The sequence below is a fragment of the Meriones unguiculatus genome, chromosome 8 (assembly GCF_030254825.1).
Source record: "Meriones unguiculatus strain TT.TT164.6M chromosome 8, Bangor_MerUng_6.1, whole genome shotgun sequence".
Taxonomy (NCBI): domain Eukaryota; kingdom Metazoa; phylum Chordata; class Mammalia; order Rodentia; family Muridae; genus Meriones; species Meriones unguiculatus.
In genome coordinates, this window is record NC_083356.1 from 21426434 (window position 1) to 21496061 (window position 69628).

The 69628-nt window shown below is 51.3% G+C and overlaps 2 protein-coding genes and 3 non-coding genes across 6 annotated transcripts; 4 read left to right on the forward strand and 1 right to left on the reverse strand.

Moving 5' to 3' along the window:
* Positions 1-3987: 3987 nt before the first annotated feature.
* On the reverse strand, positions 3988-29810 carry Syngr1 (synaptogyrin 1). Of its 2 annotated transcripts, none has more exons than XM_021652419.2 (4): positions 29645-29808; positions 12701-12938; positions 11668-11813; positions 3988-7562 (listed from the first exon to the last, which is right to left on the reverse strand). In XM_021652419.2, the coding sequence occupies exons 1-4, from the start codon at positions 29741-29743 to the stop codon at positions 7341-7343; spliced, it is 705 nt and encodes a 234-aa protein (XP_021508094.1). In that variant the 5' UTR covers positions 29744-29808; the 3' UTR covers positions 3988-7340. The 2 variants fall into 2 exon arrangements, with proteins under 2 accessions (XP_021508094.1, XP_021508095.1); XM_021652420.2 differs by lacking the exon at positions 3988-7562 and adding an exon at positions 9979-10276 and having other exon boundaries at positions 29645-29810.
* A 13847-nt stretch (positions 29811-43657) lies between these two features.
* Rpl3 (ribosomal protein L3) lies at positions 43658-49350 on the forward strand. Its single transcript, XM_021652424.2, has 10 exons — positions 43658-43767; positions 44515-44707; positions 45474-45642; positions 46252-46387; positions 46932-47118; positions 47425-47585; positions 48343-48444; positions 48721-48816; positions 49020-49139; positions 49252-49350. Exons 1-10 carry the CDS (start codon positions 43765-43767, stop codon positions 49294-49296), a joined length of 1212 nt encoding a protein of 403 aa, XP_021508099.1. The 5' UTR covers positions 43658-43764; the 3' UTR covers positions 49297-49350.
* LOC132656097 (small nucleolar RNA SNORD43) lies at positions 44168-44231 on the forward strand. The gene has a single exon (XR_009594038.1). It is a non-coding gene; the product is annotated as a small nucleolar RNA SNORD43 (small nucleolar RNA).
* Positions 46197-46251, forward strand: LOC132656161 (small nucleolar RNA U82P). Its single transcript, XR_009594087.1, has one exon. It is a non-coding gene; the product is annotated as a small nucleolar RNA U82P (small nucleolar RNA).
* LOC132656155 (small nucleolar RNA U83B) lies at positions 48557-48650 on the forward strand. Its single transcript, XR_009594082.1, has one exon. It is a non-coding gene; the product is annotated as a small nucleolar RNA U83B (small nucleolar RNA).
* Positions 49351-69628: the final 20278 nt, after the last annotated feature.

Here is a 69628-nt window from a genome sequence, read left to right on the forward strand (position 1 = left end):
GTCTTGAGCACATTAGCTTGTAGATGTGAACTACTCTTGGTAAGAGCAGCTACGAACTCATGTGCCTCTGGTTAGAGGTAAACATGGGGAAAGGGGAATGGGCCAGTGCGAAGTGACCCGGCAATCAAAATGGCTGTCTCTGGTCCTAACCCTGTGTTTTCTGCGCTCTAATTGGATGGAGACCTACTGTGATTATTTACATCTGGCCTCAGGCAGCTAAAAAACAATCATAGACAACTACAGCCTAGAATAAAAACAGCAGGTCCGTTTGACATTTCTACAATGACTGGACAAATGGCTTCCTAAAATCTGCAGCCAGCCTTGCGTGTTTTCCTGGTTTAACTCTTTTCCTGGCTGTCCTGAAACTCCACTCTGTAGACCAGGCTGGCTTTGAACTGTCTCTGCCTCTGGCGTGCTGGGATTAAAGGCATGTGATACCACTACCCAGCTTCTGGGTTAATGCCTATATTAACTCCGGCCCTGTACTGGTAAGCTGGCTCCAGGTAAAAGCAGTTGCTGCCAAGCCTGACAACCTAAATTCAATCCCTGAGACCCCCTTGGTAGAAGAGGAGAATTCCAGCCTTTAACAAGAGAGCCCTTACTGAATTGGCCCTTCTCTGTGGAGAGGTACTGCGTGTAATGCTTTCAGTTCCTGTGGCTCTGGTCTTAAGTTTCCACCTATTAAGTCATCAATGTGTGCGAACACTTATTTTTATTGGACAGGGTCTCTCTACGTAGCTCTCACTGTCCTGGAACTTGGTACAGTGTTTCAGGTTGGCCTGCAATTCACAGTGATCCACCTGCCTCTCCCTCCCAAGCTCTGGGATTAAAGGTAATGTCCTCACACCCAGCCACACAAAACCAACGATGCAACACAGCAGCGGCCAGTGTATGTGACTCAGTAGGCAGGGTTTGCCTGGCAAGCACCGAGCCCTGGGTATCACCTCCAGCCCAGCTTAAGCCATGCACCTGTAATCCTAGCACTTGGAAAGTAGTGGCAGGAGAGTCAGAAACTCAGTCATCCTTGGGATCATAGAGTATATAGCAAGGCCAGCCTGGGATACACAAGAGCCTGTTTTAGGACAGGGAAGTAGGAAACCAGAGAGGCTGTTCAGGAACTTTGTAAGGGTGGAGAAGAGGCCTAAGAGGCCATGTCCTAGAGGGCACCACCCATTCCTGGTCCAAGAAAAGTAGGTGACTAGTGAAAAGCCCGAGGACTTTGAATCCTCTTGGAGGAAATGGCTTCCCATTTGGTCTGGAAGCCCTCATAAAAGGCTTAGGAAGTTATCATAGCTGGGGAGCAAAGCAGACAGATAACGAGCAAGGGAGAAATCTCCACCAACCCAGCAACATGTAGAACTGGAGAATATTCACCCTAAGAGCAGGCTTTAAGGGCTAGAGAGGGGTTCAGCAGTGTGTGCCTTGGCCCAGCACTGCCAACAAACACACAAACAAACAAAAAAAAGTAACTGAGCAGACCAAGGATATCCAACTTATGAAACACAACAGAATGACCTTAACAAAAAGAAGCCAAGCCCCCCAGTAGGTTTCAAAGAAGGACCCAGTGTGGGGAAGCCAGGTTCTGCTCACGTGACCCTGTGAAATGGTCCAGCTCCTCTGTAAAATGGGACTCTCATGGATGCTGAAAAATATGGAGTTGATTTTGCTCTACAAGGTGTTCAGCATTGCTCTAGCTCAGAGCCATGTGCAGCTAACTGGTAAGGAGGCTACAAGGAGAAAACAGAGGTCCATAATAGAATAAAGGAGAGACCGGGGGGGGGGGCTGGAGTTAACATTCTGAGCAGGGGCAAACCTGTGGGCATGCTGCCTACATCATCACATGGGGTCCTAATCTCAGAATAAGTCTGGTACTCGATTCAGTGCTCTGCCTTAGCCACCCTGAAACTCTAAATAATTTTATGCATACATGTTTATGTGTGTGAATATGTGTGTGCATATGTGTGCATGTGTGTTCATCTGATTTTGTATGTGGAGGCCTGAGGTCTAGCATTATGTGCCAGTCCTCAGGAGCTGTCACCTTCTTTTTTTTTTTTTTTTTTTTTTGAGACAGGTTTTGTTTTTTTTTCCTGAAACATTCAGTTAGACAGGCTGCCAGCAAGCCCCAGCGTCCCCCGTCACCATCTGTCTACAGCCCTGAGAATACAAGCCATCAGTGCTCACCACCACACCCAGCCTTTTTGTGGATGCTTGGGATCAAACTCAAGTCCTCACGCTTGCACACCAAGGACTTCACCAACTGAGCCATCTCCCCCAGCCTCTGATTGTACCATTCGCTTATATTTTATAAGTAAATTCAGTATACAAAGCAGCAAGCCCACGAGCAGAGGAGACATGCCAGATGGCATTGAGCAGGCTCAGGCCAGCAGCACGGTGGGTGGCGGGCAGCACAGGTGCCCAGGAGTTGGCCTGCCCACCTGGCATGCACTCATGGCTGGGCAGTCTGTGACGCTGCGGAGCTGCAAGGGAACGGGAAGCCAGGTTCTGTGCCCAAGTGGACAGGAACAAAAAAACAACAAACAAACAAACAAAAAAACAGCAGTGGCAGGAGCCCACCATGGCAAGGGCTTTGCACAAATGCAGCTCTGGATTGCATTGGGCAGCACAGCCAACACTAAGATGGGAATCTTTGACAGCAAATTGTAAAATAAAAGATACACCTGAAAGTTACACTGAAGCACTGGGTTTGAGTCACACAACCAAAAAGAAGGAAAGTTGTTTTTTGTTTTTGTTTTTTTTTTTTTTTAAAACATGTATGGGTGTTCTGCCTGCATGTTTATCTAGGAATCACTTGTGTGCTTGGTGCCCGAGGAGAACAGAAGAGGATGGATCTCCTGGGCCTGGTGATATAGACAACTGTAAACTACCATATGAGTCCTAGGAATTGAACTCGGGTCCCTGGAAGAACTGCTATAATCCTAGCGCTGAGCAGGAGGCAGGATCAAAAGGTGGATGACCAAGTTGGCAGCCAGCTTGTTATCTAAGTAGGAGGGTCTCTGAGTTTGGATTAGCAGCAGCCATGTAAAAAATTGAGCTTGGTGCTGGGAGGGTGCAGAGAAAAAACAATCCTTAGAGCTCTTCTGGTATTGGTCAGCTCGTCTTTCTGGAATTGGTGAACCTCAGATTCACTGAGAGACCCTGCCTCGAGAAAATAAAGTGAAGCCGGGCATGGTGGCACATGCCTGTAATCCCAGCACTCAGGGAGGCCAACACAGGCAAATCTCTGTGAGTTCAAGGCCAGCCTGGTCTACAAAGTGAGTCCAGGACAGCCAAGGCTACAGAGAAATCCTGTCTCGAATGAATGAATGAATGAATGAATGAATGAATGAATAATAAATAAGGTGGGCTGGAGAAATGGCTCGGTGACTGCTCTTCCAAAGGAACTGTGTTCAAATCTCAGCACCCACGTAGCAGTTCACAACTGTCTATAACTCCAGTTCCAGCGGATTTGACACCCTCACACAGACATACATGGAGACAGAACACCAATGTAAATGAAATAAAAAAAAAAAAAGAAGAAGAAGAAGAAAGAAAAGAGAAGAAGGTGGAGGGTTGGTGAGATGGCTCAGTGGGCAGAGGCGCTTGTCTCACAGATGCGGCTCGCTGAATTCAATCCTCTAAACCCAACAGAAGGTGAGAGAAGAGAAGAGACAAGGTACAATTGTCCTCTGAGTCACACATGCATATCACGGCCTGCCTCTCTCTCTCCCTCTCCCTCCCTCTCTCCCTCCCTCCCTCTCTCTCTCTCTCTCTCTCTCTCTCTCTCTCTCTCACACACACACACACACACACTGTCCAAGTTTACCTGATGCTACACAGCAAATTTGAGGCAAGCCTTGGACACATGAAACTCTGTCCTGAAAAAACCCAAGTTAACCAAACAATAATAAACAAAGAAAGCTTGGCCCAGGTCAGGGGAGCCGGAAGCCACACTTGGGGCAGTGAAAGAAACACAGCGACACAGTCCACTGGCGTGTTGGAGTCTTCACTTTATTACTATGTCACCAGAAGTCACCACCTTCACTTGGTTCACCACAGATGGATGGATGTCATAAAGGAGGATGCCACGGGGCCACTGGATCCACTCTGGAGAGGCTTAACCAGGTGGGGGAGGGTCTAGAGCAGGGCCCAAGTTGGGGGCCGCCCGTCACTGCACGCACTCACGCACACGCACACACACACACGCACACGCGCTCTCACACATACACACTCACAGATATATTGTGGAGCCTTATATTATACATCTTATATATAGAAAATATATATATTTATACTATACACAGGCAGTAACGCTGCGGGAGGGGCCGGGGCACCCAGACAAGAGCTGTGGGCACCAGGGGGGCGGGAGTATCAGGTCAGGGGTAGCACTGGGAGATGGCCAGTCCAGTCCCTCCTCCATAAACTCTGGGGACTCCTGCTCACACTCTTTAGAGATGAAAGGGCTTATGGGTCAAAGGTTATTAGAGGCGCCCCAGGGGTGACAAGGGGGAGCTCTTGGTTACATGAGAAAAGCCTGGAACCCCAAGTCTTTGAAGATCAAGAATTGTTAGGGGCAGATGGAGCAGAGACTGGTGCCAGTCCCCTGAGAACGAGCCCCTTGGTTGCTACATCCCAGGTGGATCAGGTGCCACCCAGGCGAGATGGCCTGCGACTGCACAGGACAGGTCACCTCAGAAGGCAGAAGACAGGGCTCCCACTCTCACTCTGTGCTTGACCTTCGATGAGATATGATTCTCCCAAAGACCCCTGCAGCTCTAAACTCGTGTGGAACCCAAGTTTCCTAGACCTTCTTTTGTGCTTGATGGGAAAAGGGAACCCCCATTCCATAGGACCCAGATGTGGGGGACCCTCTCCAAGGAGAGTGTGGGAGGGAAGCAGAGGCAACGGGAAGGGGAAGCTAACCCGGAGTGCTCTGGCCATGGGGGTACGGCCCCTCCTAAACCCTCTCCATCAGAAGCCTGGGTCGCACACAAATCCTCCTCAGGCCTCTCGCCAGGCTGTCTGATATCACGACCTTGATGGCGGCACGCACCTGGAGCGAGGGGAGAGGCTGAGGTCCCAGCAGCTCAGCTCCTCCTGGTCCTATACACTTCCCCAGCCTGAGGATGAGGAAGAGGATAGATGCCCAAGGCTGGGCAGAGTTTAACCAGCACCCTGCCCTCTGCCTAACATCACCAGCTGCCTGTTGCCATCCAGGGAGAAACAGATGGGCGGTCCTCGGGTCTCTAGTGCCCACCAGAAGGGAAGGCTCTGAGTCTGGAGTAGCAAAACCCAGGACTTTTCACAGCCTCTTGGTGACGCACAAACACGCCTGTAGCCACGGTCTCCCCTCCGGTCTGGTATGGGTTAAGTCACACATTGCCCAAGCTGTTCCCACTTGGGTCACCTGGGGGGGGCGCGGGGCTGTACACGGAGCCTCTTCCCAGGTGTGGAAAATGGAAGTTAGCAACAGCCAGCTGTCACTCAGCCACCTTGGACCCTCTCCCAACACTGAGGGTCCCAAGCAAACCTGGTGTCCCCAGTTTTGGATCCAATTTCCAATGCTAACTCTTCATGCTCCCGGTTCTGAGGACTGGGAAAGTTCTATTTCCCTTTCTAGTTTGCCTCAGCTTCCCCTTCTGCTCAGGGGGTGGCAGTGCTCCTTCTAGGCCTCTGACGCTCCTGCCCCTCCAACTGTCTTTCCCCAGGCCGGCACTCAAGCCATGTTTCCCACCGTATTGGGCCCTGTGCCTATGTGCGTTCCAGTCTCCTTGAGGACGGACACCCTGGGCGACGCCACACCAGCGTGGGTACCGGAAGAGCAAACCTGCCTGGGAACATCCTGTGGAGCATGGGATGAGGTGGTGGGGACACGCACTGTTGACGCTGACCCACAGCGCACTGCCCTGCTTCCCAAGGAAGCAGCTGGTGTACCTTAGGATGGCACAGACAGCCTCCCTCCGGGTTCCCTCTGTCACAGGAAGGGAAGCACCTAGTGTGGAAATGCCTCCCGGCTGTCCGCTTAGGCCCCACCCACTTTCCTTTCTGCCTTTGAGACAACCTGCTATTCTCTTTCCTGCAGTCCGAGGTCTCTCTGAGACCCCTCTGTAGTGTCTCACTGTGCGTCATCTGGTGGGTAGTGTGACCCGTGGCTGCGGTGCTCAAACGGACCCTGTAATTCAAAGCTCCTGGCCTGGCCCCCCACTGCTCAGCCCTGAACCCTTGCTCACCCAGACAAGCAGAGAGAGGACAGTGTCCCAGGTGGTGGCAAGGGCGCAGCCACTCGCTGGGTGCTTGGAGCCAATAAAAGTAGGCAGCAAGGCCAGCCCTACCGCTTGCTCGCTGGGACCTTGGGCCAGTCTCCACCCCTCCCGGCCTCCTGTCTACCCAGCCCTGAGCGGAGGCTCAGTGAGCCCTCCAAGAGGCAGGGGTGGCCACCACTCCTTTGGGAAACCGCAAAGAGGGGGGGTTCTGGCAACCCCGAAAGAGTTCCTTGTGGGACATGTTGAGTATGGAACAAAACAAGGGGGACAAGGGCAGCTTGGGGGGGCCCTCTAGGAGAAGACCAAAACTGAGGAGAGGACCCGCATGGAGGAAAGCAACTGAGGCAGAAGCGGACCTTGGCTTGAGCCAAATCATGGTGTCTCACGGGACTCAGGTCTTAAAGCGCTGCCCCCACCCACCAGCCCGCCCCAGTTAGAGTAACACTGAGTGGCACAGCCTGGGTGTAGGGACAGGAAATGAGGAGAAGGCTGGCAGAAGCTGTGGCTCATCTTGATGTGGCCTCAACATCGGCCCCTTGGCCGACCTTGGACAAGGTACCCTGACCTCTCAGTTTCCTCACCCGTAAGATAGGGATAGCTCCGGCAGTCCAAGGAGGACGGTTGTCTATCAAGGATTCTGGGGATGACGGCCCGCCTCCTCTGACTGACCACACTCAACACGTGGCTGAGCTCCCTTGCAGTCAAACTTCCTGTCCACCTGTCCCACCTTTCCCCTATCTCTCTCTCTCTCTCCCTCCCCAGTTGAGCAAGGCCTGGTATACAGTAGGTGCTCAGTGAATGCTCAAAGACACAATGAATGACCATAACCCCTGGGCCCCACCCTCTAGATCCCTGCTGGGTACACACTTGCACACACATGTGGACACACCCAGCCTGGCTCCCTGACACCCCCCCCCCAACTGCACTGGGCCTCAGTGAAGTCACCCGGGAGGCTGAGCAGGTACTAGCAGGGTCACCTGGGAGGGAGCAGGGTGTGAGGGAGGGGAGCTAGGATAGAAGGGCAGCAGCAGGGTTAGGCGGTCACTGTCACCACCACCCGGCGGGGGGGAGGGGAGGTGCTCAGTAGCCCTGCGACTGGTAGCCCTGGGGCTCAGCATCGAAGGCGTTGGCTGGATGCTGGTAGGTGCCACCCATGCCAGCAGGATCCTGCCCAGCGCTGGGCTCAACGTAGGGCGCGTAAGGCATGCTGGAGTCCTGGCTGGGATCCATGTAGTCCTGGGAGAAGAGGGCCGAGTCGGCGCCAATCTGGTACCGCTGGAACGCCAGCACAGCCTGGCCCGCCTGGGATGGGGGCAGGTGGGGGCGAGGACAGGTCAGGGGTGGTGGTTAGGGGAGAGACAGACAAGAGTATTGGGTTAGTAGAGGTTAGCTGACAGACTGCAGAAGGTTACAGATGTTCCAAGCCCCAAGCCTGACTGAGGGGAAGGAATGTTCACAGAGCCGGCCGGTCAGCCTTAGAGAGCCTCAGAAGTCCCCGGCCCCACGACCGCTCTGCTTTGGAGGGTTAAGATGGCCCAAAGACCCACAACCTGCTCCCAACTGCGTCCACAGGGTTGTTATATGAACTGGGGGAAAAGGCTGCCTATAGAGAACTCTTCCCAATACCTAAGAGCCATCTTTCTGTTTCTGTGTGTAGCGGTGCACAGTCTCGAGCCCACGACACACAGCCATGTTCTTCCCACTCTCTGATCTAATGCCTGAAAAGCAGAAGTGATAGCTGGAGCTTTAGTTGCTAAAACACACTGGGGTGGAGGATGGGTAAGAGACGGGGACTGAAGACGCCTAGATCAATGAAGACACCCAGAGCCACTATGCAGGCCCCACGCCACCTCTCCAGCCTTGGGGACTTGTTTTACCTCATTACTATTTGGAATTGAAATCACTTGTCGCCGAAGTGAATTCCAGCTGCGATGCTCGGTCAGACAAGTTTGGGGACAGAACTAAGCAGCAGAGCATGTTTCAGAACCGCAGGACCTCTCAGAACCGTGACTGCTGGAGCCATGCTGGGTCCAGTTTCTCTCAGCACACAGTCAGGGAAAAGTCTGGCTGCCGCATGCAGAGAGAGGACGATGCTGCTGACCATGGAGAGCTAAAGGGCGCACCAAATCTGTAATTCGCAGAGAAAGCCTTCCCTAGACCTTTCTAGCCCCCACTCTTACGTCACGGCTGGGAAGAGGAAGGCAGAGTGGAGGGGGATCCATGGCAAAGAGTGCTGAAACTCAGCCCTAGACATCGGGGTCCTGGCCTGGGAGGGCCTGAGGAAGGGTCAGGGCTCTCTGGGGCTGTGGTTAGTGGGCAGGAAACAAACAGTATGATTCCTCGAGAGACTTAAAGACCAAGCTCTCCCTACTCCCCCGCCCCCCTGACTTCATGATGCCTGCACAGAGGCAGGAGGCTGGAGCAATGACTTCCACAGACTTCCCAAGGAGAGGCCTCCTGCTAGAGCAACAGTCCTCAACCTGTGGGTCATGACCCCTTTGGGGTCTGCCTATCAGAGATCCTGCTTATCAGATATTTACATTACGATTTATAACAGTTGTAAAATGACAGTTATGAAGTAGCAACGAAATAACTTTATGGGCCTGGGCATGGTGGCACACTCCTTTGATCCCAGCACTTGGGAGGTAGAGGCAGGCCTGGTCTACAAAGTGAGTCCAGGACAGCCAACACTACCCAGAGAAATCCTGTCTCAAACAAACAAAAAACTTTTGTGGTTGGGGTCACCACAGCATGAGGAACTGTATTAAAGGGTCACAGCATTAGGAACATTGAGAACCACTGCACTAGAGGCTCTTGAGACTGTGCCTGAAACTAGTTTAGTTCCTGTCCCTATGTCAATGCCCCCCATGGCCAGCCAGTACAAGAGGCCACGTATAGGAAAAGAGAAGGACATGGCCCAGCAGAGCCATAGAGAGGAGGCTGAGGGATCGTGCCCAGCTCTCTGGGACCTGCACTCCATATGGCACCTCATCGGGCAGCAGGCTGTCTGCACTTGCATGCCTCCAATGCCTGCAGCCTCACTCTGCACCCAGCTACAGGAAGGCAGCGGCATGCCCTGCAGAGACTATGAGCATAGGCTCTGGAGGCCCGAAGGAGGCACTGAGTATCTGGAGGCCAAAGTCTTTTGGCAGAACAAGTATTTACTCCAAGGGCAAGAACAAGTATTTACTCCCCGAGGAGGGCTTATGGAGATGCATCTGACCCCAAGGCATGCATGCATGCATGAATGAGTGAATGAATGAATGAAGTTAATGAGTGAATGAACAAATGAACAACAGAACTGATATCTATTGAGCATCCTTGTGCCAAGTCCTGTACTGGCCCTTGTTCGTTCAACCTACTCAGCTGCCTGAAGAAGTTGATCCATTATCAGTCAGGCTGGGAAAACTGAACGAGACTCAGAGAAGAGCAAGAATTTGCTCTTGGTCACACAGCACAGGAGAACTGAGCCAGGCCAGAGATCCTCTAGCACTCCAGGCCAGCCCTCTGAAGGCAGCCAGCCCAGGAAGACGACAATCTGTCCTTTCACACTACAATAATGGACAGGTTATCAATGTCCATAGCTCAGCCCCTTCCATAAGGCACTTCAGACCTTCTGACGGCCCACCCCACTTTGTGGAAGCTTGGCTATCAATCCCTCCCCAGCTAATAGGCTCCTGGGGCCAGGGACCTGTCTAATCCACACAGGCACAGAACAGCTGCTCAATAAACATTTACTGAAGGAACACATGCAAAGAAGAAACAAAGGAAGCAATACAGCATGGAGGGGCAGTGGTGAGCCACAGCTCACTCCTCCAGCTAGCCTCATCCCGTCCCTCCTGCCCTAGTGGTCAGGCGTCTCCAGTCCTGGGCCACTCCTGCAAATGGGCCTGCTGGGGTGTGGGGTCCCTGTCCTTCGGAGGCTACGGTTGTGCCGAGGCAGGGAACAGAGTGTTGTACTCCTCCTGGAAGGTAAGCTCCTTGAATCTGCGCACGGCCAGGGCTGCAGTCAGGCTCTGCCGGAGAGAGCAGGGGTGAGGCCACTGAGGAGGCGGAAGGGCAGAGCTGCCTCAGGAAGGCCGGCTGTGGGCAGCAGCACCAGTCTGCCAGGTGTTGGTTCTCAGGCCAATCACTGTGTTCCTGTCGGCCCCAGCCATCTCAGCCAGAGGCAGGGATGGGGGACATCCTACTTTTGGGGTACCTTCTTCCCAAACGAGATCCCCTGGGGTCATCTTGATCTTCCTGCCCAGTCCTGAAGAATATCAAGAACTATACGGTGACCATGGCTCACCTCTGGGCCCTGAACCTCAAAACCCTATCTCTCAATACGGGGGTATGCAGAGTGACCCAGATGGCTGTTGGGGTCCTCAAAATAAAAGGGAAGTTGAGCCGGGCACAGTGGTGCACTCCTGTAATCCCAGTACTCTGGGATCTCTGTGAGTTTGAGGCCAGCCTGGTCTACAAAGTGAGTCTATGCCAGCCAAGGCTACACAGAGAAATCCTGTCTCAAAAGAAAAAAAAATGAGGGGAGGGGAGAGGAGGGGGGAGGAGAGGGGAGGGGAGGGGAGGTCACTGAAAGAAGAGTGGGGGCAGGGAAAGCCCACCGTGTGCAGCTCAAGGGTTGAAGTACACGGACCTCTAGCCAGAGCAGTGGGAGAAGAGAAGAGGGAGCCGCTGAGACCCCAACCTCTCCACAGGAGGGAGATTAGGAAAGGAGGAAACAGACATGAATAGACCCATGCAGAGGGGCTAGCCTGGCTATGGCATTCGGAGTCCTTGAGACCTTGGGCTAGCCCTGAAAAGAACAGGCTCCAGCATGTTGGACCCCTAGGTACACTCTCCTCCATATCCAAGGTTTTTTTGTTTTATTCTGTTTGTTTGAGACAGGGTTTCTCTGTGTAGCCCTGGCTGCCCTAGAACTCACTCTGTAGACCAGGCTGGCCTTGAACTCAGAGATCCACCAGCCTCCAGAGTGCTGGGATTAAACTCGTGGCCACCACTGCCCAGCCTAAAAGTAAAATTCCTTAAAAAGACACAAAATAAATAAATAAGCCCACTGCTAAGGGACTGAGCCCCAGTTTCCCTGTTTGGAAAGCAGAGCCAATAGGAAGCTTTCCGCTGGAGTCGGGAGACCTCCCTGAAAACAGAGCAGCAACGGCTTTGGCGGATGCCCGTGGAGGCTGAGGCAGGAGGCTCCTGAGCTCAAGGCCAGCCTGCGCTACACTGTGATGTCCACGCCCCACTCTCAGGAAAGCTGCTCCACAGCCAGGCAAGGGCTTGCCTTGCTCAGGGAGGCTGCAGGTGGTGCTGGAGCAAGGTTCCCTCCAGGAAGCAGGGTTCGCTCAGCCTGTCTACTCAACAGGCCTTCGCTTGGGCTTGGCTGGGACTCTATGGGCACTGTACTCACCCAAGTGAAGATGGAGAAGAAAGAGAAGGCGATGGCAGCCCGGGCCGCGTCCGTCCCTTCGTTCAGAGGGTTGTCCTTGGGCTTGGAGACTTGCCACTGGTTGGCCAGGAAGCAGAAACCCACGAACCAGAAGAAGGCCCAGAAGGCTGGGGTGCCCAGGGCCGGATGTCAGTGATGTACATAGAGAAAGGGGGAGAAAACAGGGCACCAAGGAATAGGGGGACAGTGCAAAAGTGTGATTCCATGCTCCCTGACCCACAAATAACGGGCAAGGGGATAGAGCAGAGAGAAGGAGCCAGATTTGGAAGGACAGAGTTGAGGTCAGGGAGACCACAAAGAGGGCAGGTCAAAGACAAGTGGACTCAAAGGGCCTGGAGTACAGGGCGGAAGGTAAAAACGTGGCTAGGTCTGGAAGGCCAGCTGCTAATGCATGGAACAGGATGCAGGGACCCTGCTGAGACTTCTAGAGAACTGGGGGAGGGGGCTGGGAGAGGACAATAGTGGCTGCCCAGGCTGGACCTTCACTTCCCCCCTATGGGCAGCTTCTAGAGGCCCCCCTAAATGGAGCTTCCTCTGAAGCTGATGTGTGGGCTGGGTGAAGGTGACAAGGCCTTCTGTGTATGGATGGAGGAAGCATGCACCAGCCTGCCCAAGACGAGCTGCTGGGGACTCCATGAAAGGAGGGAGCATTCATCTAGCCCTAGTTCATTCGTTCCAGAAGGCCAAGGGGGCCTCAGGCCTGGAAGCAGGGGCCACGGTCCTAATCATACTAAAAGCGCCCGCCAGGCTGATTCGGGGACTCCCAAGGGTGGGACACTGGCAAAGGGTGGCATTCCTGCCCGGGATCAAGGGAAGAGGGGATTCCAGGCTCCCCAGGGAGGGGGGCAGAAGGACACCAAGACCAGAGCTGACTTAAGCCGCTCCCCTTGTCAACCACGGCCCCTAGCCTGTCGCTTCACTACCTGCGCTTCAGGGAAGGGTGGGGAGGAGAGTTCTCAGCACGCGGTTAAGGGGTACCCGGAGGCAGGCTCACCCGAGACGCCGATGTCGGACAGCACGGCCTTCTTGCGGTCCTTCACGCTGCTGATCTGCGGGAAATACACATCCAGGGCCAGGTACAGCAGGCAGGTGAGGAAGGCCAGCACGCCCACGGTCACGCCGTAGCCGCAGGCATTGGGGTTGCGGTTGTAGATGCAGAACTCCTCCTCCTCCTCCGGGTTGTTGAGGTAGCCCTCATTCACGATGGAGCCGAAGACCACAATGGAGAAAACCTGCAGGCGAAGGGGAACAGGCATGAGCACAGGGAAGCTCCCCTCCCCTGTCAGCAGTAGCCTGGCTCACTGTGAACACGAGGCAGGTAGGTATCACGCAGAAGGCCCAGACTGGGAGGGCCACTTACTTGAGGCCACACAGCGCAGGCAGCATCAACCACTTCCTAATACCGTCCCACCACCTGACACCAAGGGTCCCAGGGCTGACTGGGACCCCAGACTAGGGAACTCGGGTCCTCCTCACTCATAAACCTTCCGCTCCCCTGTCCAGGTCAACTACCATTCCTGTCACCTGCCCGACTCGGTACTGTGTGCCTCTCTGAAATGCCTGGGGCTATTCTGGGCTAGCCCAAGAGTTCTGGTCCTACCCCAGGTGACAGTCCTGCCCGGTGTATCCCAGGAGCCACTTCACTTACAGCCATAGCCAAGCCTGTTCACTTTGGCTGGACGGACAGCTGGCTCAACCCATAGGGACCCTACGTCTTGCTGGCACACCCTACAGTCACTGACCTGGTGACCTGCTTCTAATAGACAAAATGTGGTTCGAAAGTGCCTGGACTCAAAAAATAAATAAATAAATAAAAAAGCTGGGCGTGGCAGCCAGCACTCAGGGAGGCAGAGGCAGGCAGATCTCTGGGAGTTCAAGAACAGCCTGGTTTACCAAGCAAGTCCAAGACAGCCAAAGCTACACAGGGAAACCCTGTCTTGAAAAACAAACAAACAAAAAAAGCGTATGTACTCATGAGGGCCCACCGGCTCTGAGGAGCTACAGGTGGCCATGACTGCTGGAGGAAGGGCAGCCGTCTTCCTCACAGTGTGGGACTGATGGACTGCATCTGGCCAAGTACATAAGCCCCTACCTCGCTCATGCAAGCAACCTACGCAAAGACAGTGCTGGAGAGATGGCAAGCAGTTAAGAGTCTGCTCTTCTTCCAGAGGGCCTGGGTTCAGTTTCCAGCATCCATTTCCAGTGGCTCACAACTATCTGTAAGTCCAGCTTTTTTGGGGGGCGCGGGTCTGATGCCCCCTTCTGGCCTCTGTGGGTACTGCACTCACATAGCATACATAAACATACGCTCTACCTACAAATGCACGCACACATAAATAAATAGAATGAGCAAAGATTCGAAGGTAAGAACTTGTTGGGAAGAGAGGGCTCAGGAGAAGGGAGATGAAGGAACACCTGGGGAAGATGTGACCAAAGTCCATCTGTTAAGTGTGACGTGATGAAAGGATCATTTAAGGGCTAAGGGACTGTTTACTACTCTCTGGTCTCCTGTCCCATCTGCTCTCCTGGAAGCCGACTGCTGTGTCTGAAGCTGCATCACAGATACCCACAAGGGGTGGAGAAGAGTCTCTGGCTGGCAGCCTGAAGGGAGCTGAAGGCCTCCATTAGCAGCCCACTAGGGAACTTGAAAGTGATGTACCCACAGTAGAGCCATCACACGAGACCACAGCCCTGGTTGACACTGTGCCTTGTGTCAGAGACTAGAAGTTTCCTGACCCCCACAAACCGAGGTAACACACGGCCGCTGTTTTAAGGCCGTCAGTTTGGGGGCAATTTATTCTGTGGCAGCGGCTAGCTAATATGTCCGTTCCACTAGCGTTTTGTAGGTGGGGCTGTTAAAGGTGCTGCTATGAATGAATGTGCCTGAAGTTGCACAACTGATAAGTGACAGGAATGGGGCCCAAACACAGGAGACCTGCCTCTCACCTTCACGCTTCCTCCTTGGGCTGCTCTTCTCCCAGGAAAACCATGTGTGGATGGGGAAAGGTCAGATCTCAGAAAGACACTAAAGAAGGCTTAGCACCCAAGTGTGGCCTCAGGCGAGCTGAAGGTGGAAGCTGGAGGAACTGCTGCTGTCCATTCCCACCCAACATTGCTTTGCATCTCTGTGTGTACATACATGTATGTATGTAAAAGCTAGAAATCAATATCCAGAGTCTTCACCTTACCCCCCCCCTCCCCTGAGACAGGGTTTCTCTGAGAGCCCTGGCTGTCCTGGACTGTCTTTGTAGACCAGGCTGGCCTTGAACTCGTGCGCCACCACCACACCCAGCTTTCACCTTACTCATAGAGACAAGATCTCTCACTAAACTCGGAGCCCACTGATCCAGCTAGATGGACTGGATATAGCGAGCCTCTGAGACCCTCCGTCTCTGCCCGCCCATCACTACTAGAACAGGCTCTCGACACTGTGCCCGGCTTTCAGATGAATACTAAGGAGGGATGGAAGGCAGGTCCTCGGGCCTGCATAGCAAGGACTTACCAACTGAGCCGTCTCCTCAGCTCCTACTTTCCATTTATTTAAAAATATTTTTTAGCAGGGCACAGTGGCGCACACTTGTAATCCTAGCACTCGGGGAGGCAGAGGTAGGCAGATCGCTGTGAGTTCCAGGCCAGCCTGGTCTACAAAGTGAGTCCAGACAGCCAAGGTTAACACAGTGAAAACCTGTCTCAAAAAAAAAAAAAAAAAAGTTTTTTTTTTTTTTTAAATTTTATGTGTAGGGATGTTTGTCTGTGCAGCACAGAGGCCAGAAGAGGGCATCAGATTCCCCCTGGGATTGAAGTCACCACACAGATGGCTGTGAGCCACCACATGGGTGCTGAGATTTGAACTGTTGGCTTCCAGAAGAGCATCCAGCGCTCTTGACTGATGAGTTATCTCCTCAGCCCCTTTTTTCATTTTTCTATAAAGAACTATCACCTCAGTATTAACCAGGCATGGTCCCTGCCACAGCTGACACCCAGGAGGAGGAGGAAGGAAGGGGTGAGGTGGATTAGGAGGGAACTCTGAGGACCATTCACAGTTTTCTTGTCTTCTTGAATATCTACACCATCATATGACAGTGGTTCCATTCAGCTGCTGCCTCGTGACATCGCCTGGGGCCCCTGTGTCCTGGGATGTTTGAATGCTTTCATGTGCATCTCCATGAAGAAGCTGCACTTTTCACAAGACACTGAAGGGTGCGGAGCACTGCAAGATACAGAAGACAGGGAAAGCTGCACTCAGAGGATTTGTGCACATTTTTCCCGAGAAGAGAAAGAAGGGGCTTTGAGACGGCTGCCTCAGGACACTAAAGGGAGATTATGGTCTTCTAGAAAAATTATCTTCTGGTGAGAGAGCTCAGTGGATAAAAGTGCTTGCAGCTCAAGCTCGGTGACCTGAGTTCGATTCCCAGGCCCCACATAAAGATGGAAGGAGAGAAACAACTCCGAAAAACTAACTTCCCCCTGGGGGCTGCGGCACACTCCTAAATACACACATATACACAGGGGATGTAGGTCATTGGTAGGTTAGGTGCTAGCTAGCCTGGCACTTAAAAAAAATAAAACAATACTAAGCTCCCTGCGTGGGGAGGTTTGCACACCAAGAGCCAGGCATGCCTCAGGAGTAAGAAAGAGGGCCTTTCAGGTTGCTTTCCTTCCCTGGAGGCTATGGGCAAGAAGAAACAATGACAGAGGCCTCTCTTGAGCAACACTGCCCGAGAGCTGCATGCTCAGATGCTTGCTTCCTGTGGCCAGAAAATACACCACTGCAGCAGGAGCTGACAAGAGCAGGCCCCACTTCTCAAAAGCAAGGAAAATGGGCTCCCCAAAGGCTGGAAGGAGGAGCTGGAGTGAGTTGGGGAGGGGGGCGGAGAAGCAGGCAGGCGGAAATCTGGGCCTTAGGGAAACTGAAGAGGAACCATTAAGGCTGAGTGTCTAAAGGGAGCTGGGCAGAGAGTCCTTGGAGAGACCAGGAAAAAAATGCTGGAGACATGTGTCCCCAGGAGGGTGAGGAGCAAGATCAAAACACCCTCAGAAGGACAGGAACAGGGCGGCTTGTGGCCCCGCAGCAGCAGCAGGCTCCGGCTTCGGTCAGGCACTCAGCACAGACTGTAGGCTTCTTCGTGCCTGGAACCTTGCAGAAATGGGTATTGAGTACACTAGGCCCTTCCTGTGGGGAATGACCCTGTGGGGGGACAAATCTGTTCAGAGAATCCTGCTTGCCTTGGGTCTAGCTAGCAACTTTAGCTGTGCAATTTCACCTCTCTGAACTCAAACTCAAGGGGAACAACAACAGCCCAGGGCTCCGGATGTACTTTGAGAGATGAAGGCCATACATGGCAAGCCCGTGGAGGCAGGGGAGAAATGACCCAAGTGAGTGTCACAGGTATTGGACTGATGTACAAAAGGGGAATGGTGCCCAGGGTGACAGGAGGTCCAGGTTGTGGAGAAGGTCAAGAGGATGCAAAGGGAAGGGAAGGGTCCTGAAGACAGGCCCTTGGAGATGGTCTGGGAAGGAGCCAGCTGTGCTGGGACCTGGGACACACATAATCCAGGCAGAGAAAAGGAAGCAGAGAGAATGGATGTGGACCAAGGAGATGATGCAGGAGTGGGAGGGAGGGTAAGAGTTGCAGCAGTCATTAGTGACGGGTGGGACACAGGCCCGATGGACTGTGTTTTTGGGTGCAATGAGCACAGGATTCTGACTGAGCTGGGTGATAAGGCCAGGCTCTGAATCACAGCACCATTCTCACTGGTCCTGCTCCCTCCAACATAGCCCCAGGTCCCTTTTGGGGTTCCTCTCTACCATATGGATACCTCCTGAGTTTCTAGGTACAGAGGCCAACTGGGCACCAGCCCCATTCATTTCTGGGGGCTCTGCTCCCCCTCAGCAATGTGCTTCCTCCTTTCCTTTCCCTGCCCTAGGCTTCTTCCTAGGTCTTCTTCCTTGGAGACTTCCTAGCACAGGTCACACCCCAAACGTGACACTGGTCTCTGTGACAGGGGCAGGGAGAGGTCACAGACTTCATGGGTACACAGATTTCAGGGTACACTGCAGTGGGGTGGGGCCTGGGAGGCCTCTTCCTGGAGCTGAGTGTTTAAGTCATTCAACAGCAATTCCTGAGCAACCCGTATGTGCACCTACACCAAATGACGAGGCAGGCAAGGTCCCTGCTCACGCTCAAGGAGACAGGTACGGACGTGAAATGTACCACGAAGAAGCATTAAGCAGCACAGAAGGAGACAGACTGTGGTGGGCAGGTGGACCTCTGACAAAGTGACCATTAAGCCAGGCTGCAGCAAAGTCCCTGAATCAATCAAGTATCTCGAAAATGATGGCCCCGGGAAGAGCCATAAGTACAAAGACCCTAGGGTACAAATAAGTTCATTGTGTTAAGAGGGAGGCCAGGGAAGCTGAGGGTGACTCACAGCCAGAGGAAGACATCTGAGAATTAAGGTCACCAAGGTAGGCAAAGGCTGGGCGCTTGACCTATGGGGTCAGGGTGGGTCCAGGAGCCAAGGCAGACTCAGAAGCAGCTGAGCAACCTGATCTAACCTGAGTTTGCAAAGAAGTAGCTGGACAGCTCCGAGAGGGACTGCAGGGAGCTCCTGTGGTGTCTGGGCTGGAAAGAGCCAGGAGCAAACTGCGGGAGCGAGGACTGCAGTGGAATGCAGCCTGCAGGATCTGCCCAGATCCCACACAGCGAAAGAACACCGAACTGGACAGTGACTGCGGGGTATGCGCCTGAAAACACCATACACCCTGCAGGCCCACGAGCCTACAGATGGACAAACTTGTCTCCAAGGACCTACAACCAGTGTCTACAGGTCTCCAGAGCTCCCTACAGGGCTCCTCACATGTAGCAATGCTCTAGTTTCTCCTCAGTTTCTCTGGAAGCCCCAGAGCAGGGGACAGAGTCTCAAGTGTCTGCTGCTCTGCCTCTCGCAGACATGGGGAGAGGAAGGGTCTACAGTGCGCGCTGAGGTGTACGCTGACTGACACACTCATTCCACTGCGGACTGACTAGGTCTCCCAGGCTGAGGTGGAGCCAGCACTGCCATGCCAGGCTCCCTCAATCCAAAGCAGATGCCCTGTGCCAGGCAGCCTCCCTGGGTAGCTCATTAAGGCCAGATCTGCAGAGACTGCAGAGAACCCACAGAGAAGCGTAAGCAGACACCGGAGAACCGGAAACTAAACCAGAAGGAAACTGTATATGGATCCAGTGGCAGCCAGGACACTGGGGAAAATACATTGCGGTTTTAACTATGCTGTGGGGCAGGGAGAAAGGTCCTCACAGGCAGAACCAGGGACCAGAAACAGCAGAGGACCCAGATAGCAGGACAAGACAAGGGGGCCGCCTGACAGCAGTAGGCTCAGAAGGAACCCCCTTCTCCCAAATAGCTGGTAAAAATGGTGAGGAGGAGCTCAGCTGGGAAAGGCATGCTTGTTGCCAAAGCCCGAGTTTAATCCCTGGATCCTAGTGGAAGGACAGAATTGAAAGCTGTCCTCTGATCGCCACGCGTTGATGTGGCAGGCACCCCTGAATAAATACAATAAGGAAAGTAGAAAGAAAAAAACCCAGGTAAACAGCAGGCCTCTGCCATGTTTCCACCCGTCCTGTGGGTGACTCCATCTTGTGAATCCATCCAGCCTGTCTTTAGAAACAGATCCCAGATGGTGCTTGATGTAGACCCGTGGCCAACTCTGCAGCAAGCCAGAAGGACGATCAGATCAGAGGAGAATTTAAGGATGCTGGCCTGCTAAATACGGAGGTACAGAGAACCAGTCACCCCAGAAGTCCTGAGCCTCTGTGACCCCTGTGTCCTGGTCAGCCATTGGGGGGTTAAGGATGGAGGTAGGCAGGGTGCTGCAAAATTCTGCACATGCTGTTCCTTTCCTTCCTTTTTCCATCTAACAGGAGCGAGACAATGCCTTCTCACTTTTAGAGACACTCTTAGGATGTGGTGACCCCGACGACCTTCCGGATACTTCCTTCTTGGTGGCTCTCCCTCCCTCTTCCCATAGGTTGGGATGTTTAATGTTTGTCCCCCACGAGACCCTGAGCCACCTGCGGCCCCAGAGGGCCAGACAGAAATTACCTTACAGACTGGCCACCAGTAGTCACCGAGACACGCATCCCAACAAAGTAGCGGTTACCCAGTAGGGAGGCTGAGGTTCAGCAGGAGGCAGGGGCATGGCCTCTGCCCCTTCAGAGCACTCCAGGGCAGATCCAGAGCCAGCACCCTGTTTGCAGCTGCTTCCAAAAGGGGAAGATTCCAGACCCCAGTTCCAGGGCACCACGACAGCCCTGTGCAACCTACCCATCCCCTAAGGGACCAAATGGCCAGCAGAGAGGACAGAGCCAGGAGGCCTGTGCCTGCGCCAACCGCGGGCTCTAAGATCATCTCCCTTCCCCGACCCCATCCTCCAGCCAGCACACGACAGCCTCAGCAACTCCAGAAGCTCTAGGCATTAACGGTGGGGTGTTTTGTTTTTTTTTCCTTTCCTCTTTTTTAAATAAAACTTTCCTTATGTTTAGATCTATTTTTGTTTGCGTGTGTGCCTGTGTGAGTGAGTGCCATGTGTGTGTAGGCGCCCAAGGAGGCCTGAAGAGAACTTTGGATCCCAGGGAACAGGAGTTCCAGGCAGTTGTAGTGAGCCACCTATAATGACTGCTGGGAAATGAACTTGGTTGGATCCTCCAGAAGAGCAGCAAGTACTCTTATCCAATTGACATATTTACACACACACACACACACACACACACAAGCTTTATTTTTTCTTTTTGAGACAAGGCCTTAGCTAGTCTGGTACCTGCTTATGTAGCTCAGGCTGGCACTGAACTCACAACAGTCCCCCTGACTCAACCTCCTGAATATCAGACTACAGGCATGTGCCACCACACTGGTCCGGAAAGGTCTTTAGATAAATGTCACGTTTACCCAGATAAACTATAGTCAGCACCCTGTAAGGCCACACCCATGCCCTGCAAGCTCCCAACCCCACACTTTCCTCTGGCCCTGCACAGACAATGATTCCTAAGCCAGGTGGCTGGGAGGAGCCTGGTCCCCACCCTTGGCTCAGGCAGCTAGGCAGCCTGCTCCCCACCTCACTGCCTTCTCTAATCAAGCTCCAGACAGCAGCTAGCCAGGTATCACTCACCTCAAATACCCTGTTCATCTCCCAGCACATCTCTGAGTCAAGCAAGTGTCTTATCCTTAGCTTCTTCCCCCAAGACCCCCATCAACCACTCAACCACACACAGGGTCCTAGGCCTCACCCCCAACCAATCTGGCCATTTGGCCTGTTACTTCAGCTTCCCCACAGAACTCTGTAACGCTTCGCGTTACCACCCCGGGTCCAGGCCACCTCCACAGCTCTTCAGCCAATGACACACCAGGCTTTCTTTAACCCTAAGTCAAGGCATGTCAGTCAGTCCCCTACTAAACAGACACTCATTTACCCAGGAGGTGAAGTCACCCTTCCCACTGGGGCCCTTACCCTCTTCCTCTGGCTCCTTACCAAGCTTACCCTCTGAGGCAATGAAATCTTAAGGCCTATGCCCTTGGCTGTTCCTTGGCCTGGGATACCTAACTTTCCCCAGATTGTCCCAAGAAGGCCGGCTCCTCTGAGTCTGAGCCGCCCCAGGCAGCCCTCCAGACAGGACTCTCGGATCCAGGGCAGCTTCCAATCAGTGTCCTTGATAACGTGCTTATATAAGTTCTTCCCTATAGCTCAATTGTTGGGCTCAGTCTCCCAGCACCCAGCAGGAAGGTCGGGAGAGGCCAGGAGGGGAACAGGAGCCAGTCAGACAGGCACAGGCAGTACAGAGTTCAAGGAGAGAACTTCTCAGTAACCCTGGCTGGAGGTACCGTGCACGCCACTGAGAGTAAAGCGCTTATTCTCCCAACCTACGGTGAGCTGAACCTGGCTTCCAGCCAGCCTCTGAGCGGATGCAGCCCCCTCCCTAACCCCGGTCCTGCCTCCTGTGCCCGGGACAGGCAACCATGCTGAGATGAGTCAGGCTGCCAAGGGCTCTACTACAGACAGGTCCAAGGCCCACAAGATCATGTGAGGGAAGCGGAGAAGCCAGCGCAGGGACGCGTGACAGCTCCCAGCAGCAGCTCATCTGCCTGGAGAGCCTGGGCCTCTTCTCCCTGTAGCCTTGGATGTGGCCTTTGGGGATTAGTTGGTAATCTTCACATAGGCTGTTCTCATGTGGTCCTGGCATTTGGGGAGGGGGAGGGTGCTGGCTGGCTGGGCACAGGAGCCAGATTTCATTGGGTGCTGAGATGTTAGCAAACTTCCTCCTCCTGAAGCCATGAAAACACAAAACATGGAGACCCCAAGCCTCACCAGGAAGGGGAAGACTGAGACCCAGAGGGCTGCCTTGATTGGCCAACACCCTCAATCAGCACCACCTCTGCCCCCTTTGGAAGGAAGGAGGAAGTGAGGTGCAGTTACTACCTGGAGAAGTGTCCTCTGTCGCATCAGAGCTTATCATAGCTGGACATAAGCACCCAGCCCACCCAGAGAGGCGAATCCATTTCAGAGATGGAACAACAGAGGCTCTGGAGTCCCTCAGCCAATGAGGACAGAGTCCACCACTCAGCTGCTGGCTCTCACCTTGTCAGATGATGCACCCCAGCCTAACACCACCGTTTCTCCTAGCCCTGGCTCCCCTCTGGAAATGCTCAAAATGGAAGAGGTTGCAGCTTTGCCAAGTCTCAGCCATCGGCCCAGTGTACAAGGGCAGTGGGGAGTATGGGAGTAAGCTGGGGGACCCAGGGAAGGCTTCACAGGGGAGATGACAGTTGCAGTAAAACAAAGAGGCAGACGAGGACAAGTCCCACCTCACACACCCAAAGTGTAGAGTCCTCCCAAGAAGCACCGGCACTGGGGGTCTGACAGATTCCCTGTCCCCAAGGCTTACATGGCGCCACTCAGATCTGCTATGCCTCTCAGCCTATGCCATCAGCTCCTTCTTCCTGGTTGCTTCTCATCCTGCTAACTCTCGTGTCACCTCCCTTTCTTCAAGCCAGGGTACACATCTCCTCCTGGTTCTCCACCATATATTAACTGGATTCTGGGCCATCTTTCCCTCATTTGTGTGGAATCCTCCATTGCCTGGAGCAGGTATCCAAAACACCCTCAGAGTACAGGTTAAATGCGAGGACAGGGAGTCCACATCCTATGCATCTGGACTCAGTGGAAGGGCATCCAGAGGCCCCCGATGCCAGCCAGGTACCGGTAGAGATCCATTCATAACAATCAGCCACGGGACTTGGCAATGTGAAGGTCATGGATGAGCCTGACTGGAGGCAGAGACAAGAAGGGACGGAGTCTGCTGAGTACTATACTAGACTGAGCACACTTAGCCCTACAAGGGACTGGGGAAATGGGAGGGAGTGGCTTCCAAAGCTGAAAAAGGGAAAGGGCCAAGAGCAGAGAGGGGAACCTGGGGGGTGGGGGTGGGGGGTAGGGGGAATGACAAGAGGAGTGAGAGAAGATGCTCCAGACACAGATGCAGACACAGGAACTTGAGCATGTGACAGGGACAATATCCAGGAGCCTGAGCCACCAAACAGGGAGCTGGCCCAGGAAGGGCAGTGTAGGGGACTGGATGGATTTAACCTAGCTGTGGAGGTGGCTGACCAGGGACACACAACTACTGAGGAGCCAAAGCATCTGGGGATGAGGGTCATGGGGAGGGCCTGTGGCTCAGAGGTCCAGGTCTGAGATCATGGGACTCAGGGGAGAGGACACACAAGGGGGCCAAGGACAACTGGACAGGAGCTGAGGAGGCACATGGCTTAGGGTTGGCTAGTGGCTGTGTCAGATAAGAATGAGACGACGGAGGAAGGGGGCTGAGGTGTGAAAACAATCAGACAGACAAGAACAGAAGCAGGCACAGCGACCAGCACTGAAGCGCCACAGACCAGGGAAGGTGTGTGAGGCCAGGGGAATCACCCTGGAACTGGACAGCCAGAAGGGAAGGGAAGTCTCAGGGTGGCTGTGCAGTTGAAGCTGGAGGAGGGCCTAAAACTTGCTTGAATAGACAGGAGGACCCTGAGCCGGCCCACCTCAGGCCTGACAAAGAGAAGGTGGGAAGAAAACAGCCCTCACTGAGCAGCTTGAGAGTCCAAGGATTAGGAGGACAAACCAGGTTACAGTGCAATTTACATAAGGTCACAGATTGGGACTTCAGGAAGGATGGAGGGGCTGAAGACCCAGTGTGCAGGCCGTGTCCGCTTGCTCTGTGACTGCAGGTTAGTTGAGAAATCTGGCTGGTTGGGTTTCCTTCATGGTCCCAGCCTCTACAGACGGCCTGGGACTGTACCAGCCAAAACACCTCTTCCCCTAAGTCACTTCCCCTGCTCCTGCCTCCTCAACAGAGGAGAGAGCCAAACTCCACGCCTGGAAAAGAAAGTTCTCCCGGAACCCAGGCAGTATGACCACCCTGCCAAGCTCCAGCAACATTCTGCTCTTCTCATGTGTGTGTGCCAACGAGCCTCCTCCCCTCCACCCCCGGCCCGCTGCAGTGTTTGTGTGTGTGCATACATGTGGAGGCCAGAGGTCAGCACAGGGTGTCCTCCGCTATTGCTCTCCACCTTATTTGTGAGGCAGGGTCTCTCAGTGACCCTGCAAGTCATTGATTTGGCTGGCAGAGCTCCAGGGACTTGCCTGTATCTGCCCACCCCCAGTGCTGGGATACAGATACAAGCTACTACATCTGGTTTTCTCAAGGGTGCTAGGAATCCAAACCCAGATCCTTCAGCTTGTACAGGAAGCACCTCACTGACTAAGCCTTTTGGCATTGCTACTGCTGCTGCTGCTGCTGCTTCTTCTTTTGGTTTTTCAAGACAGGGTTTCTCTGTGTGTACCTTTGGCTGTCCTACTAGAACTCACTCTGTAGACCAGGCTGGCCTCAAACTCATAGAGATCCACCTGCCTCTGCCTCCCAAGTGTTGGGATGACCAGTGTGTGCAACCACGCCCAGCTTTTGCATGGCTTCTTTAAAAATGGGCATACCTTGGCGCTGGAGAGATGGCCCAGTGGTTGAGCACCATTTGCTCTTGCAGAGGACCCAGGTTCAGTTCCCAGCACCTACATGGTGGCTCACAACCAGGCCTAACTCCAGTTTCAGAGGATCAGATATCTTCTCCTACCTCCACAGACACCAGGCATAAAGTGGCGTGTAAACGTACATACAGGCAAAAACATTCATACTATAAAATAAAATAAATAATATCTACGCCAATGTCCTCCTACGTAACAAATGGGGAAACTGAGGCTCACAGAACATTTTGCTCCGGCCACACAGCCAATCAGGGCTAAAGGAGACTGCCACAGGCTTGCCCTGTGCCCTGCTTCTCTCCCTTCAGGAAGCAGGTTTTTCAGGTCTGGCTTCCAAGCCTGGCTTCTCCAACCACCTCTTTATCTGCCTGTCCCCTCCTCCCTCCGCTTCTGGCTTCTTCCCTCTGCCTTCCTGGCCTTTGTTCTTTTTTCCCCAGGCTCAGTTTTGCTCCTCTAGGTCATGGGGGTAAGGACTCACTCACTTATCCCAGCACCTGGGATAAAAATGGACTGTACATCTATCATCCTTGTACTTGGGAGACAAGAAAATCAGAAGTTCAAGGACATCCTGGGGTTTATACATGATGACCCTCTCTCAAACTAAAGTTAAAAACTGGGGCTAGAAGCCGAGGGCAGCGGCACACACCTGTAATCCCAGCACTTGGGAGGCAGAAGCAAGCAGATCTCTGCGAGTTCAAGGCCAGCTTGGTCTACAAAGTGAGTCCAGGACAGCCAAGGCTACACAGAGAAACCTTGTCTTGAAAAGCCAGAGAGAGAGAGAGAGAAAAAAAAAAATGGGGCTGGAAAGATGGCTCAGTGGTAAGTAGTGGTAAGTGGATCACTCACTGCTCTTCCGGAAAACCTGAGTTCAGTTCCCATCACACACATAAGACGGCCTGTAACTCCAACCGCAGGATATTGGATGCCGTCTTCTGGTCTCTGTGAGCTCGGACACTCACATGGCATGCACACACAAACACACACACACACACACACACACATATACATAAATAGAAATTAATCTTTTAAAAAAAAGCAGCCAAGGTGTGCCTTTAATCCCAGCACACAGGAAACAAAGGCAAGCGGATCCACGGAGCAAGTTCCAGGTCAGCCCCCAGGGCTGCGCAGAGAAACCCTGTCTCAACGACAACTATCACCAAAAAGTGCAAGGTGCCGGAGAGACGGCTCTACAGTTAAGAGCAAGTGCTGTTCTTCCAGAGGGCCTGTATTCAGTTCCCAGCACCCTAGTAAGGAGGTTCACAATGCCCCAAATTCCAGCTCCAGGTTTCAGATGGTCTCTTTTGTTCTCCCCAGTCCCCTGCACAAATGTTCACATATACACATAAAAAAATTAAATGAGCCAGGCAGTCAGTGGTGGCACATGCCCTTAATCCCCACCTGAGAGGCAGAGGCAGGTGGATCTCTGTGAGCTGGAGGCCAGCCTGGTCTACAGAGTGAGTCCAGGACAGCCAGGGCTCTTTTACACAAAGAAACCCTAACCAAAAAAATAATAAAATAAAATATATATTTTTAAATCTAAGTTAAATTTTTAAAACATTTAAAAGGGGCCTGAGGATGTGAGGTAGCTCAGTTGCTGGAGGGTTTGCCTGGCATACATAAAGCCCTGAGTTCCACCACCATTGCTTATGAAATCAGCTGTGGTGCCACAACCTCTAATCCTAGCACCAGAGGGAGGTGCAGTCAGGAGAATCGGTTCAAGGTCATCCTCAGCTAGATATCAAGTTTGAGGCCAGCCTGGGCTATATAAGACTCTGTCTTTTTAAAAAAGAATTGGGGGTGGGGGGAGAATGGTTAAAAAACAGATGGAGGTGACAGCTTGCAATTGCCCTGGACAAAGTCCCAACTCAGACTTGCCCAGCCCGGGGGGAAGGAGCGACAGGGAAGAGTCAAGAAACCAGTGGGTTCTGAGAAGCCCTGCTTCTGTGTCATTGAAGCCAGGAGGCTTCAGGGACTCAAGATTCACAAGGTCCAGGTTGCGCGAGGCCCCGCAGCTCTTATGGTAAGGATCTGAAGGCCATTTCCGGAAAAAACAACAGAGTAAAAAAAAAAAATAAAAAAAAAGAGATCATCCTCTACCAGTTCTACAGACCCATAAGTCTGTGTGCTCATGGCGCTGGGGCACGTCTTTGCGGGGTCCTGTATCAGTGGTCTCCGTTTGTATGGGACCGAGGGGATTGGAAATCTGGGGCTAGCAACGCTAAAGCCAGGGATATTCAAGCAAACACGAACAAGTCAGTCACCTTGGACTCACAGCTCGGGCTCCCTAGCTCTGTGGGGAAGTCTGGGATTGCCAGACCCCACAGTAGATGGGAAACCGTGAAGGCTGAGAGAAGGGATGGGTCCCCACTCCAGAATGTGTTAAGATGTCTCTATATCCCACTCTATATCCCAAAGACGGAACAGAGGCAACACGGCACAACATGAAATTCACCACCTAAAAAAACCATTTCCTTTTTCCACTCTCTCTCGTTCTTTCTTTTCTCCTCCCCACCCTCAGACACACACACCCAGGGCTGAGGTTGAAGACCACGGCCTTACACTTGCTGGGCAAGCAATCTACCCCTGACCGTACCCCAAGTCCCATTTTCACCCTTTCTAAGTGTGTACCTCAATGGTATTTTGTATCCCATGTTGCTGTCCAATCATCAGCAGGTATTACTTTAATGATCAGGTGGAGGGGCAAAAATCTTTATCTTCTTTTTAGACAGTCTCATGTTGCCCAGGCTTCTGCCTCTACCTTCTGAATACAGAGATTACAGGCATGGGCCACTGCTCAAAGGCCCCCCTGCCCTTTTTATCGAGTTATTGATTGATTGATTGATTGATTGATTGATTGATTGCTTTTTTGAGATAGGGTTTCTCTGTGTATCTCCAACTCTCCTGGCACTCACTCTGCAGACCAGGCTGGCCTGGAACTCGGAGATCCACCTGCCTCTGCCTCTGGTGTGCTCGGATCAAAGACCCGCACCACCACTGCCCAGAATCAAAGCTTTTTACCTAGATTTTAACAACATTTTTCTCCAGCCTATGGTACATGCTGTTGCTAAAAGGATAAAGCACCTGGCATCTGGGTGTGTGCGCCGAGCTGGGAGGCCATAAAGGGCTTTGGGCTGGGGTTGGACCAGATCTCCTTTTACATCCTTTCCAATATGGAAATTACTGGCTTTGCCACCTCCCTTGGAGCAGAAGCCCATCCTCTGGTGACAGAAAGAGCCGTTCCCAAGCTCAGTGAGTGGGTGCTAGACCTAGTTAATTTCTCCCCCTCCTGCAGAGCATGTCCTCCTTTTACCCGGACGTCTATCCCACTAGAATCAATATGACATCACCTCCACGGAGCACCTCAATTCCACGGCAGGGAGACCCCTGTCCTGGCTCCCTCCCCAGTGGGACTGTGGGCTCCCTGAGCGTCAGCGCTGAGCCTGAGTCATGCTGCCCTCCCTCCGGGCCTGGCAGACTCAATAAAGCTTTGCTAAATGAAGCCATCACCGGTAGAAATGACCCAAGCACAAGAAAACACCCACGCCCCCTCACAACACTTGCCACAACTCCACCTCCCAGCCAGGGGCTCCAGAGGGGTCAGAGGAAGCAGCCCACACTCAACCCATCTGACCAGGCATGTGTCCCCAGGGTTCCTTCTCTACCTAGGGCTTCTGCAAGCTGAGGAGTGCCAAAATGCATAAATTCGGTGTCACAAACCCTCACGGATATATCTGGGCTGCATGGCCATAAAGAGTAACAGAAACAAGGCTCCCTGTAAGGAGGACATTTAAACATTTCCTAAGACCAGAATAAATCTCAGATCCTGATATGGCCCTGAAACCCAAGAAAGAAGGGCACCTCAGCAAGCCCAGGTCACAGCTGACTTCAATCACAGCTACCAAGGGTCCCTGACCTGTGTCACCAACGCTGGTTCTTCCAGTCTTAGCACACTAGGAAATGGGCCCCAGATCTGTAGAGGCAAGACCCTCCTCCATGAAGCCAGCCAACCCCAGAGGGCACCAGAGCCTACAGGCCTCCTCCCCCTGGGGTGCAAAGCCCCCTGAGCCTCCCCTTCAAGCTGTTTCTGCCCCACCCTCCCAGGTTTGAGCTGCGCCCCACCCAGCACGGGGGGTCCGGCATCGACGAGGTGGGCTGAAAACAGAGAACAGACCCAGCTCTCTGCTCTCCACTGCGTGGAAGGGAGCCTTCTCCAGGCAACACCTAGCAGCCACTCAGGTGTACGCTGGGGATGGGAGTACTGCGGATTCATAAAATGTCAGTGCCCAAGGGGGCCTCAAGAAGGCTCCTCCCACCCCTATAAATCGAGAAACTGAGGCATGACGGTGAGGTGACGTTCCCCCACCCAGCTCAGAACTGAATCCCTCGTTTCCCTGATCTTGGGTGGTTCCCGGCCCAAGGTCACGCGGCGAAGCAGATGCGGGTCTCGAAGGAACCCAAGTATCCAGGCTCCAGACTCAGGGCTCCGCAGCGTACAGGGTGAGAGAGAGGAAAAAAAAAACAAAACCTAGCTCCCGGTTCAGGGCCCGACCTCGCGCGGCAGGTGCAGCGGTGCGCCCTAGCCGCCCTAGCTAGAAGATCCACGCCCTGATCCGCGCCCCCCATAATCGGCCTTAGACTCGGGCTCCGTCCCCACGGACGCGCGCGAACCAAGCCGCTAGCTGCAGAGCAGCGACAGCAGCCTGGAGGTCACGGCGACGGGGCTGAGGAACTCGGCGGCAGGGGCCGGGAAAGCGGCGAACGGCCGGGATCCACTGCGTCGGCAGGGCCGCCCCGGCCAGGTGAGGTCGCGCCAGTCCCCGGCGACCCGCGCCCCAGCCCGCCTGGCTGGCTCCTTACCCAAGACACGACGCGCAGGATGGTGTGCGGCTGCCGCACCAGGGTGTAGGGGTCGAAGGCGCCCCCGGCTTTGCCCGCTCCGTACGCACCCCCTTCCATCGTGGCTGCACCGCGCGGCGCCCCCCGCTCGGCGCGCGCCGCCGGCCCGTGCGCGTGCGCGGCGCCCCCGCCCCCTCCCCTGTGCGCGGCTGGCGTGGCCGGGGGCCCCCCGCCAGGGGGCGCTCGCACACGGCAGGCGCGGCTCTCGGAAGCGCGCTCCCGGGGAGCTCGTGCTACTGGGGGTCCCCGTGACCCGCGCGCTCCTCGCCAGCCCGGTGACCTCTTTGCAAAGTAGCGCGTAGCGCAGACCGGTCCCCGCTTTCGGGAGCAGTAGCCCTTCGGGAAACCCTCCTCGCTATTTGTTTGTTTGTTTATAGTATCCGTCTGTTTATTTATTTATCTGTTTGCCTCTTTCCTTTCGACGCCTGCCCTAAATCGAGGGAAGGGGCTCCTCTTGACGGTAGATGGCTCATTGAACGCGCCGCTGAATCGCTGGTTGCAGCAATGACCCTCTCTAAGAGACCTGCAGGGCCTCCTCGGGACCCCAGAACCACCTTGCGTCCTTGCTCCACCAATGACATCATGCATGCGCACCCCCACCTGAAAGCACCTATAAGGAAGGCAAAAGCTGGAGAAAAAAAAATGCCCTTCTCCTTCCACTAAGCTTCCTGCCCCTTAATCGAGTAATTAATTATGTAATTATTTCTTCCATTGGCTCCTGTTTGTGGTCTCCTGCTGGACAAGGTTTGTCTATATGCAAAGACCTCACAAATAGTAGGTGGTCAGTAAATACAGCCTAGTCTCCAATCTTTCCCCATCCGAACACACTTTGACTTTAGGGCTCCCGGGGGGGGGGGTTTGTTTGTTTCATTTTTATTTGTAGTTTTCTGTTTTGTTTTGTTTTGTTTTTGAGACAGGGTCTCCTGTAGTCCAGGCTGGCCTCTGGAACGCACCATGTGGAGGGGGATGATTTTGAACTTCTAATCCTCCCAGGTACGGAGTTTCAGGCCTGTGTTACCATACCCATCTGTAATGAGAAATCTTTGAGGCAGCTATTATGCTATGATCCTATGAAACTTCTAGGAGAAAATCTTTGTAACTTCGTGGATAGGAAGACTTTTTTTTTTTTTAAATCTTTATTTTGTATTAGTGTTTGTCTGCATGTTTGTATGTGAATAAATGCAGTTCCTGGGGACGCCAGAAGAGGGTGAGGGGTCCCCTAGAACTGGAGCTACTACAGACCTTTGTGAGACACTGTGAATGCCAGGAACCAAACTCTGATCTCTTAACTGCTGAGTCATCTCTCCTGCTCTTTTTGTTTTCTGACAAGAGGGTCTCACGCTGTGGTCAAGCTGTGACCTCAGACTCACTATGTAGTCCACGCTAAGTTCAAACCTGGGCAGCCTCGTGTGCTGAGAACATGAACGTTAGCCACCACATTGGGGGAAGCATTTTCTCAGAAGCACAAAGCTGTGTGCGGTCTGGAGGCTCCTGGGCAGCCAGTCTGTACTGACTGCCCGACTGTCAATGTTACAGGAACTTTTGTTAAGTCCAAAATCACTGCAGAGAGACCACCGCTCACATATGCAATTAGCAAGAGTGTTTTAGTTCACGAAAACCTGCATGCAAGATTCAAACCATTTTACAGAATGGCCACCCTAGACAAAGGCACGCAGGCCTTTTATAGGAAACTAGAGGAATCCTGGCAAGGGTTGGGTAGTCTAAAACCTCATTGGTGGGTGCCAGGGAAGTTACAAGGGTCGAGATTCCTAATTGGCTTGCCTCCAGGTGGTCAGTGGGCTGCTTCCTGTGCCATGAAGGTTTAACTACAGGATAAAATAAGGCTGCCCAGCACAGATGCCCCATCCTGGGATATTTTCCCATTCTTGTGGTCATTTACAGGCTATTCCTTGGGAAGGGAATTCTATGGTCTAGGTCCTGGAGTTGGTGACCTATGACCTAGTTCCTGGGACTGATGACTTTTCTTTTAAAGTCAGGCCTGGTCCAAAAATGCAGACAAAATGAAGTTTATGCCGTCTTCTCACTTTCTCCTCTTGTCTGTAACCACCTTGTCCTGAGTTCTATACCACAGCAGAGATGAACACGTTTGTGTCTTTTCATGATGTCAGAATTTATCCAATAACAATAAATCAATAAATTCACAAGGTGGAACCGTTTCAACAGCAACAGTTTGCCAGCCAATCCCGCCTGCTTTTGCAATCTAGCCCAGGTGAATGCAGATTATTTTATTCCAGTCTTAATTACTGATATCGACCCTCTTGTCAAACATCACAGAGTGAAGCAGTTGGTCAATCTATCCACTTAGGCGTGGTTTGCACACTGAGTACCTAGTTTAAAAGGCTATCGCATAGCCAGCAGTGGTGACGCACACCTTTAATCCCAGCATGCTCCAGGCAGAAGCAGGTGGGTCTCTGAGTTCGAGGCCAGCCTGTTCGAGGCCAGTTCAGATAGAGTTCCAGGACAGCCAGAGCTACACAGAGAAACCCTGTCTAAAAAACAAACCAAAGGCTAGTGAAGAGGTTTCAGAAGTGAGTGAGCCTACAGAAATGCAAATAGAATCTGCCTTGATTAAAAAAAAAGGAACCAAACCAGCATCAGGGAAAAGGGTATGGCTGAGAGATCACTGGATAGTTGAGAGGGAGGATGCAGCCAGCTACAGGGCTGAAGACCAGAAGACTGGGACAGCTGCAGACCCAAACTGCCAGGGAGATAGAAAGACATAGGAATAAGCAATGTCAACAGCCATATGTCAACAGTCAGGGACTGGGCTGAGCTTACATCCAAGGAACAGCCGTTCCATTTGCTTAATTTATTATGTTTATGCGTTTGGGTGCTTTGCCTGTATGTATGTTTGTGTCTGCCATATTGAAGTGCCCATGGAGGCTAGATAGGGGCATTGGATTCGCTGGTACTCAAATTACAGACCGCTGTGAGCCACCATGTGGGTGCTGGGAATCCACCTGGGTCCTCTGGAGGAAGAGCCAGTGCTCTTAACTATTAAGACATCTCCCAAGCCCCTGTTTTTAATTTGTTGTATTTTTCATGTGTATGCAGATCAGAGGGCAACTTGTGAGAGTTGGCTCTTTCCTTCCACTAAATGAGTCCCCAAGACTGAACTCTGGGCACCAGGCTCACATTTGTTTTTATTTCCTAGCCCTCATACTTATTTTTCATGTTTGTATTTTATTTTATTACTATTATTTGGTTTTTTGAGATAAGGTTCTCTCTGGCTGTCCTGGAAATCACAGAGGTCTGAGTACCTCTGCCTCCCTGAGTGCTGGGACTAAAGGTGTGTGTGTTTATTTATTTATTTAAATATTAATTACAGTTAATCGCTTTGTATCCAGTTGTAGCCCCCTTCCTCATTCCCTCCCAATTCCACCCTCTCCCCCTCTTCTCCTCCCATGCCCCTCTCCAAGTCCACTAATAGGGAAGGTCCTCCTCCCCTTCCATCCGAGCCTAGTTTATCAGGCCTCATCAGGACTGGCTGCATTGTCTTCCTCTGTGGCCTGGCAAGGCTGTTCCCCCCTTAGGGGGAGGTGCTCAAAGAGCCAGCCACAGAGTTCATGTCAGAGACAGTCTTTTTATGTATTTTTTTTAATTTTTATTTTATATGCTGTAGTGTGAAGGAGTCACGACATCCCTTGGAATTGGCTTTACAGACAGCCAGTTGTGAGGTGAGCTGCCATGTGGGTGCTGGGAATTGAACCCAAGTCCTTCGGAAGAGCAGACAGTGCTCTTAACCACTAAGCCATCTCTCCAGTCCCTTTTGAATTGATGTGAGTCCCTTCATTTTGCTTTGTTTCTTCTTTGGTAATAGGATCTCACTATGCAACATCAGTTGTTCTGGAACTTGCTATGTAGACCATGCTGGCCGGAAACTCACAAAGATCCACCTTCTTATGCCTCCCCAGCGTTGGGATTAAAGACATAGACCACTTTATGGAGAACATAGCAGAAGATAAGGAGCCATCTGGGGAGCGCCTTCACACCCCACTACTGCCCTCCTACAAGCATTCAATGTGACGGGCCCCTGCCAATCAGCTAGGGATGGATGTATTTATCACATGTAGGTGGCCCTCGTGAAATAGATATGTGGTATCTATGTATAGGTCCTGGTCCTGCTTCTTGGCACACAGCCCCTGAAGCTCTTGGAATCTCTGAACTGTTATGTCTTTTTGTAGGCTAACGAGCGTGTGCTAATGAGCCAGAAGCCTGCTCTGAGGCTGTGGTAACCTTATACTAAAAAGACATCCGCTCAGCAACTCTATTCACCATCAGACTAACATCCTCCTTGTTATTAAGCACCACGGCAAAAGATTACAGCTTCAGAATGTCTTGTGTAACCAGCCCCTCCTTATTTCTGAGCCAGGTTGGCTGTAATCCTAGATTTGGGAGGAGGAAACTGGAGAATCAGTTCAAGGTTAGCTTCAGCACTTAAGTTCTGGTGTCCACATAGGGTACTTGAGACTATCTCAAAACAACAACAACAACAGCAGACTAGACAGAGGGTCCATCCATTAAAAGCAAATGCTGCTCTTGCAGTGGGCCAAAGTTCAGATCCCAGCAGTCACACTGGGTGGCTCATAACCTGGAACTCCAGCTGTAGAGGGATCTGTTGCTTATAGCCTCCGTGGGCACCGCATTCGAGTGCACATAGCCACCCACAGACACATACGTGTAAAATAATGAATTAATTAAAAATAACACATTAAATCCTTATTTTTGCCTTCAAAGGTTCCCATTAAGCCACAGAAATGGCTGTTGGGTAAAGCGCTTGCATTGCAAGCATGAAGACCTGAGTTCCAGTTCCAAGCACTCATATTTAAAAAGTTGTATATAGATAGAGCCTGAAGGTGGTGGCACGTGCCTTTGGTCCCAGCAGAGGCAAGCAGATCTCCGTGAGTTCAAGGCCAGCTTGGTCTATGGAGCCAGTTCCAGGGCACCCAGGGCTACACAGAGAGCAAAAGCAAAACAAACAACAGATAACAAGAGAAGCATTGCTGAATAGGGGTCAGCAGGAGCAGATGTGAAAGTGTGGTGATTTGAATGAGAATAACCCCTATAGGCTCATATATTTGAATGTTTGGTCCCCAGTTGATGGACTGTTTGGGGAGGATTAGGAGGTGTGGCCTTGTTGCAAGGGTATGTCACGGGGAGGGAGGATAGATTCTATCTCTCTCTTGGTTATTGTCTCAACCTGTAGCTCTCAGCAGCACCATGCCTGACTGTCTGCTGCCATGCTACCTCTCATGATGAGGCCGCCACCACCACCACAACAACAACAACCCAAAACAAAACCTTCTTAAGCTCTCTTCATGGAAGAGAAAGAAGAGAGAACAACTAACTATAAGAGCTGAAGGCAGCCAGCCAGGGACAGTGGCGCACGCCTGTAATCCTAGTACTCCAGGGAGGCAGAGGCAGGCAGATCTCTGTGAGTTTGAGGCCAGCCTGGCCTACAGAGTGAGTTCCAGGTCAGCCAAGACTACACAGAGAAACCCTGTCTCAAACAAACAAACAAAAAATGGGAGGGCATAAAAGAGGGTAATAAGGCTTAATGGTAGCATGTTATACACACGCTTATAGGAAAATAAAGTGAACACCATTATTCTGTGTAATTAACACATAACAAGCTTTTCAAAAGTGACATGCAAAGAAAAACACTCATCTCATAAGCTATCAACACCCTAGAGAGAATGGACCCATGGCTGTGACATTGTTTTGCAACTTCCTGCTTAAACCAGCTGAGAAAGTTTAGATGATGTTTTAGTTGTGTTTTTTTTTTTTCTTTCTTTTTTTCCCCCCTGCAGGTGCTGTTCATTCATATTTTTAAAGGCTGTTTATTTGCATGTGCCACGGTGCTTGTGGTGTTTAGAGGACTGGTTTTCTTCTCCCGCTATGTTTCATATAGTCCATGTCAGAACTAAGGATTTTTTGAAGCTGGAGAGAACACTGACTCCTGTTCCAGAGGACCAGGGTTCAGAGCGAAGCACCCACATGGCAACTCACAGTATTGCCTGTAACTCCAGTTTCAGAGGATCGGATACTGAGACACACACAGCCAAAACACCAGTACACATGAAATAAATACATTTTTAAAAATTAAAGATTTTAAACAGCAGGCGGTGATGGCAAATGCCTCTAATCCCACAACTCTATTGCTGAGCTTCATCCCCAGCAAAATTAAAATTTTCTCTCATCACAAGATACTGTTTGTTTGGTTTATTTATTTATTTATTTATTTATTTTTCCAGACAGGGTTTCTCTGTGTAGCCTTGGCTGTCCTGGACTTGTTTTGTAAAGCAGGCTGGCCTCAGACTCACAGAGATCCACCTGCCTCGCCTTCCCTGACCTCCGGGATTAAAGGCCAGCACACCCAGCTCATATTTATTTATTTGAGACAGCGTCTCCCCACGAAATCCTGGCTGTGCTGTAGACCAGATTGGCCTTGAACTCAGAGATCCTCGGGCCCGAGTCCTGGGATTACTAGAGTAACCACCATCACCTCACCTCACAGGGACATAGTTTACTTTTTTTTTTTTTTTTTTGGTTTTGGTTTTTCAAGCCTTGACTGTCCTGGACTTACTTTGTAGACCAGGCTAGCCTTGAATTTACAGAGATCTGCCTGCCTCTGCCTCCTGGAATGCTGGGATCACAGGCGTGCACCACTGCACCTGGCCCTACTTTATTTCTTTATGACTTGTGTTTCTAAGGTTCTGGAGTTAAAGGTCTGCTGGGGGAGGGGCTGGAGAGATGGCTCCGTGGTTAAGAGCTCAGCTCTCCCAGAGTTAAGTGACTGCTCTGGCAGACAATATGAGTTCCCAGCACCCATGGGAAGGCTCATAACCACCAGTTCCCGGAGCTCTGCAGACACGGCATGCATGTGGGGCAAAACACTTATACACATAAAATAAAATCAATAAATCAAGTCAGGCCTGGTGGAGGCAGAGGCAGGCAGATCTCTGTGAGTTCGAGGCCAACCTGGTCTACAGAGTGAGTCCAGAACAGCCAGAGATACACAGAGAAACCCTGTTTCAACAAACAAAACAAAACAAAATAAACAAACATAAATAAATCTTTCAAAGTTGTTTTTAATGTGTGTTACCATTGTTGTTGTTTCCTGTGTGCGTGCCTGTCTGTGTGTGTGTTATATGTAATGTGTGGTTATATGAGTGTACGAGTGCAGGCACAAGAGTGCCACAGCACATGTGTAGAGGTCAAAGGACAAGTTTTTTGGATATCAGTTCTCTTCTTCCATCTTGCTAGGGCCTTTCCTGTTGTTTCTGCCTGGGTGTGTACTTCAGGCCTAGCTTTCAGGCCTTGTTCTGTCTCAGTCTCTCATCACTCCACAAAAGTGCTGGGATTATTCATGTCCTTCTGGGATCAAAGTCAGGCCACCACCAGCGCACAGGAAACACTTTCACATATTGAGCAACCTGCCCTTGTCCCCTGGTTGATTTGAGACAGGGTCTCATAGTCTAGGCTGCCTTCAGATTCACTATTTACCTGAAGAAGACCTTGAATTCCTGATCTTCCTGCCTCCCTATGGGCCAGTGATGGCGGGGTCTCCGTGACAACCGTGGCTGGCAGAGTAACATCCTCCGGAGAGAAGAAGGCAGCTCAGTTTACCTTGATTCAGTAGTAGCCAGTGTTGTTTCAAACTTTGGGAATCTGACCCCCAGTAGTTAGTTTATTTTAGGACTATTTAAGCACATCACAATTTGGTGATCATATCTCCTGGCGATCATTAACTCAATCCCATGTGCATAATAGAGCACAAAATAAGCTAAATAAAGGTCAGACGTGACTATATCAACGCTATTTGTAAAGTACATAGGACACCTTCCATAGGATGGGTTCTATAGATTGAGAAAAACAAGCTCACCACAAGGATCTGGGGGAGGATCCAGAATGGCTCTGGATAGTGAAGAGGTCATGAGTTTATTAACTACACGTCACCTTCCTGACTTTTGGTGGACAACAGGTTGTGCATCCCTACCTTTGAAGAGACAACACTGTTTCAGGTTCCCCTATTGCACAAGAAAGGGTCTTTGCATCTGCTACAGACCAGGATACCCAGCTTGCTTAAGTCTTTCAGCAGCAGGCATTGTAGCACATGACTTTAATCTCAACACTGGGGAAGCAGAGGCAAGTGGATCTCAGTTCAAGGCCAGTCTGGTCTACAGAGCAGAGCAAGTTCCCAGGACAGCCAGGGCTACATAAGTCAAATATTTTCTTTAGTTATCATTATAGTCTTATATTTCCTTTTTCATAAAAGTATCTGTCTGTCTGTGTGTCTATCTAACTATCTGTGTATTTGAGACAGGATGTCTACTTAGTCCTGCCTTCTTGGAGCTCACTTTGTTAACCAGGTTGGCCTCCAATTCAGAAATCCTCCTGTTTTTGCCTCCCATGTGGTGGAATTAAAGGTGTGTGTCACCATGCCCTGCCAAAATTTTTTCTTTAAGGATAGTCTCCAGGTAGTGTCAACACAAGCCTTTAATCCCAGCACTCTTAAGGCAGAGGCCATCCTTGTCTGTAGAGTTCCAGGAAAGACAGAGGTACACAGAGAAACCCTGTCTTGAAAAACAAAAACAAAATTAATGTTAGAAAGAAAGAGAGAGAGAGAGAAAGAAAGGTAGGTTCTCAGATAGCCCAGGCTAGCCTGAAACTTGCTCTGTATTAAGGATGACCACGAACTTCTGAGTTTTCTGCCTCCATCTCTAAAATTCAGGAATTACAGGGGTACGCCACCTCTTCTATGGAACTGAAGATTGAATTCAGGACTTCATGGCAAGCAAGTACTGGACCAACTGAGCCGTATCCCTGTGTTTTTTTAGTGCAAAGATGTAGAGGGCAAAAGTACTGTGTACACAGATAAGCACTGGAGAAGCCAGGAAAGTTAAAGTCACACACCTTCCTCACAGGAAAGAGATGTTTAACGTGTGCAGCAGTGGAGGGATCCCTGCACAAGGAAACTACATATGTGAGTGGCACGTGCCTGAGGTGCAGCCGTGGTTCTCTGCATGGAGAGGGTAAGCTTTCTCACAGCATCGTTCATCACTTACCACTAGCAGCTTTGTTTCTCCTGATCATGGATCAGTCAAGTCCCCGTGTGCACGTTGTGAGACATTTCTTGGAAAAATGTGAATATCTTCCACCCCAGAGGGATGACAAACCAGAGAAATGATTCCACCAAAGTCCAGCTTAATGAACCAATGAGTTTACTACAGGGGTTGGATGGCTCACAAACAGTTAACCTGAGCAGCAGAAACCTCACTGGAGCTCTCTGCTTAGCACCCAGCCAGATCCACAGGTAGAAAAGTTTCTCCTCAGCAGTAGTTTATATAACCTTGCCAATCTGGTAAGCTTCAGGAACTTCCTGAGACTTATGAGTTAGTTACTTTCTGAAACTTAACAGTCTCCCTTGCAGGATAGAACGTTTCAGCTGGGAGGAAATTGCTGTAGGACATTACCTAAATATCTGTGCTTTCTTTATATGACTGTTCTGTGGGTCTGCTTCTGCCTGGCTCCATTCTATCTCTCTTAAGAACAAAGAATGGAAAGTGTATGCTAAATGCCTGGACTTTGGTAGACAACAGAGGGACAATAAATGTACAACCACTGGACACTGAGAAAAGTGTACCCGGAGTGGGGGTTTGGACTTGGCCTTCATCCTTGCTAGTTGTCTGGTTCCTTCAAGTGGCAACTACAACCTCTAAGAAGAGATGTGCCGAGGAATTCACCAGTGAGGAATTTTCTTGATTAAGTTAACTGAGGTGAGAAGACCCACTGAAAAGAGGGTGGCACCATTCTGTAGGTTTGGATCCTGGACGACCAAAAAGAAAGCAAGCTGCTTGAACACTATCCTTCCTCATTCGCTATGTAGACCAGACTTGCCGGGAACTCACAGAGCTCCACCTGCCTCCGCCTCCTGAGTTCTGGAATTAAAGGTATGTACTACATGGTCAGTCACACCAGGTTTTTGTTCGCTTGTTTTCGTTTGTTTGGTTTTGGTTTTGGTTTTTTTGAGACAGGTTTTCTCTATGTAGTCCTGGCTGTCTGGACTCACTCTGTAGACCAGGCTGGCCTGGAACTCACAGAGATCTGCCTGCCTCTGCTGGGATTAAAGGCATTCGCCACCACTGTCAATGCCAGGCTTACATCATATTTTTCAATCTCACCTGATAAACAGTCTTTGCCTTATTGTCCCCCCCTCTTCAGTGATTTCACCTCCCTCATGTACCATGTTTCCATTCCATTGAAATGATTAACACCTCTGATGTCTGTCTTCTATTCCTTTTTTTTCTTTTTGTTGTTGTTGTTCTTACTGCCACCTTATTTCCACTACTGTAAGTTTGTAATATGTTTTATTACTTGATAAAGCAAGTCTCCAATTTGGCTGAGTGTTTTCAAAAATGTCTTAAGCTGGGGCTGGGTGTGGTAATGTAAGCCTGGAAGTCCAGCACGTGGAAGAGCCAAGAGTTTGAGGCCAATCTTTCGGTTGCATGTCCATGCCACAACACAAAAACAAACAAACAAGGGCTAAGGAGGTGGCTTAATGGTAGAACACTTGTCTGACATTCACCCATCCCGCTCCAAAAAGAGATACCCTGTTTTCCTTTGTTTAAAAGTGTTTGTTTGAGACTGAGTCTTACTGTGTACACCAGACTGGCTGGGAACTCCTGAGAGCTGTTTGCTTCCTCTGGAGTGTTGGCGTATCACCGCCAGGCACTATTTTATTTTTTTCTCTCTGTGTTTTTATATGTGCATGCCTGTTCAGGGGTCTTGAGGATGCCAGAAGATGTGAAGGTGTCAGATCCACTGGAGGTGGAGTTACTGAACTCAGATCATCTGGAAGAGCAATAATTTTTTTTTTTTTTTTTTGAGACTGGGTTTCTTTGTATAGCCTTGGCTGTCCTGGAGCTCTCTCTGTAGACCAGGCTGGCCTTGAATTTACAGAGATCCTCTTGCCTCTGCCGCCCAAGTGCTGGGATTAAAGACATGCCCCACCACTGCCTAGCTGAATATCTTAACTGATAAGTCTCTCCAGCCCTTGTTTTAGTCTTTGAGACTGGGTCTTTTGTTTCCCAGGCTAGTTTCAGACTCAAAATGTAGCCAAGAAGAACCTATAAGTCCTGATTCTCCTGCTCTCACCTGCTAAGTGCTAGGACTACAGATGTTGGCCATGTTGTAAACTGCTTAATCTCTATAGCCTCTCTGTTGAGGCCTGCTTTAATTTTTAGTATAATTATAGCTCCCCTGTCAACACCTGCTGTAGCCTTTAGCATATCAGAAGCCATCTTGCCTCCAAGTCTCCATTTTGATCATAAGGTAAAATTAAGTTCAAGTTCTCAGGCCTACATGCCTAAGACCAGGATACAATTCAATAGTTCAATACTTGTTGTTTAGAATAAAACAATAGATGATAAATGCATATTCTGCTTGAGTTAAAGATAGCAAAATCCTGCTCTGTTCCTTATTCCCAGAAAGCTGGAAAGCCCCCACGAACTCTCCTACCCTAAATCACAACCAATCAGTTTAAAGTGCTTTGTCTAGCTACCTAAATAAAACACAACATACTTGGAACAAAATTGATTATGGGGCTGGAGAGATGGCTCAGCGGTTTAAGAGCACTGCTTGCTCTTCCAGAAGTCCTGAGTTCAATTCCCAGCAACCACATGGTGGCTCACAACCATCTATAGTGAAATCTGGTGCCCGGTTCTGGAGTTTAGGTGTACATGCAGGCAGGATATTGTATACATAATAAAGATAAATAAATCTTAAAAAACAAAATTGAGTATCTTTAGCTAGTAAAAATGACGTAACGCTGCGCCACCCTCCCAGTTTCCTACACCTGGTTACCTGGTTGTTACTGGGTTGCCTTTCTTCGTATAAAAAAACCTGCCTCAGAAAAAGACTGGGGTCACAGTCTAGCTCCCGAGATCAGATTCTGTCCCTGGCCATTCAGTTTTTAGCGTTTCTAGTTCAGCATTCAATAAACTTCCAGCCTGGTGTGCAAGTGCTCACAGCCTCAGCATGCCTCTTTTTATGCTGTGCTCATTATCAAACTTAGGGCTTCATGCATGCTAGCCAAATGCTCTACCGACAGAGTGAGGCACAATTTCTAACCCAAAAATCCTAAATTTTTTAAAGAGTGTTAATTTTTTTTTTTTTTAATTGGAGACAGGGTCTCACTATATAGTCTTGGCTGGCTTGCAGCTACCTATGTAGACCAGGCTGGCCTCTAACTCACAAAGACCTGCTTCTTCGGCCTCCTAAGTGCTGAAATTAAAGGCATGTGGTACTACAAACAGGTTTCTTTTTTCTTTCTTTCTTTTTTAAGACAGGGTTTCTCTCTGTAGCCTTGGCTGTAAAAAAAAGCCTGGACTCGCTTTGTGGACCAGGTTGGCCTCGAACTCATAGAAATCCACTTGCCTCTGCTTCCCTGAATGCTGAGATTACAGGCATGTGCTTCAAAATCAAGTCAAAGACCTGATTTTCTAAACATATTTTAGAATAAATTTAAGAGTCTTCCCCTTGCCCCTAATCCTGTATGTACTCAAGGATAGCCTTGAACTATTGATTCTCCAGCCTCTGCCTACCAAAATTGCACCATCTTGCTGCTCCTTATTTTTGATAAAACCAAGCAGCCTTAGAAACAGATCTGAGGGTTAGGGATTTAGCTCGGTGGTAGAGCGTTTGCCTAGCAAGTGCAAGGCCCTGGGTTCAGTCCTCCGCTCTGGGGGAAAAAAAAACAAACCAGAATCAAGGTACTTGAGGACTACCACATGGCCAGAAATTACTTATGGACAGAAAATAGAAATGAAATGAAGGTCAGACCTCAGCTTCCTAAAAGCTGGTGTTACATTGCCTCTTATTTTATTTATTTATTTGGTTTTTCGAGACAGGGTTTCTCTGTGTGTAACTGGCCCTGGCTGTCCTGGACTCCTGGGACTCAGAGATCTGCCTGCATCTGCTTCCCAGAGCGCAGAGGCATGTTCCACCATGTCCAGACATACTGTCTTTCTAAAACACACATTATGATCAGTTCGCATCCCTGGACCATTGACTACCTGTGGCTGGCTGGAGCTTGGATGCCGTAACCAATCAAAATTCATACATTTTCTTCAAATATACTGACCTTCAGCTCATTTAACATGGAGGACTCGTTACTGGCTTAATTGGTTGAATAATCCAGATAACAAGCCTATTCAAAATCAACAGCCTCGTACAGAGTAAGGTAGGCCTTCAGTAAGCATCTCTTCTTGGGTCTGGAGAGACGGCTCCACGGTTAAGACCTAGGTTCGATATCTAGTACCCACATGGCAACTCACAACTGTCACTCGGAAATCTGACACTCTCACACAGATATGCATGCATGCATGCAAAATACCAATGAACATAAAATAAAAATAGATAGATAAAATTGGGGGAGGGGGAGCCAGGCGGTGGTGGTGCACGACTTTAATCGCAGCACTTGGGAGGCAGAGGCAGGCACATCTTTGTGAGTCGGGGCCAGCCTGGTCTACAGAATGAGTTCCAGGACAGCCGGAGCTGTTACACAGAGATATCTGAAATTAAAATTCTTGATCTGGTCGTTGATGTCGCCTCAAAATCACAGAGGGCAAACGAGGGTTTCACAATGGAGTCGGCTCCCTCTCACCAAGCCTGCCTCGGGGACGGTGCTTTCGGTGCTGTGTGAAGGGGCCAGCCCCGGGGGACGGCGTGGCGCAAGGACACAGGACCCGCAGCCATTTCCCTTCATCATCATCAAGCTGGGCTGCGGCAGGAGGCCTTAGACCTCTCTAAACCGCAGCGTCGTCTCCGAGGCTTTTTTTTTTTTTGGTTTGACCCCAACCGCTCCCCGTACGAACACGACTTCTCAGTCTCCAGTGGGCGGGAACTAGCGCGTCACGTGACGCTCGCTACGCGCCCTTCGACCCGACGTCCACCGCCGCAGCACGCGCGCACGCTCGGGGGGGGCGGAGCTATGCAGTCGCTTTATATAGCCCGCACCAGGCCCCGTCCGGCCTCTATCGGCGGCGTGCGACTGCGAGATGGTACGTGGGGGCTCCGTGCTCGGTTTTCCCGCCGGCCTGGCCATAGCCGCGTCCCATCGGCGCCATCGTGTTCTCGACAGTACGGAGATGCTGCTCCAGAAGGACAGCCGACGTGGCGCCTCCCGTCAGGGGTCCTAAACCCCGGGAACTTAACGAGGCCTGTAGAGGACGAGTGTGGGAGAGGCCTTGTGTTGAGCGCACACGAGAAAGGCCTTTCGCTTTAGAGCTGGTCGTTTGGGGGTTCGTTAGAGGTTAGGGCCTGTGATTAACCTGGTAGGGGAGGCCCTGGGGTCACAGCATTGTATTGACTGAAACGTGGTCATTGGGCGAAGCTGGTCCATTCCCTATTTTGGGATGTGCTTCCGCGAAAGAAACGTGGGTCTCCGGAGTTCCCAGAAGCCACAAATGATGAACCTTCTGACGGGCGGACAGAATCTCTGTGCTGATTGTCATGTTCTGATTTGGCTTTGGGTGTTCCAAAGACCTACCTGTAACAGGCTGAGCGGCCACGTTGCTGTTCGTGCATTGCACGATCATAAAACGGCCTGTCTAGGAACATACAAGAGCAGAGCTTAGCCGTTAACATTGAATTGTAAAAGACTTTTGGAAACTTTTAGAATTTAGTAGCTTTTATTAAAGTTAATATTTTACAGGATTTCTCAGAACGTGGGGAGATCTGGGCTTAATGGTTAAGGGTGGAGGTTGAGAGGTGTGAATGCTAACATTGGTGTTCTCTCTTTACACCAGTCCCACAGGAAATTCTCTGCCCCCAGACATGGGTCCTTGGGCTTCTTGCCTCGGAAGCGAAGTAGCCGGCATCGCGGGAAAGTGAAGAGCTTTCCCAAGGATGACCCTTCCAAGCCTGTTCACCTGACAGCCTTTCTAGGCTACAAGGCTGGCATGACCCACATCGTCCGGGAAGTTGACAGACCAGGATCTAGTATGTAGAATTACTTTGTCCAGTTTGGGCTAGGTGTGATCTTACTGTTTAGTTATGTGTAAGTTTGCTAAGAACCACAACGGAAGGGCTATCTTGTGTGGATTGTGTGGGTGAGCCTGGAACTGAACCTAACGTAAGGTCATTAATGAGAGCAAGACAGTGCCTCAGTGCTAGGCAAATAAAGTCCTGTGACCCATTCCATCCATTCCCGTGCCTGAATTAATCACAGGTTCTCTGGAAAGGCAGCTACTGTTTTAACTGCCGAGAACACCCCATTTAAGAGTTTCTCTTATGTAGGTTTTTTTCCAGACAATGTGTAGTGAATTGTGATGAGATCTAAAAGCAGGCTACTGATACCTCCTGGAATTTAAGGAAAAAATGTAATACTCTACCAACATATGCCATACGAGGGCACCAGATCTCATTACAGATGGTTGTGAGCCGCCCTGTGGTTGATGGGAATTGGACTCAGGGCCCTAGAAAGAACAGCCAGTGCTCTTTATCTCAAGCTCCTGGGATGAAACGTTGCCATTTTAAAACATCAGCCCTTTGATTACAGATGAGGGTCACCACCTAGTTTACTGTCTTACACTAACACGGTGTACTAAGTGTAGGTTTACTTAGGGCCCTAGGGATTAACTGAGTAAAAGCTCCCATTGGGCAGCATGGAGCTGTGAAGAGCAGTTCTGGAAGGCCAGAGAGAGCCTTGGTGAATGGAATCTGATTTGGGGTTCTTGTTAACCTGTTAATGCCTGTGTCTCTTCAGAGGTGAACAAGAAGGAAGTTGTGGAGGCTGTAACCATTGTGGAAACCCCACCCATGGTGGTTGTGGGCATTGTGGGATATGTAGAAACTCCACGAGGACTCAGGACCTTCAAGACCGTATTTGCTGAGCACATCAGTGATGAGTGTAAACGTCGTTTCTATAAGAACTGGTAAGAATCCAGAGGGGCTGGGAAGCTCATGGGCTGGGCTAGAGTTGAGGGACACATTGTACTGGTTCTCTGAGTGCAGAAGAGTCAAGACAAGGGCTTTTTGAGGAGCCAAAGCCTGATTTCCTTTAAGCCATGAGGGTGGTGGTTTGATACTGCTTTGATACTGAAAATTGGCAGATGTAGCTGGGAAACAGACAACAGACTCTGCCTCTGGTCCTTAGTTTTTCTCTTGGCCTGGAGGTTAAGCTTTAAGCTAAGCCTTGGTTGGGTGTAGTAGACCAATCTTGTATCCCTGACCTGGGGCCCTGAATTGTTAACATTACTGTCAGATGTGCCCCCAGGGAGACAAAGGGAGATTCTGGTACCCTGGAGCAAGAGTTGTGTTCTGTATATCTGTGGCTTACATTAATCTGTGGACCTCTGCTCAGCTCCGCTCGGCTCTGCCCGATGAGCTCCATCCAGGCTCCGCTTGCTGGTGGAAAAGGCTCCTTAGAAGCCGGCAATGAGCCATATGCCCATATGGTGCCAGTGTGCCTTCCTCTCACCCTGTGCAAGGGTTGATGAAGGCCTGCACCGGGCCCCTCCCCCAACTCTGCTCTGCTCCTGAAGGCACAAATCTAAGAAGAAGGCTTTTACCAAATACTGTAAGAAATGGCAGGATGACATGGGCAAGAAGCAGCTGGATAAGGACTTCAACAGCATGAAGAAGTACTGTCAAGTCATTCGCATAATTGCCCACACTCAGGTGAGCACCTACTGTTGTCTACAAGTGTTTTTACCTATCTTGTTCAGTTTTTTCTGTAATTCCAAAGGTATTTTAAGATAATATGAGGTCCCAGGAGTTAGCACCTTTGAGGTGTCTTAAGATGTAAAGCCTATAATCCTAACACTAAGGGAGCTATAGAGGCAGGTGGATCTCTTGAGTTCGAGGCCAGCCTGGTCTACAATGCCAGGACCTCCAGGGCTATGTGCAGAAGCCATTACTCAAAACAAAAAAAAATCAACTTACTTGCCTCCTGGCCAGTCTGCTACTTTTGATGGGCTCTAACCAGCAGAGGGCACTGTAACACTTGCTTAGCTCAGATAGGTTTGCTTCTGTTGGGTCTTTTGTAGAGAGTCTTGCTCTGCATCCCTGGCTAACCTGGAACTCTAAAGTGTTGGAATAGGAATAATGGTGTGATCTTGGCCATGTGTTTTCTAAGCGCTGGTGAAATAGGTGACAGGAACCATTTAAATACGCCTGTCTCAGGGCAGACTGCCACCAACCTAATCAAAGCTGCTTCTCCCAGATGCGTCTGCTTCCTCTGCGCCAGAAGAAGGCACACTTGATGGAGATCCAAGTGAACGGGGGCACTGTGGCTGAGAAGCTAGACTGGGCCCGAGAGAGGCTGGAACAGCAGATTCCTGTGAACCAGGTGTTTGGACAGGATGAGATGATTGATGTCATTGGGGTGACAAAAGGCAAAGGGTACAAAGGTAAGCTTTCTTGTATGTTCTGGTTACTGTGACACTGCCTTAGACATGAGGCCTCTGGCCTCCAGCTCATGTTTATAGTAGCACATGCAGGGATAGATGCTGCAAATACTTGGGAGGAGGATTGTGTTTAGGCAGGTATCCATCCAATCTGATTTAAAAGGACTAAAATGTGGGAAGTCTGGTTTCAGATTTGCCCGCTGTTGTAGGTAATTCTGTAATTAACAGTCGCATCACAATTACCTCAGATGGGCACTCACAGGAGGGGGGATATTGTGCCAGGCCTCACTATTTATATGTTCCCTCTAGGGGTGACCAGTCGTTGGCACACAAAGAAATTGCCCCGCAAGACCCACAGAGGGCTGCGGAAGGTTGCCTGTATTGGAGCCTGGCACCCTGCCCGTGTGGCCTTCTCTGTGGCTCGTGCTGGGCAGAAAGGCTACCATCATCGAACAGAGATTAACAAGAAGGTAAGGCTTGATACAGTTGCCTGTTATCCTGCAGATGGAAGAGGGTGTCAGTCCTATGGGATTAGTCAGCATTAGAGGTCCATAGCTATCTGCCACTGCCTGTCTCAGACTTTGTACCACTGATCAATGCTCCAACCCTTTCCCAGGGAGATTTTTGAAAGGTTCCATAACAGGCTTCATTGACGTTTATGACAATCCTATTTCTGCAATGTGAGTTGCCATCATACCTAGCTATTTTTTTTAATTCAAAAATTAAATACTGAGTGCTGAGGAGATGGCTCAGTGGTAAAGAGCACTGTCTTGCTCTTCAGAAGGACTCTGGTTCAATTCCCAGCACCCACATGGCAGCTCATGACTATAACTCCAGTTCCAAGAGATCTGAGATAACAACTTAAAAATTAAGTACATTCAAAGAAATGGTGTGCATCCAAAGTAGAGTTCTTTTCAATTGTAAAACTCAGAATATCATTTGTGGTATGAAGGGAATTTATTTAGTCAGGCACCTGTAGCCTAAGATGGTAACTCTAGCAGAAGAGGACCTTAAGCCTCTGACTTCCTATACTGAGACTGCAAACATGGCCAGCTATAGGAGTATTTCTAATCTAGCCCACTTCCTGGAAACCACGACCCAGGGCTTCTTCTAATCCGTATGCCAGGCTAGTTGTTGGCACCTCGGTGTGTTTAGCTTGCTTCCCCCTCTTCGCGGGTGCTGGTTCCTAGGATTGCCTTCTCAGTTGATGTTCTTCTGTCTGTTCAGATTTACAAGATTGGTCAAGGCTATCTCATCAAGGATGGTAAGCTGATCAAGAACAATGCATCTACTGACTATGACCTGTCTGACAAGAGCATCAACCCACTGGTGAGTGCTCGCGGCTAACACTTAGCATCCTTCTGTAGGACAGTGTCCTGGCACAGTGCCTGGCTATGCTTGTTTACTAAGTGGGGTTGGTAAAAGGTGGGGTTCAAGCCCAGCTGTTCTGTGATGAGGCTCTGGAATATGCGCTGGGCACAGCGCCCGAGTGAGACTGAGGAACCATTCCCTGTTGCCTTCCTTCTGAGAACAGCCCTGCTAATGGTTGCCTATGTGATGTAACTAACTGGGCTCACTGACCAGTCTGGCTTTCTGATTCCCTAGGGTGGCTTTGTCCATTATGGTGAGGTGACCAATGACTTCGTCATGCTCAAAGGCTGCGTGGTAGGAACCAAGAAGCGAGTGCTTACTCTTCGTAAGGTAAGGCTGATCCTGGGGCCTGTGAGGGGTCTGAGCTGTGGGCAAATTGGCCTCTGTAGAAATCCTAGAGGAGGAAACAGCAGTTTTCTAAGATTACGTGAAACCTGTGCTTCATGCCAGTGTGGTGCAGTTTCAGCTAGTGCTGGATATGTGTTCACTGTGTTGGCTGCAGTCACTGACCATTCATTCATTCTGCTCTGTAGTCCTTGCTGGTGCAGACCAAACGGCGGGCTCTAGAGAAGATTGACCTGAAGTTTATTGATACCACCTCCAAGTTTGGCCATGGCCGTTTCCAGACCATGGAGGAAAAGAAAGCATTCATGGTAAGAGCCTACCTGGGCTGGGTGCACCTGGCAGCCTGTTGTCTTGCCTTTGCTGTCTGTAGTAGTTTGTGAATATCTTGATCTTGAAGCTCTGCTGTTTTCTCCTTTACAGGGACCACTCAAGAAAGACCGCATTGCCAAGGAGGAAGGTGCTTAATGCCAGAAGCAATTTGCGCAGCTGGTGGGGTCTCAATAAAAATATTTACAGTGACATTGCCTTTTTTTTTTTTTTTTTTTTTTTTTTTTTTTTGCCCTCTAGCAGTTCCAGCTGTAGTGGATATACTGGCACTAAGAGGAGCCTGGTTTCTTAGTAACTGCATAACAGTCTTGTAGTGCCTAAAACAGTAGTTAAGGGTCATCCCTCTTGTCTCTGGTATAGCTTCTGAATCTATATAGTTTGCAGACACCAGGGTTGTGGCAAGGGGAGGAGCACTTGTCTCATCTCATTTCTTTGGTTAGGATTCATAAAGCCCTGGACCTGATGGAGTTTGCACAGGTTTGATATGGTTTCCAGGGTTTGGTGTGCAAGGCTTGCTCAGCACCTATAGCTAGGACAGTATTCTGATCATTGAGGTCCTAATGGGAACTTACTGTCCACAGACAGTACAGGTCTGGGAGTCAGCCCTGTAGTGCAGCGAGGCAAGCTAATGGCCTGGTGCCTCCTGCAGGCTCTTGATTTTGGATTCACTGCTCATGGGTTAGCCTTCCACTCCAATACTTGAGTACCACACAGCTATTTAGATTGGTGGGTCATAGCCTGTGTCTATGGGAGGGTAGTGGGACCCTGGAATGGAATGGCCTGCAGTTGCTGTTATGCTCAATTTCACGTAGGCTTCAAAGGGCCAGGTGCCACACATGGGTAGAAGCCCAGCCCTGGTGAGGTCTCTGACCCCCAAGTTGGGTTTTGCTTTCAGGAACCTGTTTGACCTGTAGGGGACGCCAACTGAAAGGCCTTAAACCCGGCTATGGTCAGAATGGTTAGGAACATGGTCCAGAGAACAGCACCAGGGCAGCATGTTCAAGGTTAGGGCCACTTGTGGGCAGTAGCCTGTGTGCTTAGAGTAGTGTTGTCAACTGTTGCTGAGACTTCAGCCCTGGCACTTTTTCTGAAGAAAAGGTCTCAGATCTACCACCCTGGGCTTGTTAAACTCTTGGAAGGTGGTGCTCACTGCACTATCGCAAGTCCTGGAGGAGTGTGGGCCTCTAGACTGCTCCTCTCGGGTACTTGAATCCTTGTGGCAGATGATCCATGCAGAGAAAACCCTGTTAGAAGTAATGGCATAAAACAAGCCCTGCTGGCTACCCAGTGATGGGCCTCTCAGGCTTGAGGAGGATGAAGGTGAGGCTCTGTAGTCCAAAACTCAGGCAGAGGAAATAGAGCAGGTGCAGAGAACAGACGTCGGGCTCTGGTCCCAGCTCCTGAGGGAGGAGAGCCCTAAAAGCAGCCTGTGCCTGCCTGGTTCCATGCAGATTCCCATGACCCCTCCTGGACAGAGCCTGGCACTCAGCAAACCTTACAGTACTCGACTTGGATGGGAGCTCCAGCCTTCCCCATGTGCAAAGTTTCCCATTCTTGTGGCTTGTTCCTGTCCTTTCCTCTCACCAGAGCCCCTAGACATACCTCACCGGAATCCTGTGGTGACAAAAGGAGTCTCATTCCAATCCTGAAAAAACAAAACTACCTGCTGAGAATTTCTGAGCAAGTGGGAACACGGAAGTGGTGGCAGGAGCTACCATTGCCTTAATAGGCGTGACAGGGTCATTGTCTTTACCAGTTACGAGGGCTGGCCCAGGGAGGCAGAGGGCCAGCCAGCTGGCTGCCATCTCCTGGGCTCACCTCAAAGGACTCGAGCCTGGATCCTGGTGACAATCTTGATGGTGGGGTGGGGTGGGGGTGGCCCCAGGCTGCCTCCCTTCTCCAGCACTACAGGCAACCTCTCATTCTGCCAGCTCTCAGCGTGCCACTACTTGTCTAAGGCTTTTGTTGTCCTTCTACCTGCCCCACCCTCTACTGAAGACCTACCTGACTCTACATCAAGGCCTAGTCTTTGGTCCAGGCCCTGGCTAGTTCCTAAGAGCCTCGTAGCTCCTCCCTATGTGGTCCTGAGCTCTTCACAGTCTCAGAATCCTTAGGGCCACTCCAAGTGGGGTCTGTTACTACCCCAATCATACAAATGCAAAGCTGAGGTGGGAGAGGATAAGTAGCATGATGGAGGGTACACGGTGACCAGCTGTGGGCTGGCACTGCTGGGAGTGAGCCCCGGCATCATGAAGACTCAACTCTGCAAGGGGCAGCTATAAAGCCGGGTCTGGCTGCTGAGGGGGGCAGAGAACCTCTCTGGCAAGCGCCTACTGTGTATCATGCCTCCTGCTGGCCTTCTTCAGTCCCTGCAGCTGTTGTTCCGGTTTCACAGATGGAGAAGTGAGGCCACAGCTGCTTCCGAGCTTCTTCAGGTCACACCCATCGCCAAGTGATCCCGACAGCCCACAGAAGGAAAATGAAGCAGAGGGACTAACCATTCCTTGGTGAGACTCGCAGGTGGGGAGGCAGATGCCGCCTTAGGAAGCTAAGCACCTGACTACTGTCCACTTCCTACCACAGGCAGAGCCACCAAAGCTCCATGAGGGATGGAGGGATAAGCTTCCCAGTGTTACTGTGGCTCCCTGATCCCTCTGTCCTTTCCCCTTTGACCTAAGCTTCCTCACAAATGGGGGTGACGGGGTGCTTACCCCTGACAGGCATGGAGGAGTCATACCACAGAGAATCCCTGAGTGACCATGCAGGCTCCAGGTCACTGGCTTCATGTGACTATGGAGAAGTGGCCCTGCCTCTCTCTCCCCACTTGAGTTCTGCTCAGTCTGGCAGAGTCAAGGGCTGAGGGAAGATACTAAAGATAGCTGAAGCGGCCACTTCCCATCCCCACAGCCACCACCCAGCGGCCTGTCGGTCCCTCCAGCAAGCTGCCTAGCCAGTGCCCAGCCTGGGGCATGACACAGGGTACCAGGTGACAGTGGCTGGCCTGTGCTAACGAGGAAGACTTACCCTGTCGTTCTACAGACAACAAGCAGAGGGGAAGCAGTATTCATGCGTACAATCTTGACACTGATACCGCCCACCTTTCTCCACCCCAGAATAGTACACTAAGGCTTGTACCAAGCCCATCACCCATTCATTCACTGTCGATGTGAGCCCTTCTGCTGTTGACTCCCAGCTCCCCGCTCACCTCAACCTTTGGGTCTTGAGCTGGGGACTCCCAGCAGCCCAAGCTAAGTAAAAGTGACAGAGCACTTAGGTTTCGAGACAGGGTTTCTCTGTGTAGCCTTGGCTGTCCTGGATTCTCTTCGTAGCCGAGGCTGGCCTTGAACTCACAGAGATCTGCTTGCCTCTGCCTCCTGAGTGCTGCAGGTAGGTGCTGTTTCTAGAAGTCAAGGTTTGGGTCACAGAGCAGGGAGTGGGAGGGAGTCAGACCCACAGTTGGGGGTCTCTTCCGTGGTATCACATTGTTACCCATTTCCTCTAAGGCAAGGCCCTACTGGCTGCAAGGCCTTTCAAAATTCACGCTCTTCACATGTCAACGTTTATGAGGCACCTACTGTGTGCGGGGCCCATGGCGTACTCCCTAGCCTCATTCTGGGTCTCTAAATATTTGCTAGATGTCTAGACAGCCTTGCAAACAGGTGATTTAGTTCTTTTTTCCACACTGTAGAGGCAGGGCTGTGAGAGGTGAGCTAACGCATTCAGGGGGACATAGCAAACAGCTCTGCTCAACCTTGTACCCCAAAGATTTTTATTTATAATTGGGGTTACTCAGGCTGGCCTGGAACTCACTATGTTTCCTGGGTTAACCTTGAAAATCCTGATCCTCTGTGTCAGCCTCCCAAGTGCTAGAGAGTTCCAGGCATGTGACACCATGCCCAGCTGCAACCCAGAGACTTCTGATTGGATTCACAAAACTAGAGGAAGCCCTCAACAGTCTTAGGTAGGGCCAGCCCAGGCTCTCCAGGAGACAAAATGAAAGTCGATGGAGTGAGTACTGTGAGGTCAGGAAGCTCTGACACGGAACCACCTTCCCAGCTTCCCTGGACACTGTGCTCTGTGGTCATAGCAGCCTGAAGCCGCACTACTGTCTTCTGCTGCCTGCATCTGCCCCTTGTCCTGCCTGCTGCGACCTCTACCCGGAGGCTAGGCCATCTCAAAGCAATCTGTGCAGGGCCCAGCACAGAGTAGGTACCGGGAACAGAAGGCCAAATGAACTACCTAGGTTCACCAGCCCGGATGAATTGGGGTTTGCTGTTGTTGCTGCTGCTGCCGCTGCTGGTTTTGTTTTGGTTGTTGTTTTTACTTATTTATTTTTACTTCTGGTTTGCTTGAGATAGTTGTGTCTCACCCAGGTTAGCCTTGAACTCCTTCTGTAGCTGAGGATGACCTAGAACTTGTGATCCTCCACCATAACCAGAGAACCATCCTGCTAGTTGTCCTCTGACCTTCTGCATTGTGGTGTGCCCCCTAGGCTAACCTACCTCAAACACACATACATGCAAATAGTAATAATAACAGTGGCCTGACAGCAGGCAGGGAGCCAGGGGTGGGAACACCACCTCCTCTCCCTGTTAGGACACACTTGGCTTATGTCTCACATCGTCCCATTAACTCTTCATATCCGGGGAGGCAGGTGCTAAGGGGTCTCCTCATTTCACAGCAGAGGTGGATGTCTGAGTGAGTACCAGTCTCCCCTGGAGTCATTCACCCTGGGAGGGAAGCAGGGGGCCCAGGCCCTTCAGTTCCAGAACAAGCTGTTTCCTTGTGGATGTTTACCTTCCTCCACACTGGGGGCAGGGCTCGCCCTGCTGACTCCTCTGTGGCTCCTCCTCCTGAAGCCTGTTTTGAATGCCCGCTGTTCAGTAGTCAAAGGCGGGCTTTTGCGCTCTGGGGTCCTTCACCTTGTGGGCTGTCTGTCCCCGTGTTACCACATTTACTACCCTTGGCTCTGGGTCCTAGCCACACACCACATCCTAGAGTCGGGGCCCAGTTGTTCTTAAACCCCACAAAGATCTGTTGGAAGACTTGTAGACTGGGGCATGCATAGGGAAGCTGAAAAATGAATGACATGATACTGTCCCTGCCCTAAGCTACGGCAAGTGAACTGTGCCTCAGGGCCTTTACCTACTTCCTAGCTTTTTTGGTTCCTTAGAAAGGCAAAGAAATGAATGGCACGTCTGCTCTGTAGGCTGCTCCCTGCACTGTGTCCCTCCCACCTCCCCTCTCCCATTGCTAGCACCCTGTTATCCTAGAGGGCCAGGCCCTCTGTTTGGATCTTCATTAGTCGAGCTTCCAGAGAAGTAGGGGGTGGGGTGGGGTGGAAATGGAAGTCCTTGGGAGTGCATGAGAGAAGGGAATAATCGCCCAGCCTCGATGACTTCCTCAAAGCAAAATTAGGAAAAGATGAAGTGAAAATGGCTTGGACAGCAGAGTGCTCTCCATAACCCATGGGGGAAGGTGAGAGCTGTGTCTCTGTGTCTGTGTGACTTGGGGTGGGGGTGGGGGGAAGTGTTGCTTCTGGAATAATGGGCTTCTGGGCCTTGGAGGTGAGGGTTAGGCTGTCATCTCTATCCCAGATGTCCTGAGACTTCCTGGGGCTGTGGAGTTTGTTTCCTCTAAAAGCTTTGCCCCAGTCCCAGCTTTGGTACCTACTGTGTGAGCCTGAGCAAGCGACTGAACCTCTGAACCTTGGTCTCAGGCCCAATCTAAGACCCAGCCAGGCTGAGCCCCAGGGACGAAATGCTGTAAAGGGAGCCCAGGGCTCCAGAGAGACACCAGGCAAGGCTCCAGGAGGGCCCCAGAGAGGACTCTTAGGAGAGCTGGGCAGTGAGGAACCAGAGAGAGGGACCACCGGGCTAGGCAGGGGCTGTACAGAGGAGAGACAGGGAGCGTCCAGCTTAGTGGGAAGAAGGTGTGAGCAGCCACGGGAGGGAGCTTGGACTTCATCCTGGGAAAGCAGGGAGCTGTGGGAGGAGTGGCAAAGGTTGAAGGGGCAAAAGGGCCCAGGGGATGGTGAGGCAAAAGGGCTTTCTAGAGGAGGGGAGTTGGAAGTGAGCCTTGGAAGAGACAGTGAGAGGACAGTAGGTCGGGCATTGTGGCTCACTGCTGTCAAACTGCCATGCTTGGAAGGTGGTAGCAGGAGATCAGATCAACTGCAGCCACATAGGAGTTTGAATCTAACCTGGGCTACGTGAGACCCTGCCTCGAAGTAAGATGAGAAGCAGCTAACAAAAGAAACAAAAATAACCTTGACCAAAAACAAATTGTGAAGAGCAGAAGCATGCTGGCACACTTTGGGCAAACAGCCACCCTCTCTGGTCTTAATTCCCACCTGCCCTGTCAGGGGCTCACTTGACCTGTTTTCTGTTTTTGTTTGTCTTTTATCTTTTTTAATAAGTTCTTTTCTATTAAAAAAATATTTTCTTTTCTTCCTTTTTTCTTTCTCTTTCTTTCCTTCCTTCCTTCTTTTCTTCCTCCCTTCCTTTTTTTTCCTCTTCTCTTTTTGGCCAAGATTTCTCCATGTAACAGCACTGTCCTAGAACTTGCTCCGTAGACTAGGCTGGCCTTGAACTCAGAGTTTCATGTGCCTCTGAGCCTGCCGGGATTCAAGACTGCACCACCACCACCACCCAGCTATTTATTTATTTTCTTTCTTTGTTGTTTTGGACATGGATGATTTGCTTTTATGTATGTCTGTTTACCAAAGCTGTGCCTGGTTTCTGAGGAAACCAGAAAAAGGAATTAGATCCTCTTGAGTGGGGGTTACAGATGGATGTGAGCCTCTGTATAGGTGCTGAGAATTGAGCCCGGGTAGTCTGGAAGACCAGTCAGTGCTTTTAGCCACGAAGCCATCTCTCCAGCAGCCCCTTGGCAGTTTTAACATTGTACAGTCAGGGCTAGAGATAACTGGAACCTTCCAGAGGGTGAGTCAGATTCCGAATTTAGCCAGAGACCCTGCCTTCCTGCCTGTCTCAGTTTCTCCTCTGCACCAGGCGAGGGCCAGGCAGGGAGGGTAATAATGGTGGATTGTCAGAAACCATACGGCCTCGGGGGGCCAGCTGCCAGGGATTGTTTTCCATTCCTAGGAGGGTGGGCCTTTCCTGCCAGGAGAAAATTCCAAGGGAAAGATGCTGCCACCCCCGGTGACCACACACCCTCCACCAACCCTTGGCATCTGCACATTCCTTCTCTCCTGCATGTCTCCTGGCCTCTGGGAGGAGCCTCAGGTTGGGAGGAGAGGCCTCCAGCACCCAGGTTTTGCTCACAGATGCCTTGTCTCTTTCCTGTCCCATCCTGTTTGCAGCCCAGGGTCAAGGTACTGGCCTGATGTCCCCAACCAGCACTTGTCCTGTCTTGCTGTGGCACACTAGTCTTCAAGGCTGGAAGGTTTGGGGGCTCCTCTCTGGGGCGCAGGGGTTATGATTGGGGGATTTCAGCTTCTAAGAGCCTCGCTCCCCAAGTCCCCAGATTTTGGTGGTTCTGATCCTTGTCTGTAAGACTCTGAGCTTCTAGACTTGATCTTGACTGAAAGGTCAAGAAGGAAGCAATGCCGAGCTCCTGAGAAATCCACGGAGATAGAATGGAAAATGGTACAGCAGTCAGTAGTCCTGGGATGTTCTGGTTGGAAGAACTTGTGTTAGAATTTCTACAAAGGCACTGTGGCTCCGGAGCCACGCTGCTGGTGGGGAAGGGATGATGGTGGCTGTGGCGGTGGCAGGCCAGGTGCACTGTCGTGGGTGTTGGTGGCAGCTTGAGTGCTGACAGCTGGGCAGGGGCTGTTGTCTGAGCCTATCACACCTGGCCCTGACCCAGGAAGGGGAGTGACAAGGACAGGGGGCAGCCCAGAGACCAGAAGGGAACCTTTCACAAGCTCAGCCATGTGTTCTCATGCTTGGGATTTTTTACCTCCTTCCTTCCTTCCTTCCTTTCTTTCTTTCTTTCTTTCTTTCTTTCTTTCTTTCCTTTTGTTGTTGCTGTGTTGTTTTGTTTTTCGAGACAGGGTTTCTCTGTGTAGCCTTCGCTGTCCTGGACTCGCTTTGTAGACCAGGCTGTCCTTGAACTCACAGAGATCCACCTGCCTCTGCCTCCCAGAGTGCTGGGATCAAAGGTGTGCTCCACCACTCTCTGCCTCTTTCTTAATTTTTTTTAAATTTATTTTTTTATCTTATGAGTGTTTGCCTGCGTGTATGTAAATGCAGTTTGTGTATGCCTGGTACCTGAGGAGGCCAGAAGTGGGCATCCTATATCCTGGGACCAGAGTTACATACAGATGGTTGTGGGCTACCATGTAGATACTGGGAACTCACCCTGGCTCTCCTGGGGAAGCAGTCAGTGCTCTTAACCACGGAGGAGCTGTCCCTCGAGCCCCTTTCCTCCCTTTATTTATTTATTTGTTTCGTTTGTTTTGAGATAGAGTCTCACTACGTAGTCCTGACTGTCCTAAAACTGACTGTCCTTGACCTTCTAGAGGTCCTTCCAAGCGCTGGGATTAAGGGTGTACAGCACTAGGCCTGGACCCTTGTTAGAAGTGTACATTGGCTGGGCATGCTGCAGCCCTCCGGAAGACACCTCTGCATTAGAGGGGACCCAGGCACAGCCAACGGTAAGAGTAGTCCTTGTCCCACTGAGGGCAAGGGCAACCAGGACTTTCTGGGGTCAGCAAGAAAATTTCCCGTGGATCTCATATTAATCAACCCGGGGGGGGGGGGGTGCTCTTTCCCTACCTATTGGTGTCTGGTTACAGAATGACACCTACGTCTTGGGTGCATCTCACTGGGGTTGTTACTGCCTATCTCTACCTTGCCCTCTTCTCTATCCCCCTACCACGTCCCAAGTGTCCTCCTGTTCTGGGGGGAGGGGAGCTCCCACCCCTCTCGGCCCCATTTGCCCACTTGGCAAGCTCTGCCCAGGGCTGTGGGAGCTGGAATTTGAAGCAGCTCCTGGCACATGCATACTGTTACATCCTGCCAGCTTGCCGGGGCGCCTCCTCTGACTCCGGGCCAGGAATGCTTCTTGATTGCTCCCCACAAACCCTGGGGCAAGAGGTTGCTGTGAGAAGGACTAGGCGGAGGCTGGACGTGGGGATGGAAGGAGGGAAGAGGGAAGCTATGGCTGGAGGTACTTGGCAGGCAGGTTGGAAAAAGACGTTTTCTGTCTTTGTCCTCTCACTGTTCCCTCCTAGCCCACCGTGACAGGCCTTCCGTGGCCACGAATGACCACAGCTTGAGTCTTCTGCACCCTTCCGTGGAGTCTATGATTGACCCATTCTACACATTACTGGCCACCTGTCTACATTCTGGGCCTGCACTGAATGTCGGGACATACACCTGAGAGACAGAGAGAAACCCTGTCCACACAGGGTCACCCTCTATGGCAAGGACACCCGGTGTTGGGGAGGTGGGAGTGACCAGACAAGCACCTAATGGGAAGATACAGCCAGTGGATAACAGAGTGGAGAGGGGGCAGGGCCTGCTTCATGAGACCTTCGGGGTCTCCTGGGGGAGACACCTTTCTTAGCGAATGAATGAGGAGAGTTGGGAAGGAGTTACAAACAGCTGGACCAGTCCCAGAGAGAGCACACCCTAGACAGAGGCTTGAGGTTGGGAAGAGCTGGGCGGGATTCAGTTTTTAGGATTTGTTTCTTATTTTACCTGTGTGTGTGTCTTTCCTGACTGCATGTTTATGCACCAGGTGCACGCTGGAGCCAGTGGAGGCCAGAAGAGGGCGCTAGACCCTCTAGAACTGGAGCTGCAGGTGGCTGTGGGCCACCATGTGGGTGCCAGAAACCAAACCTGGGTCTTCTGGGGGAGCAGCCAGTGCCCTCAACTATTGAGCCATCTCTCCAGCCCCATCTATTAAGTTCTGAAAGATTTAGGGGCTACTAGGCGGAGGATGGGCTGGGGGGAGGTTGTGGGGGAGAGGGGAACAGGGCACAGGTGACAAAAGATGGGAGGGTAGGACCAGGAGGAACAGAGGTGGCCACTTCTGGAGGTCTGTGGAGGGAGGCAGGGAAGGAGGAAGGAAGGGGAGGGAGGGGGAGAGAGAGAGAGAAAGAGAGAGAGAGCCCGCCCTGCTCTTATCTGGTCAGAGCTGTGCTGGCTACTGTCTGATATCTGGTAGGATCCTATTTGCAGCATTTACCATTTGCTGTGGGGTGAACAGAGCACTGTGGCTCATTGTGGGTTCCCACACCTGTCATCCCAGTACACAGGAAGTGGAGGCAAGAGGAACAGGAGTTCAAGGTCAGTCCTGGACTACGAGAGACACGGCTGGAGGAAAAAATTCTAAAATAGGCCAAGCATGGTGGTATACACCTTTAGTCCCAGGATGTGGGAGGCAGAGGCAGGAAGATCTCTGTTGGAGGATCTCTGGCCTGCTCTACATAGCAAACAAAGCCAGCTAAGGTGAGACCTTCTTAAAAAACAAAAGCCAACAACAAGATGGGTGTGGAGGTAAGCACCTTTAATCCCAGCACTCAGAAGGCAGAGGCAAGAGGGTCTCTGTGAGTTGGAGGCCAGCCTGGTCTACAGCCTGGACTACATGGAGAAACCCTGTCTCAAAACACCAAACCAAACAAACTAAACCAAACAACCAACCAGCCAGCCAAACAAACAAACAAAACCCACAAAAGGAAGGAAGAAAGGAAGGAAGGAAGGAAGGAAGGAAGAAAGAAAGAAAGAAAGAAAGAAAGAAAGAAAGAAAGAAAGAAAGAAAGAAAGAAATCCCTAAAGTCAACCTGCAGTTTGAAAAGTGTGTCCTGGTTCAACAGACCAGGAGCAGAAGGTGTGGAGAGGCAGTTAGGATGAGCTAAAAGATGAGGGTCGGAAATGATTTTATTCTGTTAAAGACTTTTTTTTTTGGTAGTCTGTGTGTGTGTGTGTGTGTGTGTGTGTGTGTGTGTGTGTTTTCCCTGCATGTCTGTGTGCCATAAGCATGCAGTGCTCAAGGAAGCCAGAAGGGGGCGTCTGAGCCTCAGGAACTGGAGTTATAGCCGGTTGTTTGCTGCGAGTGCTACAGTTCGAACCCCGGTCCTCTGGGAGAGCAGTCAGTGCTCTTAGCTGCTGAGCCATCTCTCCAGGCCCTGTGACTGCATTTCAAAGCTGGAGAGGCGCTCCCAGGCTCGACCAGAGTTCCATGAGTGTGAGGAGAAAGTAGACTTTTGGCAGCCGTTGTTCCAGGGAGCTGACTCAGAAGCCAGAACACCTTGCTAGGAGACTGGGTTCTTTTTCTAAATTTTTTTGAGTGGTTTGAGACAGGGTTTCTCCGTGTAGCTTTGGCTATCCTGGATTCCCTTTGTAGACCAGGCTGGCCCGAACTCAGCAATCCGCCTACCTCTGCTTCCCTGAATGCTGGGGACTTAAAGGCGTGGGCCACCATGCCTGTCTTGAGAATGGGTTCTTACCTTGGGGCTGCCTCTCATTGGCTGTGCAACCTAGAACACCTTCCCCACCCTGACCACCTCTGGTTCTCAGGGCACAAGTAGTCCCTGATATGGGCTGGTGATGTGGTTTCAATTATTTCTTTTTCTCTTTTACCATCGATGTGTTTGTAGACACCCACTTGGCCTTGCCTCGGCTTGCTCGGTCCTCCAGCTGTGCTAATGATGTCATCACTGGGGAGACAGTGACTTCAGGTGGGGTTTACCCTGCCGAAGGCTCCTTTGGCTAGGGGCCAGGACCGGGCTTCTGGCTTCTTTCTGACAGGGTTATTCTCTGTCCTGACCACCTCTCTGTAGGTTGTAAAGGGGGGCGGGTGTTTGTGGTCTGGGCCTTCCTGAGCAGACCCAGAGCACAGACCCAGAACACCTAGAGGTCGGCGTAGGGCAGGCGTCTACCAGGGCAGACGCGGATTCTGTCCTCCCACCTGGCCAGCTGTGTGGCCTTGTGGAAGTCACTTTCGCTCTGTGGTCCATTTAAAGAGGCGGGTCGGGGCTCCTCCTGGAGAGGGGAGGCAGGATTACCTGAAGCAGAGCTCGGCTCTGCAGCCTGAAGCAACAGGCAGCAGACGGCTCCGTCAATGTCACAGATACCAGGATGAATGGATTTTGATGGCTCTAACGTTACCCGTGTCCAGATGGTCCACCTGGGCCCCAGGTGCCTCCTGTTACCTCTCTGAAGCTACTCTCGGCTCAAATGAGACCGTAGCTTCCTTTTCTGATTTCTTTTCTTTCTTTTTCATTTTTTTTCCCCAGTCAGGGTTTCCCTGTGTAGCCCTGGCTGTCCTGAAACTTGTCCCGTAGACCAGGCTGGCTTCAAACGCACAGAGATCTGCCCGCCTCTGCCTCCCAAGTGCTGGACCTAAAGAGGTGTGGCAGCACGGCCTGGCAGGGCTGTGACTTCCCGATGGCTGGCGCTGTCCTCTGTGGCTGCCTAAGTTAAACCACACTGGTTCCCGGTGCACAGAGCACGGTGACATCTCACTGTTGCAGACAGCCCGTGGGGATGGAACATCGTATATTCCCTGGTGGCCTCCCCCTTGGACCCCTATTTCTGTGAAGGTCCACGGAAGTCGGGGCTTGTGGCGAGAAAACCAGAGTGGGTGCCCGTAGGACAGGGGTGAGTACTATTCCCCGTAGGGCTGTCTCAGGCATAGAAGCAACCCAGGCCAGTTTTTCAGGTGAAGTAGAGTTAAAAAGCAAAGCATCTGTCTTGGTTCTTCTGATTCCTCCCTCCATCACCCAGCAGGAGACTAAAAACCCCGGCAAGGCAACCCACATTTCTTACTGGAGGGTGAGCAGGCACTAGGGCGTCAACCTGTCAGAGATGGCAGTGGGCAGGGCTGAGCACAGGATGAGCCCGATGGGGATGGGAGAGCTGAGTGCTGGGGCGCACTGGTGTTGGCATGGGTGCTTGGTGCTAGAGAGACGTGGGTGCTAGGAGAGGTGCTGGGTTCGAGTACTAGGTGCTGAGGGGAATGAGTGCTGGGGTTGGTACTGGGTACTGGGTCCTGGGTGCCGCATATACGTCAGGTGCTGGAAAGGCCTGCTTGTGGGGAGGTTCTAGGGAGCTGCGGAGTTGTTACTTAACAAGGAAGTCTTGGTCTGATTATTCTTAAAAGGAAGTGAGAAGAGCTGAGGTTATCTGCTGGAAGGGTTCCAGGGACGGAACAGTAACTCGTGGACCCTCGGAACCTACGCAGACAGTGCGCTTTTAGGTCATGCTGGGTGCCGATCGGCCATGAAGAGCAGAGTGGCGCTAGTAGAGCAGGGGGGCTTGATGGCTCACACTGAGGGCCTTTGCCACCTATGGAGCACTATCCTCTGACCCCATCTCCCCGGTCCCCAACCCCAGGTGTCTCAGATCCTAGGTGGAGCCTTATCTGCACCCTGGCCAGACCCGGCACCTATCTGCTTGATGGGTAGATAAGCCTGCCCCGCCTTGGTGTGTACCGAGCGCTTCCAGCCAGGCCTCCTTGGAGCCACTTTCTCCCCTGACTGCTCTCAGAGCCTTCCACTCCTACACCACCGGGCTCTTCCCCACAGGAGGTGGAAAGAGCGTGGGCTGGGGATTCACACTGTTGACCTGGGCTAGATCTCAGCTGCCTCCTTGCTGGGTGGCCTTGGCAAGGGCTCCTCTCCCTGAGTCACACTCCTGGTCTGTAAAACAGAGGTATGCACACGTGGGCTGGGCTGTAGGGTCGCCGGTGGCCAGTGAGGCGAGAGGTACGGGGGAGCAAGGCCCGAGCTGACAAGAGGTCATATCCATCCATCTGAGTGGGAGATGGGAGAAGGCATGAATTGGTGGTGGCGAGTGGGGGTAGGTGGGGTGGCCTAGGGTCTCTCACTGTCTGAGTTGCCTGCCCTGCCGCAGGCCATGTTCCTTCTCCAACCTCTGCTTGGTTCCCAGATAAATGGCATCGCTGTCCTTTGGGGTCGGAAAGCAAAAAGATGGCTGTTTGGACTTGTGGGGTTCCACCTGGGAATGGGAGGATGTGGGGAGGTGTTGGAGGCCGGAGGCAGCGGCGGCTCAAAGTATCTCGGGCAGACAATGGGCACTGTGTGCGGGGTGCGGGCGGGGCACGGGGGGAGCCAGAGTGACACCCTGGCAGGAATGTGCCAGGCCTGTCTGGGAATGCCAGCGCGTTATTCTCCCTTACTGGCTCCCCTGTGGCGGGCTCCCTCATCTGGAAGTCCAGGCTCTCAGAACGCTGTGGGTCAGGGGTCAGAGCCTGGAACCGCAGAAGGGGAACCTGAGGATGGGAGGGTGTGGCAGCCCTTCAAAGTCTCCCTCCCACCCCCACCCCCACTCCCAAACCTTAGCTGTCTCTCTGGGTCCGGGAGGAATAATGGGGAGGAGGAACATGAGATTTGGAGTGCCACTGCTGGGTGGGGCACTTCAGCCAGGTTCGCCCACCTGTGCAAATGTTCTCTGGCCACTCGGTGGAGTCCTCCAGTGGCGGAAACACCTCCTCAAATTGATTTTCTTCCTCTCCGTGGAGTGGTAACTTTGCCTGCCGTGATCACCACTTGTCTCAGGCTCACCCAAGGGGTGAGCAAATGCTGCCCGAAGGCATTTTCCTCTCCTTCAGGTGAGGCCTGCTTTCAGCTCCTTTTCAATAGGCCCCACAGGGCCCTGGGAGGGGGGAGTTCCTCTGGCAGAAGGGTGGGCAGAGAGGGTCTTCCTGCGTGCACCCTCTTTGTTCCTTTGCCTGACAAACTGTAGCTCTCTTGGGTGCTTTTCCTCCTTTGAGGGATTTTGAACCCTACAGCCCCCTTTCTAAGCTTTCTTCCCCCAGAGCCTTGCCTGTTTTTCCACATCTGGACTTGCTTGCTCCTCTTCAACCACCATGCCAGACTATTTTCATACAAGTCACATATAGAAGGGGAAACTGAGGCCCAGGAACATGATGGGAGTCCCAGCTACCACAGCTGGGGGTGGAAGGGTCGGAGCCCTTGTCCTTGTGCTCCTGTGGCTGGACCTTGGTTTGACTATCACAGTCATAAAAATTTAGACAGCTCAGGTAGCCCACCAAGCAGGTGACACAAATGGCCAGCCCCCAAGCGCAAGGCCTCAGTCAGGGCCACCTTTTGTTGTTTAAGGCATTTTCTTTGCTCCTCTCTGTGGGGCAGCTGGGATTAAGGGCTTGGGCAGCCTGAGCCTGTTTGCCTAAGGCCATATTTTAGGGTCAGGGAGTTCAGCCAAGGCTTGGAGAGTCCTCTTCCGGGACAGTCCCATCTACATCAGTGGGGGTGTCACTGTCAGGGGAGCAGACACTGCCCATTTTGGGATTCCCCAGCCGGTGAGGCCAGAGATTGTTTCATGAGCCCCCAAGGTGGCCCAAGCTGCTGGATGACTTCATGGGTCTTTCCCACACCTGACTCACTGAGGCTCACAGGCTGACCCTGTGCCCCCTTTAGAGGAGTGGGGACTTGTCCAGCCTGGCAGGAGGTGGGGGTGGGGGACTGGGCTAGGCAGGCCTGGGCTCTGCTGAATAATGAACAGGGCAGACAGACAGAAGCCAGAGGTGCCCCTGCTGGTGTAGCCTGGGGAGTTCCTGTCTGTCTCTGGGCCTCAGATCATCTGTGGTCCTCCTACCCCATCCCTCTGCCTCCTGGACACTCCCAACTAGGACTGTGTCTGCCTGCACCAGAGCCCAGGAAAGAGGACTTTCCCTGTCTGTCTCCTCTTGGCCCCAGCCCCTGACAAGCATGGGTTGGCATAGCTGAGGAAGCTGACTCACTCTTCCCACCTGGAGAAAGGGCCACTTGGTCTTCTCCATGGTTTGGAAACTGAACCTGACTGCTACTCTCAGAAGAGAGTGTGTTGCCAGACAGCAGGGGTCGGGGGACTGTCCCCGAGTCCCTAAGTATCAGGTTCCTGACATCCCCTAAGCAGACAGCTCTATCTCCAGTCTTTATGTCAAGTTCTCAAAGACTTGGCATTGGAGAGAGGGCTGAGCAGTTAAGAGCACTGGCTGCTTTTCCAGAGGGCTCGGGGTGGATTCATAGTGCCCACCCGGAGGTTAACAAGCATCTGTAACTTCAGTTCCAAGGGATCTGACGCCCTCTTCTGGCCTCCAACGGTGCTGCACCCACATGATAAGACATACATTTAGGCAACACACAAACACACACACACCACACACAAACACACATGCACACACACACACACCAAATTGCCGGTCAGTGGTGGCACACACCTTTAATCCCAGCACTTGGGAGATAGAGGCAGGCAGATCTCTGAGTTCAAAGTCAGCTTGGTCTACAAAGCAAGTTCCAGGACAACTAGAGAAATCCTGCCTCAAAAATCAACCAACCAACCAAACAACAAACGAACAAGCAAAAAGCTAACTAATTCAATAAACAATAAAAATAAATCTTTAAATAAATCATCAAAGCTTCCCATGTCTTCATTTTGTAGCTGTGGAAACTGGAGCTCAAAGGGAAGGAGGGAGTCTCTGAAGATCACACAGCTCTCATAGAGTGAGATCGGACCCAAGGCCAGAGTTCTTGTTCTCATTGGGACTTTCTGTGTAGGTTTAGATGGATCAGTTCCCTTTGGAGTCCATCTCCCTTGCTTAGAAAGGCCAAAGGGACTTGGGGAGGGGCAGGAGGAGTAGAGAGGTAGAGCCTGAGGACTAATTAATTACCCCAAACCAGGGGTCACCTGGTGCCCAAGGCCTGGGTACCCTCTTCCCTGTACCCCAGTCCTCTTCCCCTACAAGGTGAGCAAGAGATACACAGACATGGCCTGCCAGACACACAGACAGATATACAGACATGACCCATGCAGAGACATGGATGGGCCTGGCCAGCACTGTAGAGGAAGACCCACTCTATTCTGGGCCCTGGGCCACAGCAGCCCAGCCCACTGTCATTGGTCCACATTGCTCTGCTGGTAATGGTGGGTCCCAGCAAGCCTGGCAACCTGAATAATCCCTGGGCCCCACAAGGTAGAACGAGAGAACTGGTTTCCACAAAGTTGTCTTCTGATTGCCATATGGGGGCCATTGGAGATCTCTCTCTGCCCCGCCCCTAACACACATACAAGTAAATAAATAGAAATTCAAGATGTATTTTTAAAAATCCAAATGAGAGCCTAGCATGGCACTGCACCTGACTGTGATCCCAGAATTTGGAAGGTGGAGGCAGAGGATCAGGAGTCATCCTCAGGGGTTTGAGAGAGGCCAGCCTATAGGAGAACATGTCCAAAGAAAAAAAGAGGCCACTCTCAAAACAAACAACAAACAAACAAAGCCACATCAAAACCCCCAAGTATGGTATCACACTCCTTTAATAGCAATACTCAAGAAGCAAAGGCAGGCAGATTTCTGTAAGGTCCAAGCCAGCCAGAACTACGTAGTGAGAACTGTTTTAAACAAAACGAAATGAAACAGAACAACTCACCCAAGCTTCAAACAAGCAAAAATACTGCCTCCCTACACACACACAGAAGATCAAAAATTCAAAAGAGGAGCCCGTGCCTGTAATCCTAGCACTTGGTAGGCTGAGACAGGAGGATCACTGGAAATTCAAGGCCAAAATGGGCTACAGAATGAGACCCTGTCCCAAAACCAAGAAAGAAAGAAAATGTAAACGAGGGGACAGAGAAGAAGAGAGGGCCCAAGGATACCTGTGGTGGGCTGACTAGGGACCCAACTGCCCAGTGCCTCAGAATGTGACCTTATTAGGAGTGGGGTCATTCACTCCTTAGGGGAAGGATCTCAAAATGAGGTCGTCCTGGAATGGGAGGGGCGGAAATCCAGGTAGTGTTCCTGTGACAGGGAGGAGTAGGATATTTGAAAAATCAGCCTGAGGGGAGGAAAGCAGGTGGAAGGAGGCAGAGGCTAGAGCCGGGTGGCACTGAAGGCCGCCGGGAGCAGGACGAGGCCAACTTTCCCCGAAGTTCCTGGCTGCAGCAGCGACTTGTTAACTGCGGGTTTGGGGCTCCCAGGGTGCAGAACTACGGCAGTGAATCGTGTTCAAGCTTGAGTTTGTGGTCACAGCAGAGACCAGTGTACACTCGATCACCCAGCCCTCTGCAGCCAGCTGTGTCCCTCTGCTTGCTTACACGGCTGTTGAATGCACAGGAGAAGTGTGTTGTTGTTGTTGTTTTGGTGTGTGTGTGTGTGTGTGTGTAAGTGTGCGTGTGAGCAAGTGTGGATGTCGGAAGTCAAACCCCGCTGTTATTCTTCAGACATGAACTTGCAGGAATCCCTCTACACCAGCCCCCACCAACTTTGGGTTATAGACATGTACCACCACATCTGGCCTAGCTGTGGTCTCTGCCCACTTGGGGTGTGTGAGTGGAAAAAGAAGATGCAGGATAGGGGCCGTGGAACCTTGGGATCTTTCTTGGGGGCACTGACAAGGGCTGAGGGGGTACCCTGCCCAGTCTGAGCACCCTGTTCCTCCATCCCCTTGGGGCTGCCTTCTAGCTGAAGTACCAAGCCAGCGGGGCCTCTGTGGTCACACACAATGGTCCCTCTGTGCCTGGCACAAAAGAAAATGTGAAAGGAAAGGGCAGGGGTGAGGGTGGAGGAAATAAGGCAGCCTGTACTAGAATAGAATTTTGCCCTTGGTAGAGGTCTGGGGTCCAGGATTGGTCATGAGGCTCTGGGCTAGACATTAGTCGACTGCCTTGGGGCCCCCTCCATTCTCACTGGTGAGTTCCAAACAACCCCTCCCCCAGTTATTTAATCAATCCTGATACTGATAGATGAGGGTTATTGCAAAATAAAGTATAGTTTGGAGGGTATTTTTTAGTCATCTGCTTTCGCCCCTAAATAAATGACACAGAGACTTATAGATTTATTCAACAAGCTTTAAGGCACCAGAGCTGGGCAGATATTCATCTACCCTAATCCTCTATGCTAGTCTGACTACTTCACAGCCACACGTCACGTCCTGAATTACTTGCTGTATTGGTCCTGCCTGGGCTGCTTCTGCTCCATCAGGTCAGTCCTCATGGCCATGTCCTTTCTCTACCTCTTATTCCTTCCTCTTCTCCTCCACCTCATGGTCTCTACCTGAGACCCCTCTCTGGATTGGAAGTTCAGCCTTTCTATCTCCTCTGCCCAGTCATTGGCTGTTTAGCTTCTTTATTAACCAATCAGAGACACTGGGGAGCAATGTTTATACAACACTGATCATTGATTGTGACAATGCCTACATCCAGATCTTGGGGAACAGCATCTGAATACACAGCACACCAGACCAACCCCCAAGAGGTCACATGGGCATCCCTGGAGTCTGGGCTCTCTCTAGGTGGGTACACAATCAATGTGGCACAATGATAGTGCATACATTTCTGGGCCTAAGAAACCACAACTTTGGGGGCCAGAGAGGGGGCTCAGTGGTTAAGAGTGCATACTGCTCTTTCAGGGAAGCTGAATTCAGCTTTCAGCACTCACGTTGGATGGCTCACAACCACCTGTCACTCTGGCTCTAGGGGATCTGACACTTTCTTCTGACCTCTGTTCCAATGTACACACAAACACACACGCACACATACATACACACACAAATAAATCTTAAAAACAAGCAAACAAACAAACAAACTGTAACTTCTACTTCCCAGCTATGGGAACCTAGCCGCCATGCTCTGATGCCCAACGCTCCAGGACAAGAACCACAGAGGAAGCAGCAGCGCCCCAGCCTGGGGTCCTGTAGAGCTAATGGGTTCCCCAGCCCGTCCAGGGCCCTCGCCGATGTCACATGGAGGGAGAAGTGTCTGCTGAGCCTAGCTCAAGTTGCAGATGTGGGAGCAAGATGAATGCTTGCTTTGAAAACAAACAAAGTCCTGTGTGTGTGTGTGTGTGTGTGTGTGTGTGTGTCTGTGTGTGTGTCTGTGTGAGCTTGTGTGCCAGGGGCTCTCTCATGTGAAGGTCAGAGGGTACCTCAGGTGTCACTATTCTTTTTTTTTTTTTAATAATAATAATTTTATTTTCTTTCCATTGGTGTTCTGCCCCCATGTATGTCTGTGTGAGGATGTCAGATCCCCTGGAACTGGAACAGTCGTAAACTGCCATGTGGCTCCTGGGATTTGAACCTGGGCCCATTTTAGAAGAGTAACCAATGCTCTTAACCTCTGAGCCATCTCTCCAGCTCCCCATCACTCCTTATTTTATACCTTGTTACAGTCAAGTTCTCTTTGTTTTCACAGCTGAGTACATCAGGCTAGCTGGCCTAAGAGCTTCTGGGGAAAATTTTCTACCTCTATCTACCTCTTCTCTCTCCACAGGAGTACTGGAATTACAGCCATGCACTGCCATGTCAGGCTTTTTGTGAGTCCTAGGAATCCACGTGCAGACGCTTATACTTGTATGGCAAGCATTTTAATGACCGAGCCACCCCCAGCTCCTGCCCTTGTTTCCAGCCTCATATGCTCCATAACGACAGATAATTAAATTAAAGGTAGTGGCTCATGCCTTTAATCCCAGGGCTCAGGAGGCAGCAGCAGGTGGATTTCAGTGAGTTCAAGGCCAGGTTGGTCTCTTAGAGAGTTCTCTA

Bases quoted from the DNA above. Each gene is read 5' to 3' on its own strand.
- Rpl3 (XM_021652424.2), top strand. The intron at 47,119-47,424 runs GTAAGCTTTCTT...TGTTCCCTCTAG, and splicing joins AAAAGGCAAAGGGTACAAAG to GGGTGACCAGTCGTTGGCAC. The intron at 49,140-49,251 runs GTAAGAGCCTAC...TCTCCTTTACAG, and splicing joins AGGAAAAGAAAGCATTCATG to GGACCACTCAAGAAAGACCG.
- Syngr1 (XM_021652419.2), bottom strand. From the start codon at position 29,743: ATGGAAGGGGGTGCGTACGGAGCGGGCAAAGCCGGGGGCGCCTTCGAC. The intron at 11,814-12,700 runs GTGAGCCTGCCT...TGGGCACCCCAG, and splicing joins GTCCGACATCGGCGTCTCGG to CCTTCTGGGCCTTCTTCTGG. The intron at 7,563-11,667 runs GTGAGTACAGTG...CCCCCATCCCAG, and splicing joins TCTTCTCCATCTTCACTTGG to GCGGGCCAGGCTGTGCTGGC.